Consider the following 71,018-nt stretch of genomic DNA (forward strand, 5'->3'; position numbering starts at 1 on the left):
CTCTGCTCTCTAGACATGCCTGGACCATGTGGAGAGACGTCCAAAGCAGGACTGAACTTCATGGAGCTTCACAGTTTTCAGTCTTGATACTTTGTAATACACATTTGAGATGTGATTCTGTGATCACTGAGCCCTCACAATGACTGTGGTTGATGTGGTTTGCACTTTTGTGCTACTGGGCTTGTAGACATGCTGAACCAATCTGGAAATCAGCTGGCTTTTCTATTTGTAGGTAGGACATGATATGTGTTTATCTCATATCAATATGAGATAAGTATTTTCATTTATATCAGTGGCAAGTAGATAAATATTTGGGGGTATATGTACATCCTTTCTAGAAAAACAGAGATACAGAGTTGTAAGGATTGTTGTTTTAGGGAAGAGTGTGATTGGATCAGATAAGGGATGACAGGAGTTTGGTGCAGGTCCTTAGACAGATATATTCGGGTGGGTTTTTTCCTTTTCCTTTGAAGTTTAAGATTGAAAACCTGCCATCATTCCAAAGCAGAAACAACTTGGGTGGCCTTTTTATCACTAATAGTCAGAGGAACTAGGCAGGACTGACTCCACTGAAAAGAAGCTCTGTCATACAAGAGGTTTCCCAGGTCAAGATTAAAAGCAAAACAGCTCTCATCACATGAGCCTTTGTACTGCACCCATATTTTCTAAATGCTGTTGGCTTATCTTTAATGTTTATGCTGCTATCAAAAATAAACCCAGCTTCTGTCTCCCCGGGTGTTGTATTCAACATCAACAGTGAATAGGCTTTTTCATTCCTAAATGCTAATTTCCTTTCTGTTTTCAATCTGTTTCTGGTACAAAAATTTTTTTGTTTTCACTGGGTTTGGTTTCTTCCCTCTTTGGTTTTTTAGCTTCATGTTGTCTCCTTCCTGTATCTGTTTCTCTCTTGGTACTCAGTATTTTTTTGGTGGAAGCAGTAGCTGAATGTCTATCAATGACCCTGAAGCCTAGAACTTGAATCAGAGTTTGTTTGAGTGCAGCTGGCAGCACAGTCATAATAATTTAAAGAAAAAAAAAAAAGCTTTACCAAGATTAATTTTTCATCAGCAGACTGTGAGGTACTCTTAGGAATAATTGTAATTGTCTCACTTTGAACTCTGGTCAGAAATACGGCCTAAAAATCTTGCTATAATGAGCATTTTGGTTTTAATGAAGTTGTATTATAACTTCATCAAAAATGTTGTGATACTAGAGCCAGAATTCAATGGCATTTGGAAACTGCTCCCAGGCTGTACCCTTGGGGTAAAGCACTGACTTTGCTGAAACTGGTGGGTGTTTTCTGAAGGCACCAGTACCTGAACCCAGCACAGGACATGGCTAGAGCAGATTGTCAGCCTCATGTTGGTTCATCTCCAGGTGGCTGAGGCTCCAGAGCAAACAGAGAAGGTCCAGCATGCTGAAGCCTGCAGGTGACAAATGGGTGTTGACCAGCACCAAGGGCTCTTTGCAGTCTGCTTTGTCTCCTCTCTGATGATGTGCAGTCCCCTCATGCTGCACAAACTAGAAGTAACCTTTGCATATTTGAGACTCTTCACTCCGTGTACCCATGAAGCTGCTGCTGTGCTGTCTGGTTTTGTCACATGATGTGATAAATGGAAAACAGATCTGCAACAGATACAAATCATATTCCAGACTTTAGGCATATACCTCAAAATTTCATCAACTTTGATGTGCCAAATGTTATCTAAATGTGGATATGCAGTAGCTGGAGATGTCAGGGAGCTGTGACTAGCAAATGAGCTGTGTGTCTGCTGAAACACTGAGAAAGATTTGGATGCCTGTGTCGTAGGAGGTATGGAGACTGCAATGCTGACTATCAGTTTTGAAGTGTATCACATTTCTCTCAAAGGGAAAATTGAGCCCAGGCTGTAAAGAGGGTGGACAGCCCAAATGTTTGGACAAATAGTTATCCTTGTGATGAGCACTTACAGTAAAGGATGTACCAGGGTTTTCTCGCCCCAGTGCAAGTCCAAAATGGTCAGATTAGGCATTTGAACAGAAATGTACCTGTATTTTGGGGAGAGTATATTTTACATGTACTTTCCCATGATGATCTAAGCTTGCTTGCATTAAGAGTGGGAAGTTGAGCACTGTTGGTGTATCTTGTTCCTGGTTGTTCTTTTTATTTTAATTAAACTGCCAAATAATTTTAATATGTGCATGTAGTGCTATCCTATTTGGCCTTCCTGTTCCAGATGCTGTGCAGCAGTTCTGCCTCATGCTCTGGTGTTCAGCCTTTCTATCAGTTAACTCAAATAAATGTAAAAAATCTATTACATCCGAGTGTCCACAGCACTATAACTTTTTATTTATCCTGTTTGTTCTTTGATGACCTAAATTATTTCAGCTGTTCCTAATTACTTATTTAAGAACTATTGATCTCTCAGGGTTTTTTGTGGGAGGACTTAAGGAATAGTGTGTCTCACAAGCAGCATTATAGTTGCCTGCAAATTAAGGTAAGCAGACAAACTATAGTAATGCTGTAGTAACCAGCTTATTTTATATGGCTTATTTTAGGCTAAGTTTTATGTGAAATATTTATGTACTCCTTTAAATGCTAAAGAGCTGGGGTTCCTGCAGTCCTGAGAACACAGCTGTATGTCAGGCAGCAGTTTTGTCCTTAGTGGAAAGTCCCCCAGTTGTGTTCTGAAGGCATTCAGCAGCTGGGGCCCTTTGCTAGAAACCTGGAAGCTCAGGTGCTGGGTCTTTTAGCCTTCTCCGTCACAGTGGTTTGTAGAGTGTAGCACTAAAATCTTTAAATTCTGCTGTGCTTTAGGTCATCTTGGCTATGAAATGGGACATAGTGGGGATTTCCTGAGGGTTTAGAGAGCTTGCTTCATAATTTGTGTTTGAAGCCAGCATGGTGTGTTTGTTGTAGATATTGCTTAGTGTAACAAGGTTTTGTTATGCGCAAAATTAAAGTATTTTTAAATTATAGGGAAATGTAAAATGCGAAAGCCAAAGGAAAAAAGAGGTTCTGCTGTTTCCTTTTGGTTTTGCTGCATTGTGCATCTTGCAGTTAGTCCCAACCTATGTTAGCACTCCTGCTGGATAACGATCTGCCCTCCTCCCAAGGGACGGCACAACGCAGGCAAAGCTGCTCCTCTCCTCTGTGCTCACTAATTGATCTCTGGCTTGGCCACTTCCAGCAAGGTCACAGAACTGGCAGCTACAAAAACAGTGTTCTGTGGAAAATTTAAAGGGGAAGAGTAGAAGTACTTAGGATGGGGTTATAATTTTTTTTAAAATTTATAAACAATTTATTGGATCTTCTGTTTTGTGTCTGCAAAAGTCTGAAACTTGGAAAGGACTGAGTGCAGAAGATTGTCCATTATGACCCATTCCTGCAATTTGTGAGTGAGCCCTATCCTGCAAATTGCTCTTTTCTCACTTTGTAATTCCACTTCCATTTTTATTAGAACGTAGCACGAATATTCCTATTCAGATCCTGTAAAGGCAAAATGATTCCTAAGCAAGTATAGTGTGATCTTCTCCAGTTTTTTTCTTTGCAGAAGGTTTGTCATGCTGGCCTTGAAAGGCATTCCCGTGTTTTTGTTTTGTTTTCTTTTTGCAAAAATGCTTGCAATCATTTATGCTGCTTTCTCAGAGCTGACTCTTGATTAGTTCAGGTGCTTTACCATTAGAAAGGTGATGGAAATTTGGAGTTAAAAAACCTGGACAAGCACCAGCCCCAGGCTGTCAGTGCGGCAGTGCCATGTCACTCACTGAGCACCGTGCCAGTCCCTGTCATTGTCACAGCAGGGCCTTTCTGGGGCTCTCAGTGCTGGGGCTGTGCTGGCAGGGACAGCTCCATGCTCAGGGAGAGCTCCCACAGCCCTGCCCAGGCCACTGCATGCCTGGCTGAAAGCTTGGTGCCATGCTGCAGGGAGCAAACCCAGGGAGAACTGCAAATAAAAACATGCCTTAGCATGGCTTCTTTACTTGAAAAGCAGAAGACTGTGCAGGGTTTGAATAAAGGAAATGGGCCAAACTCTGTGAAGGCAAGGCTGGAACACTAAGGGCAGAACGAAGCTGTGCTGCATTATCAGGGGATTCATGAATGGTGTGGCAGAGAGGGGCAAAGGGGCTTGGTTGACCTGGTGTGATCTAAAAATACATAGAATGTGCTGTCATAGCTGTTGTAGCATCTTCAAAGGATAAAATATGCAGCTTCCTCTGAAGTGGGAGGATGGCAGGGTCTCACAAAGCAGGCGTTCAGAAGCACCTTGTGTGGAATACTGTTCATTCACGTGATCCAAATCACAGTGAGTAGCATACACTGTCTTTGTAGCTGCTCTCAATAAGCTGGTAATTGAATTAACAGCTAAATATTGAAAGATTAGACACCATGTCTTTGGGAGAGGGGCGTAGAAGCAAGCCTAATTTGATTATTGCATCAAATCAATTTTCTCTTCATTGTAAGTTGAAGCAAATAGTTGATGGTTCAGAACTCCTTATGCTCCTTCTGTTACAAAGAACTCTGCCAGTGTTTGGTGTTTTAACTCTTGTGTGAGACCTGATACCACAGAGAGGGAGCAGAAAAAAATTAAATTGTGTTAAATTGTCGTAAGCCCCTGAGCTGATGAACTGGTTTGATACTGTTTGTTCCACTAGAACTCGAAGCGATTAATTGAATAAACGTTTGTTTGAGTCTTTAATTTGTCTATAAATATGTATAGTAAGTAATGAGGAGGCAAGAAATCATCTTGAGAGTCACCTTGAGCAGAGGATAAGCATTCCTGGTGCATTCCCGGGAAGCAGCGCTGTGGTGACGGTACCCAACCTCTGCCACCGCGTGGCAGCTGCAGCTCAGTGCCGGGCCGGGCTGGCTGCAGAGCAGCGCCGCTCCTGCTCAAGGGAAGGTCATTGTGCCTCAGGGAAAGACAAAAGCACAAATATTCCTTCTGCAAAATCACACCTGGAGTTTCAGAAGTTCTCCCTGCACAAAGCAAATGTCAGCCTGTGTGTGCGGCTGCATCTGAAGTTGACAGTGTCGGTTTTCTGCACAAAACTTGCTTCAGGGAGCAGGGTTTAGTGTTTTGCCCCGTGCGAGGCACAATCTAAGGAGGAGGTGGAGAGATGTCTGGCTATGGAAATGCATAAGGACAGACCAAGCTGTAAAACTGTCTCGGAGGAGAGAGGTTTTGTACTCATGCCTGATTTGTGTATGTGTACATTTATTATAGATCCACTATAAGTAGCAATGGCAGAACTTGGGATAATGGTTAGTGTTGACTAATGATATAATGATTAAAGTTGACTTTTGTTTCCAAGGGACCTTATAGCCAGATTATATGGCATTATGAGAGGTGATTACTGTCTGTGCCTCACAAAAATGGTGAAGGTGTAAATATTGACTTAGAGTAGCAAAACCAGTTATTACAGTCAACAGAATAGCAAAACTGCAGATTAGACAAATGCCGTACATTATTACAAAGCACTGACTGATATGAAAGGCATGATCTGTATTTAAACACTTGACATTAAGTAAGTTAGGTTTTATAGGTTTAAAGTACCTATGGATTACAGTATTCTTGAAGAGTACTTGGGCTAAATAAGAGCACAGCAGGATCTAGGGGAAGTAATTGCTCTCCAGCAATGGAAATGTGCTCCTCTGAGGGGGCAGCAGGGATTGCTGAGCAGGATGAGACAGCTCCTTGCCGTGAGAATGGGTGTGCAAAATGTCTGGGAATGGCAGGCTTCCATTAGACTGGAGAGAGCCTGGTGCAGAGCAGTCTTGTCTTATCCTGGGAGGAAGTGCCAGTGCACAGTGCTGCTTCCTTCCACCAGAATTCCTGCGTGCCCTCTCCTCCATACATAATTCAGATGCAATGCATAATTAAAGGACTATAAAGCCACACTTACTTTCATGTATTTAAATTCCTTGATGAGCCATAGATGGGTTTTGCCTGGTCTGTGCTTTTGCTTTGCCTGTTTCTGTAGTTTGTTGAAACAGTGAGGACCACAGCCCAGTGAGTCAGCAGCTCCTGAGAACCACTTCCAAAATACTAATCAGTGCTAACTGTCAGGATTAGTATTCTGTTAGAAATAGAAGTATAACTATATAACAAAGAATAATTAATTTGCAGTATTATAGACTTGCTTCCTCTGTTGGCAACATCTTTCTTTTCAAAGTAAAAAAACCCTGACTTTTGAAGGGTACAGATCTAACAGTAGCAGCAAAAAAGCTCTGCCTTGGATGGCCTAGGCTGTGATCCTTCCTAGCAATAGTATCTGTGTGTCAGCTGAGTGTGTACAACATCTGTTTCCTCATACAAGTCTGCAATAAAGACTGGCTTGCACAAAAGGGAAAACATTAATTGTACATCTTGAACTTCCTCCCTGTTCCTTTCTGTTCTAGATTCCTTCTCTTTAGATCAGTAGTTTGTGACTGGAACACATGATGGTATTTCCAGTACTTCCAGTGCTGTAGTTGCTCTGTGTGGAAAACATTGCTGAGATGCCCTAGGCCTTTGCATTTCAAACATTGGATGTGTAACATTTTATATATTTAATCATCATCAAGTAGAGTGTTTGGATCCAAGCTATTTAGAGCAACTGTCTGTACTATTGCAACCCACTCAGGGCCCTGAGGGAGACCTATGAACAGAGAGAAGGCTCAGATTTATTTGAGTAACTCAGTATTGCCAAATACTTTGGTTTGCTACAGCTGCTGGAGAAGTATTGGGAAGATCTAACCAGAGAACATGGTGTTAGAAAAGATCTGTTTAAAGATTCAGGAGATTTAGGAAAATGCTCCTGCTTTCTCCTCTGAGCACCAGAACTGTGAAGGTATGGAGGTAGAAATCAGTATCTGAAACATCCTTCAAAAACAGAATTGAAGGCTTAGATCCTTTTAGGCTCAGGGCAGGAAGAGCCTCTTCTTTCCTTGAACAAGTTACTGTTTACAGCAATTTTTCCTTTGCTTGAATGAGTTACTGTTTACAGCAATTTTTCCTTTGCTTGAATGAGTTACTGTTTACAGCAATTTTAATAAAGTATCTCCTGGCAAAAAGACTAAGTTGTAACATCTCCAGACCTTTTATAGATGAAACAGCGTCCTTCAAAATCCACACTGCTCAGTTAAACCTTGGTAGCTTGTGTTGTGATAGGGATACCCAGTCTTTGATAGACTGTATTAAGCCTTTTCCATTTTATCTTGATAACATTTAGTTCCTTCCACTTTTGGGATGTTTCTCTTCTGTACTTTCCTTTTTTTTTTTTTTTTTTTCTCCTCCTGGAAACAAACAACACAAAGCATTATTCTGTCACTTGGCACCTCTCAGGAGCTTTACTGCTCAGAATTTGCATGAATACTCCTGCAAGCAGTTTAATTCCAGGGCTGCTTCCAACACCAAGCCATGGGTCTGCTGTAGCCCTCACCATGCCCAGTGCCAGGACCTGCCCTGCTCCATGGTGTGGATCCCCAGCCCATCCTTGGGGCATGTCAGACCCTCTGTCTCTGAGGTTAAGTGCCTGTGCTTATCCCAGCCTGTAGTAATTGAGGCATTTTTCTGACAGGTCACTACAAGCAGGATTTCACAGCACGAGGATCTCAAACAGAGGGGCTCTCACTTTATTATTTTTTCTGTTTCACGCTTTGCTATGACACCTCCATCTGTAACCTCCTGATCCTGTGGAAATGCAATCCCAGCAGCAGCCCTGGTCATGAGAGTGAGGCTGTGTGCCATGAGTGCAGGTTTGTGGTGAGGGCCAGGCATGTCTGTCATGTTTAGCACAGTGTAGTCTGCTTCCTTCTCTTCAACACTTTGTCTGCAAAAAAGGGTGAGTTTTTCTTGTTGTAATTGGTTTTGTGCCTTATTAACTCTTAGTCTCTGTGCCAACATACATAATGACTGGGTTCTGTTGTGCTCACCGTTGTGGCTGTTGTGGTTTGGTTTTCAGAATATGAGTTAATTTTCTTTCCCACCCGATGGTGGCGTAGTGGGCCACAGTGGGGAGGGGTCATTAAGGCTGAGTCAATAGATCTTGGTGCATCAGTTGATGCTCAGCTGCAATGCTGCACTGCCAGTCCATCCCACAGGCTGCTCCTGAAGCAGGACCTTCTGCAGAGGCACTGCCTCAGGAAAGGACGTGCCGTGGTTCCAATCTGTACTGCCTTGAAAAGAGCACATTGCTCTTGCATTGCTATCGAGCAGTGTAATTCAGAGCATTCTCTGAAAAGTGAAGTGGCCAGAGCAAACACAATAACAGCTCCATCAAATATTGATAAAGTAGGATTATTAATTAGAATAGGGGTGTAGGATTAAAATGTCCCTTGAGTTGCATTCCCCATTTGATGTGAGAGTGTGGTTTTGTGGTCAGAGAGTGGGAAGCTCAGGATAACTGGAATCTTTTCTCATCTCTTCAATGTGTTTGCTTAATGTCCTTAGTGGTTCGGGGGATATATAATACTATTGACCAGAGCTGCTCAAATTCTGATATGCTCCTATAGTGGCACTGCTTGGAGTGAACTTTACAAGCATATCTCTGTTAGTGTATTTTGGTCTTGTTTGTAGCTCATATAGCTCATAAAAAAGAAAATCCCCTCTGACCAAGCTGGTAATTTGCAGTCCTGTTGTCCTGAAGCTTTGTCCTCCCTCAAAGAGCTGCATGTCTTTGTGAGAGGGTGAAAAGACTGGATCAGTTCCATGGAGCCTATGACACTGGACCACTTGGCCCTCAGGTGCGGTGAAGGATAACATTTTGCTTCTGACAGTGTGTGTAGTGCTGAACTAAATAGATATAAAAGCAAGGAGAATGGATTGAATTTCCCAGTTACACAGCCCTGGTGCAAAAAGGAGCTTTCAATGTCTCCCACTTGAAAAAGACACTACAGGTTAGCTACACGATTTCCTTTTAGAACAAAGCCCTGATCTGCATCACTAATAACAGCTGTGGTCATTAAAATTGAAAGAATTTCCCTTTTAATTTATTTTGAACAGTATCTGCATTCTCTGTGTCACTGGTATTAGCTTTTTTTTTCCCACGCTTCTGGTCCATCAGGGCAGTGCAGTAAGGATTTATTTTCCTCTTAAGGTTCTTCCTTAGGTTCTAATATTCTACCTAGAAGAAGTGGTTTAGACCTGTTATAATTATACCAGTTCTGCAAATTCATTCTTCCATTCCTGTGCACAAATTGTGTGTTCTTGGGTCCCTCAGAATGTGTCTGTGCAGCAGCAGTTTAACATCGCCGTGTGCCCCAAGGCTCTTTTAGCTGATAGAACTCTCCAATCTGAAGCATCTTCTCTTTTTTTTCCCCCCCTCTTCCCCTTCTGAGTGTTTCCCTGCTCTCTCTAGAGCCATTAGGTGCTCTGACTATGCACTTCAGGAGATCAATATGCTTTTGGCATTCACAGGCATTATTATTCTGAGACTGTACCACTGCTATGTATTCATCCTATTAACATCTGCTCAAAATTCCCAACATCCCAGCACAACTAACAGAGAGTGACCGTGTTGTCCTTGGCCAGGCTCTGTGCAATGGATGTTGACACCTGGTTTATTGTTGGACAGATTCCACTTCCCCTTTTACTTTGTTTTGACCTCATTTCATCCCTGGAAGCTCCATTTCAGCTGGAGATGGATGAATAAACTGGGAAGCAATGTGTCTATTGCTGCTGTGGCAATTCCTCTGTGTTACTGCCCAAATAAGTTATTTAGTTCCTGCAGTGTAGGGGCCAGTTCTGACCTAGCAGCAAGATTCCAGCAGCCCTCGAGGATGTGCCTGCAATGGAAGCACCATCTCTGCAAAGCAGTAGAAAAAGACGAGAGTCTGCTGGGCAGATTCAACAAATCACTGTCTTTGTGGCTGATGTAACAGAGGATTATGAGCTTTAAAGTCATGGAAAGAGGCTTTGACTTCAGTGATAACTCTGTGGCTATTGAGTGGTGGGAATACAATGTCAGCTTTCTGATTGTAACAAATTGTGGCAATAGGGTTAAGTTAGGAGAGGAAAGAAACAAGGAAAGTGGAGCTAAGTGTGTCTCAGTGTGGAAGTTAATAGCCATGAATGGGATTCACTGTTTTAAAATCCTGTCTGAAGTATGTAGCCTCTTATGAATGAGAAGAAACTGTGTCAAGGGAAGCACAATGTGTTGACATTGCTGTGTTTCGCTCCTGCATTTTGGTTTGCTTTAGTTTTCTCATTGCTGTTCTCCCAAGAGTTGGTTGCTATAATAAGAGGTTAGTTCAGATTGTAATGTGCACAAGATTACTTAGGGTTAACTCTGACAGGCAGAATCAAATTAAAAGTAATCATTTGCTCATCCAAGATTTCAGGGAAATGCCTTATGATTCCCCAAGTTAAAAGAGGAAATGTTATAACAGCCCATACAGGTTTACTTCTTACCTTCCTAAGTGAAAGGAAGCTGTAAAATCTCAGAAATACTGGGTATTGGGCACTGATTAATCTCCAGTGTCTGGCCCAAATCAAAGGAAATGCAAAAGCCAAGGGAACCTGTGTTTTAGCAAGCTTCACAGGAGGCAGAAATGGAATTAAATCTTCACTTAGTCCCATATATTACAAGTGGCAGTGGTTTGTCATTTTCTCAGAACACACACAGACACACGTACACATGCCCCAAATAGATTTTCTTGCTTCTTGAATTCTATTTTTTTCCAGCTTGCTTGCCATAGTGACCTCCTGCGAAGGGAGACTGGCAGAAATATGCAAAGTGCCCTGGTTCAGAGTCATGCACTAAAAAAGGGTTTGGATCAAATGGAGTTTAAACCTTCAGCCGAAGGTTTCCTTTGAAAATCACTGATGGGCCCTCGTGACCTTCCAGTGACTCGCTGGAGGTGTGGCTTAGCAGAGCCAAGGAGCTCTGATCGATTCGGCAGCACGGAGCAAAGCTGAGCTTCTGCTGCTCTCTGCCATTCTGGGAAGCTCAGCCGTCTCTACTTTGGCTTCCCTTGTGCTCCCAGAGACAGCAGAGGAAATTTTGCTAAAGTCCTGTAAAAGATGGGGACCTAAAGCTGAACTGGAAGCAAAAACGTTCATAATTTGCCCAAAGAGTGTGGCTGGGCTGGCATATGGAGTCACTCCCAAAGCTAATGAGGGTTAAATTGTCAGGTTTGTGACTTCTGTCTCATAAAGCATTCAAGCATAACAAATGGTGCTGACACACTGGCCTTGGCATGGAAAACTTCTTTAAATATACAAGATGCTGCTTCTTACTGGGGTATGTATAAAGTTGGCTTAGATGCAGTGAAGTTTCTTGGGGATAAAATGGATACTGTTCCAACAAGCTGTCAATTATGTTTCTTTCCAGAAATGATACATATAATTGGTGAATTGCAAGGCCGGATTGGCATTAAATAGTTGCTTTAAAGTATTATAATTCTTTTTATGTTTTCCCCCATAGTTCTCGGGAGGATTCTAGATCCATCCACTTCAATATTTTGTAAACAGCCTCATAGGAAGCCTTATGTGTGCCTCATCAGAGAGATGCTTAGGTGCTTATTCTTGCTCTTACTGAAATGGTTGTAAACCAGATGAAGTGGTACTTCATAGTGCTTTTACCAGTTCTTAGAAAGTTTCTAGATCCATCCACTTGAATATTTGTATACAGCCTCATGAGAAACCTCAGGTTTTGGTTTTTTTTTTTCCAAAAACCATCGAGCAGATTTTTTTTTCAGACATATTGATGAGCTCCTGTGCACATTCAGCACACCAGTTCACAGAGCAAGAGTTTCAAGCATTTGTGCTGCAGATCAATATCTCCTCTGACAGAAGCCCAGCAGGAGCTTGGTTTGCCTGCTGTTGTGAGACATGAAGTAGAAAATGTGCATAAACCATGCTGCTAAGAGGAGTGGAACAGAGCTTCCCTCAGGGCAGAGGGAAGTGCTGAAGCCCTTGTCCCTGGTCCAGTTCTGCAAGTAGAAGCAAACAAAAAAACTCATTTGGACTATGAAAGTAAGCTTGAATGCTGTTAAGACTTCTGTGAAGATATGTGTTGGTCATTCTTAGAGGTTTGTTAAGCAGTCTGACAAATGCCTGGTGATGGAGACACCAGGGTTTAGCATCCCAGCAAAATGTGTGCTGTGTAATCCCTGCCAGAGCCTCAGCCAAGTGAGAGCAGATCCAGCAACTTGTGCACACCTGCTTTAGGTAGGGCCATTGTTCTGGGGCATTTGTGAAGTAGAAACAATTGATTCACATGGGAGATTCAGTCTGTGAAGTAATAATGCTAATACTGCTGTGAAACAGTACTTTCAGTATTTTTCTAATATTCCTAGTATTTCCTAGAAAGGCAGGAGTGTGCCAGCCCAGAATACTGAAAGTACTGGACAATATCCCCACCTTTGAGTCAGGAAACTGAATGTGGGACTGTGTCTTTCTAGTTGTCCCGTGCCTTCGTACTAAAAATCTGTCTTTAGTTGACTGGATTAGATTTGGAGATAATAGAGGTGTTTAGTACTCATTCAGGTGCAGATACACAAAAGTGAGCCCCACATCTTTGGCATCTTGGAGAACATTACTCATTCCTCAACATTTGGCACATTTATGATCTGCATCCATTTTAGTTCCTGCCACCTACTCTGGTGACCATGTCCAGTTTTCCCAGAGGCCTTATTACTGAGCAGACTGTGTGTGAAGTCTGTGAGGAAAAGCAGAGATTGCAGCTGGAAGGAAAATGAGGCAGAGCTTGCTGATTTTATACAGAATCCAAAGGTGCACTTTCTGTGGCAAAGATAGATGTCAGACAGGATTTTGAGGCTACACTCGTCTTCAGAGCTCACACGGTGCAGCTGGATGTGTTTGTTTTTCAAGTCCAAAATTTTCTGTTCTCCCACTCCCCTGTTTGGCCTTCCTGGAATACAAACTTCAGCAGGAGGAGGTTCCTTCATCCGGGCTGTGCTGCACGGCAGCCTCCCTCCCTCTGGCTCCGAGTGTCGGTCCCTTTGGTTTTCCCCTGAAGCCCAGCCTGGCTCCAGGGCTCTGGCAATGCGGAGCTCTGCAGCAAACGCTGCTAATCCAGCCTCTGCAGGCAGCTTTGGGGCTGGGAGCACAGACCTGCCCTCCAGCGGCACCAGCGCCTCCCTGAGCCCCGCTGGGAAGCGGCTATTTACAAACGCGTTGGATCGTTTGTGACACAAACAGCAGCAAAAAGGCCTCTCAAAACAGCCTCGGATCCTGGCAATGTATTGGGCACATCCTTCCTGCTATAACATTTTACTGCAGAACAGCTTGCCTGAGACCCTTTTTACACTGTTTTGGCTGCCTCCCGTTAGGTGATCAACATTCCCATCCTCCTGTCTGCCAGAGAGGCCCCTTGGAAGGGATTCACCTCCATCAGGCAGCTGTAAGCAGGGAAGAGGATCAAAGGGCATGAAGCTGACCTGCAGCAGTCCAGCGGGGTCTCATGTAGATCAAAGGGTGCATCCATGGTCAGAGCCTGACTTCTGTGGCTTCCTTGAGAGAGCTTGGCAGGAGTTTGGCCCTGTCTTTACCACAGCCTCATCTGTGTGTGTTTGAATGGTTTATCTGCACATGCTGGATATCTTTGTTATGGTCCTTACAATTAGCTCTTTTTTGGAATGGGGAGTGTCATGAAGATCTCTGAACAAGCAGCCAATAATGCTGCAAGGCAGAGGAGGTGATTTCAGACCTCAGGCAAACATGTTCATTCTGCCCTTGTCCTCTGGACTGTCCCCCTCCTCTTCCTCATCACTGCAGTTTTATCTGAAGTTGATGATTATGCTCCAGGAAAGTGAGACTGTGCCAGACCTCAGCACACCCGTGCCAGACAATGACCCTCTTGCTGTGCCTTGTGAGCCCACTTTTTCTACTGCCATTGCCCAGGACTGACCAGTCTCTCAGGACTCTGGCATTTATCAGGCAGTGTGATTTGCTTGCCAGCAGTTCTGATTGGCAGTGATAGGAAACTAAATTTATTGTGTCTAAAAAATGCAATTAGGATGTCTCAAGACTGGACATTTTGTGTGATTTTTGCCAGGTTTTAATAGCAACTTTAAAGTTTTGGCTCACAGCCCAAACTCTGCCTTGGCTGCACTGCTGTGGGGATGTTGCAATAGGTCTTGCAGTGTCCAGGGTGCTGCTGGCACAGTTCTGCAGCACTTCAGGATGTCCCCAGTTGCTCTGGTTCCCCAATGCTGCTGGAACGTTCATTTCCTTCCAGCTCTCCTGTTTTCCCACAGGGGCCTTTGGCGACTTTGGCAGTGCAGAAGGGACATCTAGTGGGCTGATGGGAGAGTGGGGACAGTGCCTGTTCAGGGCAGCAGGAAAGAGCCAATTTCCAGTTAGAGACTGGACTCTGGGGAACCCTTGAGCATTACAGCACTGAATTGTATTTAACATTTCAGTGTACAGAATTGGCCTGTGAGTCTGGAAGCTTGAAATTCCAAAACTTACGGTGTTTTAAAAAATATTCCTAACGCTTTTCAGCAGTGTCAGAAAACAGAAGAGTGTATGGAAGCAGTCAGATTTGGCACAGTTTCTGAGTGGAACTTGAGGGCTTTTTCTTTATTTACTTAACTTCCCAAGCCTGTAGACACTGTTAGTATTGCCTGCTTTGTGTAGTGTTGTGCCTAATGACCCTTAGAGGACAAAGCTGGGGAAAAAATCATGACTGATGCTGTTGGCTTCCTTTGTTCAATCCAGTAAAATAGATTTGTGCCCAGTGATTCCAGGACAGTGAGGAGGGAAGGTGAGGCTCTGTCCTCTGTGGCAGTCACAGCGTGCATGAGGCAGGAGAGAGGAATGGCTTTATTTGTACCACTGATATTTGCTGGCCTGTCACACGTCCCCAGTATCCAATCTGCAGTATTAGGATTATTTTAAGCCCTGTGTGAGGAAATATTGTGAAACTCCTGCAAGTGTACATTGTTCTTTGAGTGAGAAGCAGACTTTTGCTGAGGTACTTTGGTATATGATTCTCTCTGAACTTTTGTACAAAGATGTATAGGATTGGTTTATGACAAGTGTACAGAAAGGTATAGAATAAGTGGACAGGAAGGTTCTGCTGAGTACCCCAACCTACTTTCTCCTTTTTCCTCTAATCCAGCTTGCCCACTGCTGCCCCATTTCCATGGCATGCATTTCCGGCTTGCCAAGGTTCCTGCTTCAGGCTGAGAATAGAAGCCTTGCTGTTATGCTGTCCTTAAATCTCCCATAATGAGTGTTACACCAAGGAAAGCAGCTGTGTCCTTTGGCTCTAATTTTAATGCTATGTTAAAGAGCAGATTATGGTGACGTTGGATGGCAGCGATGCGGGGGTAGCACAAACCATGACCACTTTGGGGAAGGCTTTAGCAAGGATGACTAAGGACTTGGAGCTTATGCTTTAGATAACAAATCCACCCAATTGTGCTCTTTTGGAAATGTAGTCAAGCCTAACAAATCAGAGCCTTAACAAAGTTGCATTAGGGTCCTTTAATTGGACTAAGCTGGTTAATACCCACATTGGCTTTTGTATGCCTAGGAGTGCAGCACAGGAATGGTTTGCTGTTTATGCTGACAAAATCTCATAAAGTTGCAACCATGAACATTGATAAAATTGAATTCTAATGTCCTCACAGGTAGACAATGGATTAAGGTATTTTGATTATTATGAGGAAGTTGGATGTAATTGTTTTCCTCTTCCCTCAGTCTGGCTAGTGTGACAAGACTCTGTCATGGCTCTCTCCAGGGTTTAGGGTGTGACAGGCCACACAGCACAGCAGGAACAGCAGGGCTGCACAAGACCTCAGCCTCTGTGGGACAACCTCCACTTTCTGTGTGTGGGGGTTTGTCATACTCATTCTGTTTCCTGAAAGCTGAGCAGGTCCTTCAGGTAGTCCTAGAAGCCACAAATTACCAGGGATTAGATGTTTTCCAGGTGTTTTGAAGTGTTGCACTACTGGATTTACAGCAGTGCCTGGTTAAGAATGGTGCTTTGTTGCCATGTTAATTGTGCAATGATTCATAGGTATTTGCTGGGATTTGGAAAAGGTGGATTGTTGAGAGCATAAGTCACACAGGTGAAGCAAAAATTCTCTGAGCAGAAAGATTCTGCACACGTGAGTGTTTGGTTACATCCCCTGACAGCCAAACCAGAGTCTAAGGAGACAGAAATGAGTTCCAGATGGTTGTGGTAACTGGCAAGAAACTAATACTGAGGCTGATCTTGAGAAAACAGACTGAGGACACCAGAGATGAAAGAGGGGGCAGGGTGGTCCAGATAAGGTTGATAACACATGATATATCATCTTTGGAGCATTCCAAGGCAGGACAGTGAGATGAACCATTTGTTCCTGAACTGCAGAGTCTGGGTGGTGGAAAGGCTTTTGCTGTGGCTGTTCTGCTTCTGCACTGAAGGTAAAACCCCTGCAGTAACTATCCCATTGCCATGCACAAATCCCACCTCTGCTGCCCTGCAAGGATGCTGGGATAATGCAGATTACTCACTGTGATTTTGCTCCTGTTTTCTTCATGTGCAGCCTAGGTGTGTCTGCACCAATGCATTGCTATCTTGCATATTTCTTGTTTAAACTAGGAATTTGTCTGGCATCTTACCTGTGTTCTATTTTTAGTTGTCAGTGAAGGGTGAGGCAATGTACTTAATTCTCATTACAGTTATTTTAATCCAATTGTGATGTGGATTTAGAGAGATTTAGTAGGTCTCGGCTGAGTGTGGGCTGTCTTTTTCCAGTTACTGTCATTAAACAATGCACACTGATAACTTTTTCCACTTCTAAAACTGAACCCATGTATCTAAAGGTGGTGTGATTTGGTGCCTGTGTTTTGCACCATGTTGATCTCTGTAACTGTTCCTCAATTGAGAAGAGGGTTCCTGTACATTTGTGAGTTCAGTTGACCTGTGGTATCTCCCCACCTTGGTGAGACAGTGGTAAAGATTAACGTGGACCAATTCTGCTTTTTGGGGTTAACAGAGTGCTTTCGTCTTATTTCTCTTTGAACAAAGTAGTTTCTCTCAGGTAACTGTGTTCGATCCTACGGTGGAGTTGGTCAGTAAGAGCCGATACAGAACTCGGCATCCTCCAAAGAGCCTCGGTCCCGAAGCAGTTCTGAGCCCCGTCCCGGCGGTGGGGGACAGCCCAGGCGTGTTCTGGGCATTGCGGAGGGGCAGAGGGAGCCCCGGCGCCGCTGCGGGCAGCCCGAGGCGCGGGCAGGGGCGCAGTCCGCTCCGCGCGATCCAGGCAGGCTTTGCCGGCGCTCCGCGGGCTGCGGGCTCTGTCCGCGGGCTCAGTGCTGCTGCTGGGCCCGGGGCGAGCGGCCGGCCCGGGGAGAGCCCGCCCCGCACCGTGATGCGGCCACAGGAGGGGCTTGCTGGGCTCCGGCTCCTGTGTCTGCCCGGAGGGGTGTAGAACGGCCACTCTGACACTTGTCATGGAATTAAAGAAAACTACCTCCAGGCCGTACAATGCTGCTCTCCTGCTGCCACTTTTCCTCTTGTTTTGGGGTAAGTTTTTGTCTTCTGTGCCTGATTCTTACCCAGCTACTATGCCGTAACTTTGATCAAGTTTGTGATCTGCCCTTATATTAAACAAATTGTCATCTTACAGTTAGACTTGTAGCCTGAAAACTTTTGTCAGGAAGATAAATAGGCATTTCATTCTAGACGTGTTGTTCCTTCTATTTATTTCTTGTCTCTTTTTGTCTTTCTCCCTGTGCACATGTATGTTTGCATTTATTCACAAGAACCAAAAGTATTTAAGTATTCATGTAATTAAGTATTCAACTATTATAGTAACCGTTTTCTCCATTGGAAAGGTCTGAATATTTTGGTTGTGCCCACACAGAAGAAACACAGACCTTTATTTCCATCCTGTATGCTCAAGAAATACATCTGAGCACAAGAGGATGGTACCCAGAGGAGTGTAGTGCCAGATACATCTGGTACAAAATGTGAAAGGAGATCACAGGACAGGAGTGTCTCCACTAGAAATTTTGTAAAAAGCAGATCTGTCCTCAAAGTGCAAGAAGCAATGAGGTAACAAAAGAGTCTATGGGGAGTTGTGTTGTTTTGTGTTTTTTCCCACACTGAAAACTTATTTTATAGCCAAAGAATCTGCTTGAGTACACTGAGATTCTCCAAATTCCCTAGGCTATCTTTGGGTTCCATTGACACCCTTGTTTACAATATCTTATGTTCCCTGAAACATAGGTATCTGTTTCTTCTGGAATAGGTGCCTAGAGATCTGCTGGGCCTAGACATCTGTTTTAGTCATCTAGGGATTATAAGGTCGTGTCAGGAACACGTCCAGCCTTTTACTGGAAAGTATGATTGGGATTGAACTGGTCTCCTTATCCTGCCCTCAGCACTGCCAGGCCAGTTACCTGTAGGTGCAAGTCAGGTTTGGTTTCCTCTGAGCAAGTACAGGTATGATCCACAACATGCAGAAATGGATGTAAAACAGGAGAACATTAAGAAAATACAGTCAGAGCCTTTTCTCTGCTTGTGCCTGCTGAACATGGCACTTGGCATTTTCTTGCATTCATAGGTGATGTTTATGTAATTTTTGAGATTTGGAGAAAGTTTTCAGCTTTTCCTCTGATTCCCCAACAATCTCTTTTTTTCCTTCTGAAACCTGCCAAGATTTCTGTTGCTCTGACCACCTCAGACCATGAATCCATGAATGTGAAAGTCAAAATATGTTGTGATTTTTGTCCCTTTTTTTTTTCCTTCCTCTTCCTTTTACCAGTTTCTTTGTCTGGTGTGTTTGCTCCAAGTGCCTGGAATTCCTCTGGCCACAGGGAAGCAGCGGGACTGTCTTTTGTATCTAGTAACCATAGCTACTGGTTTGGAGTGTGAAGCAATTACGGTGGCTTTGTGTTGGGCAGAGGCAAGGCCGGGGGCATGGAGGATCTCCCGCGTGTGGCTGCCAGGCCAGGCCAGGCCGTGGCTCGGAGGGTTTGTGCTCTTTGCCCACTGCACTTGTGGCTTTTCACTCCTGGAGAGAGCTCTTCTCTGGAGCACTGGTTTAGGGAGAACTTGGCGCTCTTCTGAGTGCAGGTGGACGACTCTTCTTGCTGGAGCCAGCAGAGCTCGAGGGAAGTGCTGATTTTCATAGTCTTTTTCACCTACTCCTATTTTGCAAGGGGAATTCTGCCAGATTTTAACTGGAGTGAATAGTGCTATTTAGGTAGCACTTGCAAGTTTTTAAGGCCATAAAGAAATGTCTTTTCTTGCCCTTAGAAACCATATCAGGACTTCTTTTATTTCTAATTGACTGAGTCTAAATGTCATTGAAGCAGAGATTGCCTAAGCTACTTGTTCAAAATTTTTGTGGAAATTCTGAGAATGCAGTTGGCCTGGTGCAATCTGTACCCATCAGAGCATCCTCCAGGCAGATCCTCACAATCTCCCTTGTTTAAAAGAAACCCCGGGGAGGGCAACGGTGCAGGCTCTGCCTGTGACTCCCCTTTTACTGCTGCTGCCTGTGTAATGGGAACACAATAGAATAGCTCCCAGCTAATACCTTGTCTTTAAAAGAGAGGGCAGAAGGAGTGTCTTCTCACTTCTGTTCCCACAGCTCCAGCCATCAGCAGGCACGTACCTTTTGCCTGGAAGATGCTTTGGACGCCTGCTGAGGGAGAGCATGTGCAAGACAAGCCTTTTTTGCTATCAGCTCTAATGCCAGCTCTTGAGATTAGCTCGGACATAGGGACAGTTTAAGGCTTACTTCAAAACTGGGGAACAAACAGAACCTATCTTCCCAGCTGTTTTGTTTATTGTCAGTATATTTAAATAAGAATTGGAAATTAAAGCCTGTGACTCACTCTGGTGAACTGAATACACAGGAAAGTCCCTGTCCCAGTGTTTGATCTGTGGAAATGGCTGAGAGATCAGAGAATGTGTGAAACATGAAGGTCAGCTTGGAGGAGTGTTCATTAAGGGAAAATACTGGGGTGTCCTGAGCACAGGAGATCAGAGAATTATGGTGGCAATATATTCAATGCTGTCACAAACCAGGGATTCACAGCTCCTCTCTTCTTCCCAGTTCTAAAAGCTTGATAATAGGAGTTACACCTCCAAATTTGCACAAAACCAGTGAGCAGATAATGAACACAAGGGAGCTGGCTTCTTGTTCTGTGGTAAGAATGAGTTCAATTCCCTGAGGTGGTATTTCTGACTAATGCTGTTAATGCCTTGGGCCATGATGTTGGCACTGCTGGGCCCTGTGGATTGGTGCCCACTGTTTGGCACCTTTTAGCAATTCACTGGGCAAGCTGGGGGGGGCAGAGAGCCAGGAATCACCATTCTCCTTCTTTGAGGAGGTAAATATTCTGCATATTTCACAAGAAGAACCTGAGCCACACTTCTGGTGCCCGAATGAATGAAAGTCTAGGTCTAGGCCTTCGTAAATTCTATATAAATATTTTACGCCAGTAGACTGTGTACATATATCTGGCATGAAAACTCTGTCACACCAAAAACCTCATGTGCAAATGTGATGTGGAATTTGTTGATCTCAAGTAACAAAGAGAAACAATGTCAGAAGCAGTCTGAGAAGTGATGGGCACATCATATCTGGGTAAAACTGTAATCTGGTCTGTGTGCAGGGATGTGAGGAGATGCCTTGAAGTTGGTATCCAAGGTGGTATTTGGCTGAGACACTGGGCTTGTGTGTTAAATCTACCAAAACTCTCCAAGAGACATCAAAGTCATAAATAGTGAGGCTCTTTTAAAACTGACTTTTCCAAAAGGCACTCTTGGCATTGCTGGGGTCCCTGGCATTTTGTCAGGCCATTTATTCAGTATTGTCTTAGAAGTACTGCCTGCTGATTGCCAACACTGCTTTTGGATTAGCTAATCTTTATTTTCAGGGTTTGTGGTCTTTGGTCATAGTGCCATGTCCTGCTTCACATAAATTATCAGATCTGATAAGATGATAACCTGAGACAATAACAATAATGTTTTGTTTCAACCAGCAGATATATCTCAGAATCCTTTCTGCCATTTAAAAAATGGGAAGGAGGATCTTGACTCTGGGCCCCTGAAGCCACCTGAAGAGGCCTTGTACCCTGAGGAGGTTCTTCTTTCTGAAGAAGAATTTGGTTTTATCCTTCCGTTCTCTTCCATAGCTGTCCTTCCAAAGTGAGCAGGGGTGGGGAAGAGAGGGTGGATATAAAAGCCCCTTTTCAAGCCTGTCCATTTCCCTTTCTGGTTGTGTGGATCCTGGGAACAGGCCAAAGTGTGTCCCCTTTCACTAATCCTTTACACTGACCAGGATAGGGAAAGATCAGCAGAGGTCAGCAGGGATTTACTAATATAAGCACATGCCTTCCTGTTGTCATGGAGACCTAACTCTCCATTCCTTTCTTCAGAGTTTATTTTGTAGTTGTGTTGCTCTGGGTTCCTTCTGGTGGAAGGGTTCCCTTTCTACCCTTGGCCTCAGGATCATTCTCCAGTGGGAGGTTTGCTGGGATGAGCAGCAGGAGCACAGCCTGACTGATGAGAATTGCCCCAGGCTGGGCTTTGACCAGACATGGTTTTGGAAACTGGATATCCCTCAAGCTCTGTGATTGTTGTGGTGCTGCTGGGACCTGTGGTGCTCTGGGAATCCTGCTCTTCTCACCCCTTGGTTGTAAACTGGGTTTTATTCAGTTGCTGTAGTGAGTAGGACAGGTGAAAAACATCTGAAGGAAGCTTCTTTCCACTTGAGGTGGATCCGGCTTGTCCGAGCTCATATTCAGTTTTTTGCTAGGCCAGGAAATAACATTCTGGCAGCCTGACTCTTGAGGGAGCTGTGTCAATGGTTGTGAGCATTTTGTGCACAGGTGATGGTACATTTTCATTTTTCACCCAGTGCAGGGCATGTGCATGGACAGGTATTCGGGGATGGGGATTTCCAGCAGGTACCACTGCCTCTGCTCAGATTTTTTTTCTGTCCTTCAGTACAAAGGAAACTGTGTGCTGAGAACCCCAGTGCTGCCTCTTCCCTGCTGGAATTTTAGGTGATCAGCAAGACACCTTTAAGGTAGTTATCAGTGCAGCACTGAGCAGCTTCCACAAGGTCAGGAGCATCTGTAGATTGACAACATCCATCCTCTATCAGTTACCCAAGACAAACTTGTGCAAAGCAAATCCCCAAAATAGAAGCCAGTGAGTAATGCTAAAGCAGCATCTCCAATCACAGAGGTAATTGCCTAACTTCTCATTAATTTCTGATTTTTTGTAGTCAAAAAACTTATAGTTCAGGTGTGAAGTATATGATTATTAAAGTTAATTATTAAAACAGAGCCTGGTAATGCAGCTTGTTTGCCTTAAAAGTGTTACAAAAGGTCACAAACTTCATCCTTTGGGGAAAATCTTTGTCAGCTACCTTTAAAGTGTAAAACCAGCCCTGTCCTGACAGAGCTCAATGAATGCTTTATATGGGACTCTGGTAGCCTTTGAAGTTCCTCCTAATCCACCCCTAAATGCCTGGAACTATTCTTCAAAGGAGCTGTGGTCTCCTCCAGTTTCTATTCAGCACAGGCAGGATGGTATGACTGCAATACACTTCTGGGGTTTTTTCCCTTACAAATATCACTAACTTATATTTTTCTTGTGAAACATAAAGGAAAACTTGTGAATGTCATTGTTAATCCAGCAACAACTACTTCGATGAAAAACTATAAACTCTTGTCATTCAGTGATTTCCTTGACCTGATTTTAACAGTGCTCATGAAACAGCATAGTCTGAACTACATGTTTTCATGGTTGTTATATTGTGCAGCAGGAAAAGCAAATTTATTCATTTTTCTTATTAGTGTTTGGTGCATATTCATGTGCTACTCACATTCATATATTAATCTATTCCAAAACTGAGAGCAGTAAGTGTATGCTCTAGGACTGATGGTTGAAAAGAATAAAAACATCAGATGTGCTCTTTGTCAAGCCAGATGTTCAGCACTGCCATGGAAGGAGTGTTAGGGTTAGAATACATTCACACAGGGCCATGCTTTGTCCTTGGGAAATATTCCATATTAGTACAGGCATGCTGGATACTGTGTGATACAGGCAGGGGACTGTGTGATGCACTTTGGGGTTTGTGCTGTTAGGACTCCACTGAGTCTGTCAAACACGGGGGGGATTTTCTGCCAGCTGCAGTTCACAGAATAATTTGCAGTTATTTAGATAAGTTGCATTTCTTGTGATTTACACTGCATTGTCCTCAGCCTGCTCCATGCATGCCCTGTGAGCAGCACTGTGTTACTTCAGGATATCTGTTCCAGAAAAGGAATATTTTCCTCCAAAATGCTGTCCTGCTGAAGTACATGTATTAACCATATATTAATAGAAAGCTATTGTTCATGGTCACAGTGAGTTTTGAGCAAACCAGAGTTCTCCCTGTTCCTTCACTGCTGTCTTTGGTAGCCAGGAAGGCCTTTGCACTTATTAGGGAAGCTTTGTGTTGTCTGTGGTTGTGCTATATGATAGACCAAACCAGAAAAGGTACAAAAAGGTGTGTCTGTTGTGAAAGAAGTTTGGGAAAGGCAAGAAATTGCAAAGGGCTTTGATGTTTAGCTTTATTTGCAAAAAAGCATTTTGCCCGTGTTCTTCTCATGGAAGCAGAAAGCCACACATGAGCTTTGGCAGTGACTCAGCCTGGCTATGCCAGCAGTGCCTGGGGATTCTGTGGAAATGGGAATTTCTTTGCAGATGGAGTGTGCTGCAGCTCCTTCCCAACATGCACCAGACTCCTTTTTTGTCCCAACTGTGCTCCTGGCCTCTGGAAGGTGCAGGCAGGGGCGGTTACTCATTAAGCCTACAAAGGCTCATATCTCCTGCCTAGTAAAGCTCTTTTGCAAATAGTTTCCTGGGCTTCCACTCTAATTGCCACAGAGATTCCAGGCAGATTCCGTCATCCTTGTTTTCTGCCTGACTGGGAATCTGAGAATAAAAGGGTTGATGGCAGAATAATGGGATTGCTGGACAGTGCAGGGCTCAGCAGCTCTCCCCAGCATCACATGAGAGAGGAAGGGAGGGGTGGGCCATGGAGATGATGCTGGGAAGAGAAAGGGCTGCTTAAATCCCTGAGTACCCTCCCTCCCCCTGCAGCACTGCCTCTTAAAAGAAGACTTAGAAACACTACAGTCTTTGGTGGGAGGAATTTGGGGGAGGTCAGGGCAGGGGCAGGCTTTTGTAAACCAAAGTCTCCTATAAATCCCTTTCAGGTCCTGAAGTCGGTGTCTCCACCTTCAGGTACAAAGAGCCTGAGGAGCTGATGGGGCAGAGTTGATAGAGCACCACTGACACAGATTAACTACCAGGGGTGGATAAGGTGCGCCAGAGCAAGGCAAACGTGCCCAAAACTGGGCCAGGATAATGCTGGCACCAGTGAGAGGTCAGCTGGGGAGCGGTGCTGAGGTGTGTGATCCTGGCCAGTCCTTAGCATGGAGCATGGCAGGGTAAAGCAACATTCCTCAGGGAGCAGGGGAGGCTGAGGGAGCTGCAGGGATTTGGGATCCTGCTCTCTCTCCACCTGCAGCTTTGTGGGGTTTACAGAGACTGAGGCCTGTCACTGCCTGGGCCACAGCTACATAGAGAGGGCAGCAGGAAGGGTGAAGAGCTGCTTGCCCAAAGGCTTCGAGTGATGGCTTGACTTCCAGCACCAGGGATTATCTCACCAGTAGCAATTTCTCAGGAGCATTTGCTCCTTCATGAGCTTCATTTCTGCTTTGAGACCATTTTTCATAGACATTTTCCAAACATCTGCTATATAGTTGTTTGCAGAGTTACTTCCAAGTCTGGATGTTTCATAACAGTTATACAGGAATCAGGCTGGGATATCTCTGCCACACAGCTTCTCTTATTTTTCTTGGAAAAGCTCTGCCCTCAGAAGGCCACAGTGGGATGAGGTGCTAATGACTGCTGCCTTTGTGGAAGGCAAAGTTCTCTGTTTCCACTGCCTTTGTCCCTTTATTTAATTTTTGGTTGGTTTTGGTTTATGTCTTTTGGAAAGTGCTTAATTGTGGCATTGAATCCAGGACATATATCCTAATTCTAACATAAAGGCCGTTATCTCCTGTCCCCTGGGCTGTCCTGCCCTTTGGCCAATCTGCCCCTTGTTTTACAAAGTAAATTTCAAATTTCTTTTGGAAAAGAAATGAGGATTCCTCCTTTTGTTCCATTCTGCTCCATTTGAAATATCTATGTTGAACTTTTTTTTTAAATATCGTGTATCCTACTTAATCTCATTTATATGAACTAAATTTGCAGTTCAGTGGGCACGTCCCATCACATTTCCGGGTGGCGGAGTTGCTTAATGGGGCAAGAGCCTTTTAAACCCTGCCTTTGAGGGGACAGCAAGGCATTGTGGCTCGGTGTGAATTAGCTGATCACATCCAAATGCTCCCAGATTTAGGGAAATCTGGTCTCAACATTAGTTCCTGGTTATCTGGTTGTTAGACTTGGTGTTTTGGCTCAGCAGGTACTGATCCAAAATGCATCAGCACAGTGATCTCAGCAGTCTCTGCTCTTCCTTGCTAAAAACGTCCTACTGTGTAAATTTACATGTCTAACATGAGGAGAGGGTGAGGGTCAGTGGTTATCAACCTGAGCTGCCTGATGTAATCAGAGACTCTGTGAAATGTGCCCCTTTGGATTTTGCCTTGGGTTATTTATGGGAGCATCTTCAAATCACTTCTGAATTTGCTGAGAAAAAATTGTATCCCCAGAAGGAGCAGCTGGGACATCCAGAGCTGCAGCCAATACCTGAACTCATCCTGCCTCTCTGGATTTCCAGGCACAAATGCTGTGCCCTGCCAGTGAAAGGGGTCATGGAATTTTACAAGTTAATCTTGTGAATGGATTTAAGGTGATATGTGTCACTGCTCTCAAAGTGACTCATGGATGAATAAGCACAAGTAAAATAGTTGGTTTGTGAGTGTCTCCTAAAAAATCAGGTAATTGGTTACCCAAATTGGCAAGAGATTCTTGATGCTCCCAAATGAAGGGCTGTTGTCTGCTTTATAGTAAATGTTTGATTCTCCAGTAGCATCCTCATCTCCTGGCTAGTGCAGCCCTGTGGAGTGTGGAATTTAGCTGGGCAGTCTCCAAGCTGTACGTGGGGATTGGCAGAACTTTTTTCTTTAGAGCTGCAACTAATGACTTACAAAAAGTCTCTTTTCTCATCAGGAACTTCATACTCTGAAAATGACAGTGGCTGTTCCTCCTCCCCATGTGAGAATGGGGGGAGCTGTAAGGATTTGGAAGTGGGTTACCAGTGCACGTGCCCTGTGGAGCCTGTAGCTTACACGGGCATAAACTGTGAACTCCTCTATGATGCTTGCATTGAACACGGCTGTCCTGCCCACATGACGTGCACCCGGACTCCAGGACTCCTGCAGTATGACTGTGTGTGCACAGCTGGCCCTGCAGGTGCTGCCTGTGACAGCGTTGATGAGTGCGAGAGCAGCCCCTGCACAGACCCTCGATTCGAATGCGTGGATAGCCCAACTGGATACACCTGTAGATGCCAGCCGGGCCCCGCTGGAGAAGGCTGCCAGGCAGAAAGCTCCGTGTGCTCCAGCCACCCCTGCCTGAACAACGGCACGTGCGTGGCGGCTCCGGGCGGGTACCGCTGCCTCTGCCGGCCCGGCTTCAGCGGGGCCACCTGCGGGGACGACATCGACGAGTGCGCGTCGGGGCCCTGCAGGAACGGGGCCATCTGCAGGGACAGCGCGGGCGAGTACAGCTGCTTCTGTGTGCCCGGCTTCCAGGGCTCCAACTGCGAGATCGACATCGACGAGTGCGCGTCCCGGCCCTGCCGCAACCACGGCACCTGCCTCAACCACATGGACCACTACGAGTGCCAGTGCGCGCCCGGCTATGCAGGTACGGCCGGCCCGCCCTGCCGCCGCGGGCCTCCGGGGCTCGGGAGCTGCCTCGCTGCCTCGCTGGGGCTCTGTATTCCCGCAGCGGCTGGGGGTGGCAGTGAGTAATGCTCTAGGGCTGCTGGCAGCAGCTTCCAGGCAGTGCTTGAGGCCTTGAATTCCATGTGTGGTGTAGGTGTTGAGAGACAGGGATCCAAGAGTGGACTGTCTGAGACTGGACACAGGTATAGGCACAAAGTAGCTGTGATTAGTTCTCAGCATAAAATTAAGGGAGATTACATAAAAAGATATTTATCACCAGGAAATGGATGCTTAGAGGTATAGCTTAGCTCTGATGATCTGGCGTGTAGTTCCTTATCCTGTCCAGCAGGATTTTTTCCAAGGGAAGTGGTCGTCTTTTGGAAAAAAGTGTTTTTAGCTGGAGCTTTCCAATTCTTTCATGCCTGGCAAATGTTTATTTAGCATATGATTTAAGTGTTTCTCTTTTGTGCATCTGTGTTAATGGTGACTCAGAGAGGAATCCACACCTGTGAGTTATCTGTGAGGGAGGCAGTGGGGGCCTCTCTTTCCCCCAAGCCCTGCTTATCAGAGTGGAAAGGGGTGGAATGTGTCCATCTCTGCCTGGTACCACCTCGCACATGAACTTTCTCACCCTTCCTCCTGTTCACAGAGGAAAGTGTTTAAGGAGTTGAGTTGCTGTGAAGGAATGCTGCTGATTACCATTGGAATGAGGAGAAGTTACAACATTAGGAATGTAGTCCCTGATGCTGACTCACTCTCTGATAAAAACGAAGAGAGATGAAGGAGAAGCAAGACAGATTTTTTTATGTGGGCCCTAAGGTTGCTGGTGATTTTGAGTATCAAGCATAATTCTGTCTTTGCGAATCAGTTTCTTTTTTTATCTTTATGCTGAATCCTCAATTCAGGATTGTGGGATTCCCTGCCAAAGGAGCGATAAAGTGACCCAGGCAGCTGGAGGAGTTTGTTGTGCTTCAAGTTATTCTGATGTCAGTCATGAGGCTTAGCCTTGGGATTTAATTCTTCATCCAGAGGTTTGAGCACCATTGGCTGGCAAGGCCAGGTCGTTTCCTGGTGCTTGCAGCTGGAATTTGGGTGAAGGAAGTTTTGTGTGGGTATTGAGGGGTTTGAACCAGATTAGGGGGCCCACATTCCGCCAGGATTAGGATGGCCATGCCCACTCTGTGGAGGAGTGCCCCAAGGAGGGCAGATTAGATGGATTGATAGGTGCCACTGAAATGAGTGAGGTTTGGAGGTGATGCCAGGCCACAGGCCGCTCAAAGAGGTGGAATATGGATTAGATAATTGCATAGAAATCTTCCATGAGGACTTGTTCTGTCAGGGAGGTTGGGACTTTGTACCAAACAAGGTGTTACTTGCTGTGACCAGTAGTGGAGCTAACATTGTATTTCTAATAGCATTTCCCAATAAAATCACTTCCTAACATCAGGGTTTTTGCACTACTTAAGTGCTTTTTTTCCTGGGTATCACAAAGCAAGATATAAACAATTGAAATAAATGGAATTTATTTTCAGAGAAGCAGATAGAGATTACTCTGGTAGCCAGCTGGGGTTGATAACTGATGACATAACAAGACAACTCATGCGATTTAATCTCACAATTCCAGGCGGGACTTATACACTTCTGTGGATTTGTAACACAGATATTTTTCTGTTTTTTTAACAAAGGTGTGAACTGTGATACTGAAATAGATGAATGTGCTTCAGACCCTTGCCAGAACGGGGCCCTGTGCAATGATCATGTTGGGTTCTACACCTGTACCTGTGCACCAGGTTATCGAGGAACCCGGTGCGAGGTGGACATCAATGAGTGTGAGAGCCAGCCATGCCAGAGCAATGGGACGTGTCATGACCTCATTAACAGGTGAGAAACCAGTGGTGGGGGGCAATTAGACACCAGGACTGATCTAAAGGTCTACTCAGTGTGGCCTGTGAAAATCAGAGTAGAAAGCTGTGGGGGGGAATTGGATTTAGTGTTTTGTACATTGAGTGGCAGTAACAATGATATGTGGCAATAAGGGGAAAGCCCCCTCCCAGCAGCAGAACTCCAGGGGTGCTTAAAGGAAGGGAGGAACAAACACAGAGCAGTGGTTTGCAGAGCATGAACAGCACAGGGAACTGCTGAGAACATACCTGTGTGTCTGAATTTACCTTTCCATGGGTAAGGTGCGAGTACAAGTGGTGTGAGCATTGACAGCTGAGCTCTTTGGCTCATTCCTCACCTGGGGCTCTGCTGTCCAAGGCTGAGCTGATGCCTTGCTCTGTTTGGTGCCCCACAGCTATCGTTGTGACTGCAGTGACACCGGCTTCGAGGGGACCCACTGCGAGCTGGACATCCTGGAGTGTGCCTCTGACCCCTGCCACAACAGTGCCACGTGCCTGGAGGGAATCAAGGGCTACAGCTGTGCCTGCTGGCCAGGTGGGCTGGGGCCTCTCTGCTCGTGTGGTGTGCGGGCACACGGCCGTGGCCATGGACAGCACACGCTTGATTGCTGTGTTGGAGAAGTAGAGAATTAATGACCATACTGCATGCCCCCTTGTGAGTTTTCATTGTCTGGAACAGTGATGCTGCACTGCTGCCCTTTACAGTCATCCCAAAATCCAGCTGACCTGCAAAAATCACCCCAATTCCCCACCATAAAGTTTTCTTTCTGTTTTCTGACATTTTCCATCATGAGTTCCTCTAGCATGAGGTGATGCTTTCTTGTAAATTGATGATTATGGTTCCTGTATTTGACATAGGGGAGAAATTGAAGGGCCCAGGAACTGTCTGCTAGATGAGATTTGGGGGTCTTATTCCCTCCTTTGAGTCAACCACAGCATTTGGGAGCTGAGCTCCAGTGAAGTTGTGCAGATGCTGACAGCAGTGTCTCATGGCAGGTTACACTGGGCAGCACTGTGAGGAGGATGTGGATGAGTGTGTGACAGAGCCCTGTCACAACGGTGGCCTGTGCCTGGAGCGCTCCAACCCAGCCCATTACGGGACACAGCCCCACTTCCCCAGCAACTTCAGCTACAGCCAAGCAGCTGGGTTCCTGTGCCAGTGCCAGCCAGGCTTTACAGGTGAGCTGCACAGCAGATGTTCATCCTGTCTGCACTGGGTGGTGCTGCTGTTTGAGGAGATGGGCGATGTTATATCTGCAACAGAAATCTCCTAAGGACTGGTACTTCTGGAGGGCTGGCAGCCTGATGCATCAGGAATGTGCTTCTGTTCCCATTACAGACAGCTGAATGTCATTCCCTGTCCAAGACTGTCTCCAGGCTGAGGCAACAGCCTGTGCACTTCCCCATGCTGCCATGAATGCCTTCTGGCTATGCAGGTGCCATGGTGTTTTCCTTTGTCAGTCTCTCATGCATATGGCAGGATTCTTCCCTAGGGACATCTCTGAAATTCCTCATCAGAGGAAGCTAATTCCCTGGAGTCACAGATTACTATTCTAGGTGTTCTCTTGGTGAGACTACTCTCATGGCAGCAACTGTATAATCCAGGTGGGACAAGAGGAGTTTCTTGGTATGGAGCTCTTGGAACTAGAAGCTCTGTGGATGTTCCACTGAAATATCACCCTTTCCATGGATTGGCGAGACGTGTAAAATGCTGGATTTAATAGCTAAGGAAATTCCCTAGTGGGAAGGCATAAACAATAATACTTTATTATTTTATGAGAGAAATATGAGTGTTTGGTCCACTGTTGCACAGATGGGAATGGTTCAGAAGTTCTAATCTTGCCAGTGTTTGGAAAATCATTTCATACTTCATTGGCCCCCATTGTTCCGTGCTGGTGTTTGTGTGCCAGTGCCTGCAGAGACATGCTAGACTTCAAGGAATTATTTTCCATTTTTAGGTTAAAGAAAAGAAGTGCAAAACTTAAGACTGCAGTTGTCATTTTTGTTTCAGTGCTGCACAAGTGCACTTCTGAGGTGTGTTTGTGTTTTCACTTTCCAGGGGACACCTGCTTTACCAACATTGATGAGTGTGAGTCCCAGCCCTGCCAGAATGGAGGGCTCTGCCAGGACCTGGTGAATGGCTTCCTCTGTCAGTGCCCACCTGGTTATTCAGGTAACCTGGGGAAGGGGTGGCTGGAATCAGAGCCTTCTGCTTGGCTAATGCTGAACTGCTGCATTACTGCCTGGCTGCAGGATTCCAGGATGAGAGGGCAGGACCGAGCTGGACTGGGTGTGTGCTGCAGGATGTCTGCAGTTCAGGGTCCAAAGCTGTGTGAATGTAGGCAAGTAAGTTGATAGACCATGAACGAGATTTGGAGACATAGGATCAACTGCACAGAGTCTAAGATTAGAGTATCCAGGACATCTGTATCCTGGTGAAAGTTACCTGGGAGAACTGTGGGGGTTTCTATAGATGCATGAAATATATAGAAAACCAGCCTTTAAATAAAAGAAGGGATGTTTAGCGTTCTAAGTGTCACAGATTGGCTCACCAGCACATTAGCATCTGTAAAACATCTCCATTCACTAACACCCTGGGATGATAAGAGCCAGCTATCTTTGGCTGAAAGCAGCGATCTGCTATGTTAGGAGGTCAAAAGGTCTTTGTGATGTGAGCAAAGGAAGCCTTCTCTGTTTACAAGGGAATGAGGAGTCTGGATTCTTCCCCACATGCCCTGCCTGACCCTAAGGGTTCAGTTTGCTGGTTGAGAATCTGCGAGATGGTGAATGTTAGCCCTGTTGGGAAGGTCCTGTGCTAACTGGTACTAAACCTCATCTTCCTTTAAAATATTCGTTCTCAATCTGCTTCATCTTTAAATTCCACATGTGTTGGGCAGTTTAACACCAGAATAGTTTATAAGAAACATGATCCCAGCACAATCCTGGATTTCTGGATTTTAGATGAGAGTAAGTTCTCCACAGTGTTACCAGGCTGCCATCTCGTGGGAAAAAGAAACACTTGAAGCCCGAAGAAAACCCTGTCCCTTAAGTTGCAACAGCAGGTAACAACATTCCAGAGACTCTCTCAGGCCTTTATGGCATGGGAAAATTTTCTGGTTTCCTTCTGTGGTTACAGTGGTTGAGCTGTGTTGGTTTAATTCTGTCCAGCTCTTTCCTGGGAAGAGAACATTCCCAGAACATAAAATCAGCTTCTAGTTAACACCTTCTGTAACTGGGCTGAATTATTTGTGGGGTTTTCTGGCCTATCTCATTTGCTAATTTAGGCCAGATCAAGAAAAATTTGCTTTTGTAGATAAGGCCTTTGAAAATGAGCTTTCATCTAAGCTCGTTATCTCTGCTTTCTGGGGCAGTTACAATGCTCTACTCTGAACTGAGATCTTGTCCAAAGAGGTGGTTTAAAGTCTATCCTTCTTGTCAGAATTCCCACTCACATCTTTGCCCTGTTCTCTTTTCCTCCTGCAGTGCCCCAGCACCCACAGAGAGCTCAGAATTTCATTGTACTTTGCCAAACTGTGGATCTGTTTAATCCTTTCCAATTCTTAGCGTGCTCATGGGCAGAAAAGCTGACAGACCCATGGGCTGATGGGCAGAGGAGTGCTAGAGTTCATTCTGTTGCATCAAATTTGGGTTCATTAGTACTTGAAGGGGATTAGAAGCAGGTTGCTCTTCTGGATATGATTTTGGTAAAGGACTTTGTCTCAGCTGGGGTAGTTCTGACACATCAACCCAGCAAAAGGCTGGGAGCAGTCTGTGAGATCAGTGAGTGCGTGTGGAGGCGTGAAGCTGACAGGGAAATAATAGCAATTAATCTCCCCTCCTTTGTCAATTAATCCCAGTACAGTCATGCTGGGTAAACAGCTTATTACTTCATATTAGGATCACAGAACAACTTTGTGAAGCTTCCCATAATGTTTCTCTTCAAAACACATTTCTGTGGCAGCTTAGATCTGCCATGAACTTGGGTTTAAGCTGCCTCCGCTGATTAAAGTGAACTTGCTACTCTGATGAAGAATGCTTTCTTGGGGCGGCAGGGGTTCCTTCTGTGTGTTTGCTTCTTCAGTCTGAGGAATTTGGGGAGTGTTGGGATAACAATGCAAGTCAGGAGAAATTCCTTCTTTGCAAATTAACTGCTTCAGTGCTTTCAGTGTATTGCAGGCAGATGAACCTTCTCTCTGAAATGCAGTTGTTGCAAAAGTGGTGCCTGATTCCTGAGAGAACAACCTAACAGATCCTGAAGAGTCTCTTCAGCACATGGTTTGTGCTTTAGCAGAGGATATAGGTACCCTGAGAGGATACGAGAAGTACAAATCAAAAGATTGCATGGGTACTAAATGAGGTGCGAAGGAGAGGGAATCTTGCATGCTCTTGGAAATTATGTCAACTGTGGTCAAGAGACAAAGCATATTAGGAAAAGTCTGTCTTTTAGGGGAAAAGAAATCAGACAAAATGAATTCTGAATTAATTTTTTTTTCAGAAATGGTTTCAGTCCATCAGGTATTTATTAGGCAATAGGTTAGGCCAGGACGAGAAAAAGACAGGCACCTCCATTTGACATGGACACTGACTTTTAACCTGCAAAAATGTTATCACTGAAGTTTGGATCATTCATTCTTTAGAAGCTTTTAAATGGCCTAAGTGCTCCCACTGGAGCTAAAGCTGTGCTCAGGCAGAAGAGGCTGTGTCCTGCAGCAGGCACTGTGGCACTGGCAGCCCCTGCCATCGCAGCCATCCAGCCCGAGGCACTGGCACCTTGTGATCATGGGAACATTCTGAGTTCTTCTGCAGGTGGCTGAGGAACAGTTCTCCTTTCATGAGAAATCAGAAGGTGATGGGTGTGAATGTGTCCCAGTGTAATTGGAGAGCTTATTGACCATCTCACTTTGTTCAGCCATAATGTCTTGTCTCCTTAAAGAAGTAGAAACCTTCTGTGCAACAGCTATAAATGGTGACTCTGTAAAGGTGCCAGCCCAGATCAAATGGGCTTGAATTCCTGGGTCATGGGTCAGGAAATAAATGGGAGATGCTTCTTCCTTCTAACCACCTTTGGATAGATGTAATTTTTTTGTGCAGGTATTTCTTAAGTCAGATTTGTTTTAGAGACAGAGCCTCTAGAGCAAGGGCAGCTAAAAGGTTAAGATAGTAAAGAGATTAGAGGCCTGTTCCACCTTCAACCAAATCCCTTTTGGTAAATATAGCTGAAGGGAGCTAGGCAGCACTTGGTGAGGCTCCCCCCCTTCCCTTCCGCTCCACGTTTCTTCTCCCTGCTGGATCACAGCTCCATGTTAATCAGACCTTTTGACTTCCCTGTCATCTGACCAGAAGGCTGCGAGTGCTGCAGTCCAGAGCCTGCTTGTGCCTGGTGCCAGGTGAGAGCAGAATCTGTGCTGGGTGCATTGGGGTGCGATGGATTTCTAGGCAGTAGTGTCCAGATAGACTCTGTGTGTGTTTATGGAGATAAATGTGTGGGTGCATAAACAAAAACAGGCACCTTTTTGAAGACATTGAATGTTCTGCAGTCTTCACAGTTGTTACACTTTATTGTTGCAGTAGTGGCTGAATGTGCACAACTGCCTGTTTGTTTTCTCCTGAGCAATAGCAGAAGGGTCAGAGTAGCTAACAGAGACAATGTTCCAAATCTGTGCTGGGATAGGTCTGTGTGTGCACAGGTCTGTAGCTATCTGAGAAGTTTTGACTCCAAACAAACACTCACCATATCCCTCCCACTTCAAGTATCTGTAAAAGTGACTGGCATGTTTGGATTGAGTAAAATTACAAAAGTGAAATGGCTAGGGGAGTTGTTGGAATGCTTTTTAAAATATCTTAGTGATACTGCTAATGGAGATTCCAGACAATGACTTGTGGGAGGTTTTGTTTGCTTGGACCTGACATTGATACAAACAGAGACTCCAAGTTTGGGGAAAGGCTCTCAGATAACATTTCTTCACAGAAATAAGAAATTTCTCTGGGTCCTTACAACACAAAAATACAACTCTGCCTCCAGAAATTTTGTAATAGGAAAATAGCTATATTAAAAAGCAAAATAAAAACAAACCCCAGATTCATAGAGGAAGAAGGAGACTGCAACAGCTAATTTAGTAAGGTGGCTAATGAGGAAAGAGAGAGTTTTGATTGTGTACTGCCGTGTCTGAACCTGTACATTCAGCATAATGCAGGGAATTTCTTTCCATCCAGTTTGGCTTCAGGGAAACAGACCATGGTCATTAAAACCTGAGACTTCTCTTAGTGAATACAGCAGAGTGGAAAGGTCTGTGCTCACAGATCACTGCAACAGGGAGAAGGAAAACTGCCTGATGGACCCTGAGTCCCTCAGTAGTGAATGTGCAGCAGGGCCCGGGTTCACTCTGCATTTGGAGCTCCCCTTGTTCCTATGGTTTAGATATTGCACAATGGTGGAAATGCAGCTTTTTGGCTTAGCCTGTGAAAAGAACATTTTGGCCTTATTCACGGACTTTGGCAGGTCCACCTGGAGCGCGGCAAGGGCAGGAGATTGTCTCCTGGCTTTGCCCTGCTGAGCTGAGGCTGTGGCACTGCTGGGCACTGCAGGAGGCAGGGAGCAGGAATATGCTGGAGCACACATTCCTGGTGTCAGCACGGACAGGGGCCAGCTGGGAGGGTCAGAGCCAGAGCTGCGCTGGATTAGACCTGGCGCAGGGCAGGGCTCTGCTCCCCCGGCTCTCCCGCTCCAATCCCTTCTCGTGGGACTGGCACCAGCGAGCGCCTGCACACACTGCCCTGGCAGCCCAGCCTTTTTTGTCATCCCTCCCCCCCTTCACCCCCATTTTTTTCCCTTTACTGTCACCAATGTGCACAAGGAGTCGGCCATGAAATCTGTGCTGATTGGCGTGATCCTGAGGGGAATTTTTCTGCTGGCAGGTAATGAGATGTGTACAGTGCTTGCAGTGTGTCCTGCCTGTGTGCGTGCCCAGGGCAGGGGGCTGGGTGTGTGATGAGTGGTGGCTGGAGGCATGAGGAGGAACCAGAATTGATTAGAAAGGAAGAACGTTTTTATTTTGAAGAGACCTAAAGTTTTGGTTTGGAAACTTTAAGGAGAGGAATTTCCTTGTTGCACGGGTCTGGCTGGCAGCTCCACAGTCCCCGTGCTGCAGTTTTGCCTTGTGGTGCAGCGTCAGAGCCTCTGAGGCACCGGGTCTGTGCCCAGGTGAGCTCTGGAGACACACAGGTGCCCCCTGGCTACTTCTGGGAAACGTTAGTTTTGCTTTTTACTGGTGTTTTTGCAGTTTTCATTTTTCCTTTATTGATTGAAAGCTGCCTTATTGAGAAGTGGGTTTTGTGGCTGTAAGTCAGGACAAACCCTTTGGTGGTCACTGCCTTCCCCAGCTCCTCCCGCCCACTCGCCCCGAGCGGCAGAGCAGGGGTTGCCATGGAAATGGCAGTAATTGTGCAAATATAATTGTGTCAGGGTCCGTTTGTTGCGGCTAATTCTCTGCCTACCCCCTCTCCCTCCCCTCCTTTTTCCTTTTGATAATCATAATACAATCCCTAATTAGGATGCAGCAGGGAAAGGTCGTTAGGAATTCAGTTGCCTTAAGGAGAGGGCAAGGCCATGCTGGCTGGGCAGCCCTGCTGAACTCCCGTGTTTCAAGGAATACCTTGTCCTTCAAGGTTTTTTGATATCTGACAGCTAAATTAGAATATTTCACTTCATTTGTGCTTATTCTTTTAACATTTTATGTATCTGTTGAAGTATATGATTCTTACACTGTATACAATGACTCTTTGCTTATTTATAGCAGCCAGTAAATCATTCCCTCCATTTAGGCAGTGGTGAGCTGTGTGGATTTAATCACACTTGCATCTACGAAACAGGACTGTTCCCACCACAGCAGTAACACTGAACGTGGGGAAGGATTTGTATTTGAATATTTGAATATACTGGAGGCTGTGAAACTCAGCCACTTCTGAGTGTTTCTGACCCAGTCCCTGTGGGTTGGTGGCTTGGGGCTGTTACCTCAGACACTGCTGAATTCACGGAATGTTTGAAATCCTTGACTCCAGATAGCAACCTTTTAGATACCACTTGTCTGATTTTCAGATAACAAGTTCCACTGCTTTGCTATTGTTAGTCTTTAACTAGATAAGGAACTCATTAAACGTTTGAAAGTCTCCTAATGATGTAATGAATCAGATTGGTTGCTTTTACTATTGAGGACTCAAATAAAAGTAAACATTTCAACTATGAAATTTAGAGCGAACAGAGGAGAGTACTACTTGTTTACAAGGAGAATAACTTGGTTTTGTTACTTGTTTTTTTTTGAACAGAGTCACATCTCCCAATTTATTTTTTTTAATAAACCCAAAAAGAGATGCCTGTGCTGCTCTTAGAAAAAACAATTAGTGTTGAACAACTTCTTTATATCTACTTCCCAGTGGGTCTACAAAGACACAACTGCCCATGTCTTGGAGAAGATTGGAATAACAGATATCTAGGAAATGATCTGTACTTTTGGAAACTGCAGTGATATAGCTCCAGATAACTGCTTAGTAAGTCTTCCAGGAAAAAAAAATTGTCATTAGCCAGATTTTTAGAACTCTTGTGCAAACTACTTCTCACCTAATTCAAACAATCAATCTAAGAAATCAAACCAGCTGCATCCCTTGGGAAAGCCTGGTGTTTAATCAGCCCCAGCCTGGGGCTGTGCACCCACCCTGGGGACTCACGTCCCACCTGGTGTGAGGCACTGGGGGCTGGGGGACAGGAACAGCCCAGGCAAGTGCTCCTGCTGCCGTGAGAGAGCTGAGACCTGCTCAGGCTGGGAATGTGGAATGGGAAAATGGGCCTCTCCTGCCTCCCAGCCTTCTCAGAAATGCAAAAATTCACGGCATCTCTCCTTTTGTTATCCAAACCAATGTTATCTTCCCCTCATTGTCTTGGTAAATATCAGCAACTCTGATCTGAAACAGCAGCATCTCTAGGATTTGGGACTGTACCAAACCTCTTTCCTTATGCAACAGCCTCTCCCCTTAAATCTGACTGCACACTTGCCTCCTGCAGCTTGGACAGCCCTCCAAGAAAACCCACCCCGTCTTCTCCCAAACTGGGATTCTCCAGGCCCAGTGATGTCCCTTATACTCTATTTATTCCAACATTCCTTCATAGCTTTGTGCTGCAATCTTAATTCTGTCCCTGCTGTTCCTTTGCTGAGCAAGCCCAACAGTAAGAGGAAGAAGGCTGTGCTGAAGATACTGTTGCTTACAGAACAGCTCTGGCACATCTGGAAAGCGCAGAACTAGAGCCTTGCATTTCTTTTTCAGTGCTTCCCAGAGCTCTGTCCCTACACTGGCACAATCTGATAGTTTGGAGCTGGAAGCTGGTGCTCATCTCTCTGCAGAGCTCAGGGGACAAACCATCACTACAAATAGTCAAGAACCTGTGTCTTTGCTAAGTTTTTATTTTTAATCACACATCAAGTCCAGCTCCAGTGCTCCTAGTGCCCCATCTCCCCTCATCTCTCTGCTCCAGGCAGCTCTCTAATCTCTTTGACATGCACATTCTGTCTAGTGGCTTTTCTTTACAAATGTCCTTTGTGTTTTGATTCCCCTCCTTTGTGTGTGAATTCCTTCTTTTTCTTCCTGCTGCCCTCGTTGTGCTTGCTGGCTGGATCGGGTGTAATGCTATTAGATTGGGATAATCCATGCTTGGTTTATCTGTGGGACTGTCTCTGAAGATTAGTGAAAACCGATGTTATAGGCTAGATAAAGTGAACTGGTTCAGGGCTCTTCTGTCAGTCTGGGATGCTCAGGAAAATGACAGCAGATTTTCATTAGCCAGATTCGGTAATTTACTTGAGCCCCGTTGGGATCCATGTGCTGCCAGGAGACAGAATGGCAGTGCAGGACCTCACCCAGTTCATTTCTGCAGGACTGGGCAGAACTGAAATCAGCTTAGTGCCAGCATGGCAGACTGCCTATGGAGCATGTTGTGTTTGTTGTTTGGTAATGAATTGGGTTTTGTGAGTTTTACAACTGGTGGGTCGTCTTGGAATTGGATTTTTTTAACTGAGGCTTTCCAGTAACTAAATCTACTAAGAAAAAAGCATAAATTCCTTGTCTGTGCTATATTGGTCCTTCCATACCTTCTGCATGTTGAGCTTGGGACAGGACAGCAGTTGGTGGGGGGATTTGGGCTGACAGGCCAACGCTCTATAAATAGCACCTGGGGGGGAACAGAAGTTTGATTCTTGCTCTTGCATCATGAGCAGGACCCTCTGAGTGAGTGTGGGGCTCCTCACTGGCAGCTGCTCCCTGGAGAGAACTAGGGAGAGCTCTGCCTGGCAGGCTCTGGGAGGGCGTCCCAGTCCCACGGCGAGATCCCATCTCTAAATCTCTTTCACAGGTGTGGAATGTGCTGTTAACATCAATGAGTGTGAGGAGGGTCCCTGCAAGAATGGAGCTGTCTGTGAGGATGGCATTGCTGACTACTCCTGCCACTGTGCCCCTGGCCAGGATGGCATTACGTGGGGAGGGAAGAACTGCTCTGTCCAGCTCACTGGGTGCCAGACGCACGACTGCCAAAACGAGGCCTTGTGCATCCCAACCTACCAAGCTGAGAGCCACGGCCACCTGTGCCAGTGCCGGCCTGGTTTCTATGATGCCACGTGCTCGACACCAACAACGTTTTCCTTTGCCTCCAGAGGGTATCTCCTCATTGAGCTGCCCGAGAACAGTGAGAGCGGGAGGGGCACAGGAGGAGCCAGCGTGTCCCTCCGCTTCCGAACCACTTTGCCCAGCGCTGTCCTTTTTTACCGAGGCCACGAAGCTGAGTACTTGTTCCTGGAGCTCTTGGATGGCATCCTGCATGCAGAGCTGAAGAGGGAGGACATTGGGTACCCGCTGCTCCTGAAGGGGCTCAGAGTGGACGACGGCCAGTGGCATAAAGTGGAAGTTGTTGTGCACAGCACGGTGCAGCTGAAGCTCTGGCACAGCTCTTGTGAGGCTGGGGTCTGCCTGCAGAGCTCTTCTGTCTCACCGGGCACTGCTGTGATCCCACAAGCCTTCCTGAATCTGTATATTGGAGGCGCTGAGGATCCGATGGCCAACAACACACGGAGCCAGCAAGGCTTTGTGGGCTGCCTGGAGGACTTGCAGGTGGACGCTGAGGCCGTGCTGCCGGCGGATCTGGCGCTGGGGGAGTCGTCCCCGGTGAGGCCGGGCTGTGACCGCACCGAGTGGTGCCTCTCCCAGCCCTGCTTCCACGGAGGGCTCTGTGTGGACCTTTGGGCCACCTTCAGGTGTGACTGTGCCAGGCCCTATGAAGGCCCAGATTGTTCATATGGTAAGTGCTGTGGGATTGACACCTGCCAGCTCCACAGGTACTGGAGAAGCTTGGATGTTAGCACTGGAAACAGGACTTACCATTTGACTAGGGGGAAAAATAAAGCAAAAGCCTCTGTGAATAAAATTCTCATTGATCCCTTTCCTGTGTTAGCTCCTGCAGGAATGACTGTCAGTTTTGTGGTGCAGATTATTCCTGGTAGAGCCAGAGACTCCGACATCACCTTTTAACAGATCTGTGTGAATGCAGAGGAGCAGGGAAGTTGTTTTATTGTGACAAGTTGATCTTGAGCTTCTGAGTTGAGGATGAATAGGAATATATTGCTTTGTTGAAGGAAGCTCTTTGACAATTTTGAGTTAAAATCATGTGTATTTGCAATTTTTGCTTCTGTAAGGCTTGCATTAGTATCGGGGTTTTTTTCAACTCTTCTGAGCTCTAAATATGACATGTACTGTTGTTACCAAATTTACAAATTTTAAAAGCAACTCTGTATCTCAGAAGTCCTTGAGTAAATCTGCTGGATTGGCAAGGGCTCTGCTAGACCTGTATTTCACTATCATGGTACTTGGATACTTGAATTTGTGTCCTCCAGAGGAAGCAAGGACACATTCACCTACTTCTTAGTGTCACAGACCTGTGGGGAGGAGCATCATTACCCTGGCACACATGGAAAACATTGAGAAGAGACCTTTGCCCCATTCCTAAGGAGCTGCATCCCCGTGCCAGCTGCATTCCCTTCATCTCTGAGCTGAAGTTTGTTTCTTTTCTCTTTCAGAGCGCCCAGCAGCAACATTTGGCCTAGAGAATTCCACCAGCTTTGCCTCTTTGACCCTTTCTGACAGCCTTGGTGCAGACTTCAACCTCTCCTTTTTCCTGCGGAGCCGGAAGCCCGATGGTTTGTTACTGCAGGTCTGCAATGGGACAGGCCCCTGCCTCACCCTGTACCTGAGGGATGGCCAGCTGAGCATAGAGGTGTCACCTATGGACACTGTGACCATTCCAGGGAATGTGGTTGATGGGAGAAGACATTTGATAGCCCTGTCTTTCCAGGGAGGCTCTGTTGGTGCTCTGCTGTCAGACACGTTCCTGGATTTGGGGCAGCTGCCAGCACAAGCCCTGGGAGCTGGCTCTGAAGTGTTCATTGGGGGACACCCAAACCCCAACAGTGCTGAGCTGTGGGGGGGCTATTTCAAGGGCTGTTTGCAGGACATCCAACTCAACAACCACCAGATACAGTTTTTCCAGGTGAAGAATGACAGTGTGCCACAGGAACTCAATAGGACTCAAACTGGAAACCTTGTGAATGGCTGCATCTCTGATGACACCTGCCAGGTATATGCTGTTGTGTTTGTGTGTGCAGGGCTTCACGGTAGTTCTGTTATTACACAGAAGTCTGACTGTTGCTGATACCAGAAAGAGGAGGTTTCTGATGTATTGAAGAACACATGGTTCTCTGTGCTCTCCCCTCACTCAGTATGCTACATATGATTTAAACACTGTCTTTTCTCAAGCTCCCCTGTAGTTTTTGTGGTTTTAGAACTTGGGCAGTGGCTTTTGTACTGCCCATCTCCACTTTGCTGAGCTTGTGTTCATCTTCACAATTCTACCAAAGTCTCTTAGACCTCAAGGTGAATTACACTTTGCCCCTAAATTCCCCTGTTTTGTTTTTCAGTCTGAGCCATGTCAGAATGGTGGCAGATGCATTGTCACTTGGAATGATTTCCATTGCAGCTGTCCAGCAAATTTCACTGGGAAATTTTGTGAAGAGAAAGTCTGGTGTGAAAGTGACCCATGTCCTGAAGCCACCACCTGCACAGACGTTGTGGCAGGATATGTGTGTAAGTTCTGTTCTCCTGCTTGTGTAGAATCCCCCCGCCCATTCCCTGTCCATAATCAATGTTCCCAGTTTGTGCTGTTGAAAACATACAAACACATGCTGCAAGGAGGACACGGAGTGGTGCCCAGGTACATATTGCTGCAGACAGCATGGGCTTTGTGGGCTTGCCCTGCTTGTGACAGAGCATAGCTGAGGAGTAAAAATTGCTGCCTAAGAGCTGGATGTTATTACAGGAGGTGCGGTTGTAAACAGGAAGAGCTTTAAGGCTGCCAGCAGCTCGCCTGTAATCCTGCTCACACTAAGCTTAGGGATTCTTAGGGAGAGAACCTGCCGGGGTGTGTCATTGGTCTGGCTCAAACAGGACACCAACTGTCTTTGAAATCCCTCGTGCTCTCCCCCTTTATTTATAGGTCTGGCTAATGCAACATTTAATAGTTATGGTGCCATAGAATTTACCACCAACACATCAGTGACCAGAACTCTGAGCAGCTTCCACATGGACTTCAGAACCAGAGATGAAGATGCTGTTTTGCTTCGGGCTGTGGAAGAGGTGGACTCCCTCCAGGTAGCCATTAAGAATTCCTCCCTGCTTGTTGACATCAGAAGTGGGAACAGCATCGAGGGTGTCAGCTTCGTGAGCCAGCAGCCCGTCACGGATGGGGCCTGGCACAGCATCTCCGTGTCCATGGAGGAGCCGGCCGCGCTCTCTTCCCGGTGGCTGCTCCGCTGGGACGGCTCGGTGAACGTGACTCTGCAGGGAAGTGCCGGCAGCCTGGACTTCCTCAAGAACAACGCCTCGGTCGTTTTGGCCGAGAATTTCACCGGCTGCCTGGGCCGGGTGCAGATCGGGGGGATCTTCCTGCCCTTCCCGCCCCAGCAGCCGTACCCGCAGGCCGAGCAGTTCCAGCGGGCCGGCCCGGGCGGCGTGCAGCTGGGCTGCTCCGGGGCCGACGTGTGCGCCTCCGGCCCCTGCCTCAACGGCGGCACCTGCGAGGACCTGTTCGACTCCTTCCGCTGCGGCTGCAGCGCGGGCTGGGCGGGGCAGCGCTGCGAGGCCAACATCGACGACTGCCAGCCCAGCCCCTGCGTCCACGGGGACTGCGTGGATGCCGTGGCAGACTTCCAGTGCGAGTGCTTCCGGGGCTTCATCGGGAAGAGGTGCGACATCAACGTGGACGACTGCGTGCGGCACCAGTGCCTGAACGGAGCCACCTGCGTGGATGGCGTTTACGGGTACTCCTGCAAGTGCCCCCCGCAGTACTCCGGACCTCGCTGCGAGTAAGTGCTGGGGCTGCTTTGATACAGGGGGCAGAGGAGCCTCCAGATAAACTGGACTTTAACTTTGTGACATTTTGGGAAAATTTTTCATTGCAAGCATCTCATAGGTAAAGAACCTAAATTCTGCTGTGACTTGGAAGGTGCTGTCCAGGTCCAGGCCCTCACTGACAGGGGTTCAGCCTCATACAGGATAAGGATCCTTCCTTTCAATGTGGGTTATCCCCGTGCTACCTTTCAGAGCTGGTTGAACGGCACATACTCTGGCCTGTTGTCACTTCCCTCTAGCACTCCCCAAGATGCCCATCTCTCTGTGACTTGATTCCCCTCTGCCATATTCCTATGCTGATTTAAAACAAAACTTCTTGTGCCAGTTCAATGGAACACAGGGTTAAATACTGACATGGCTGCATTTCAGATGTCTGATCTATCCAGGATGATTTTCCTGTTGTTCCTGCTGCATGCTGGGACAGACAGTTACCTGGTACTGGCATTATCCTTCCTGGGGCCTGGCTGTTCTGTTGTAGCAGTGTCCTGTCCCTGCCTATATTTTCATTAGCAAGAACAGGCCTGTCTGAGTACTGATAGAGCTCCTGTCTCTTCCCAGGGCATGATCCAAGGAATACTCTGATGTTATGGATGATTTCTGAGACTATTCCCTTTTTCACTTATGTCAAACTCCTTCCTAGAAATACCAAGTACTGTGTTTTTGACCCTTGCCAGCCCCATTCCCCCTGAGCCCCAGAACACTCTGCCCTTCCCCAGAACCTGAGTGCTCTAAAGGCTGTCCCTTGCTCTCCCAGGTGGCCATTCCCCCCTCAGCAGTGTGGCAAGAACTTCACCTGCTTGAACGGTGGCAGGTGCATCACCGAGAGCTGGGGAGCCAACTGCTCCTGCAGGCCTGGCTTCACTGGAAGGAAGTAAGTGCTGCTTTACCCTCCTCCATGTCCTTGTGCCAGTCAAACAGCTGCTCCTAATGGGAACACGAGCTGTTGCTTGGAGCAGAGGGAGGCTTCAGATCATCCAGCTGCCAACACCAGTTTTCGCAGTGAGAACTGCTTCCAAGTTTTTTCAAGCACACTAGGCTGTGCTGGAGACCGGTGTTGGCCTCAGTCCTACAGAAACCACAACAGGAGGGTTGGTGTGAACAGGAAAGAATTTCAAGTTGTTTGACTCCAGAGAAGGCACCTGGAGAAGCTGCAATGGGCGCTTTTCAAACAAAAGAGGCTTTTGTTTGTGTTCTATGGCACAAGAATATATATGACAATTCTAATACACTCTTCTTTTCCAGCTGTCAAATCAACATAAACGAGTGTGACCCGAACCCGTGCCAGAACGGGGGCACGTGCCAGGACTCGGAGAACAGATACGAGTGCGTGTGCAGCGCCAGCTTCACCGGCGAGCGCTGCGACATCAACGTAAGCACCTGCCCGGCCCCGCGCTCTGCTGGGGCCTTCCTGCACTGTCCTGCCTAAAGCACAGCCGGGCAATCCTGAATGGGTTTTTTTCTCTGCAGTGCTGCTGCTTATTGGTCTCCAGCACATAAAGAACTGCAGTAAATGCTCCTCAGTATCTGCATGTACTGCCGTATGGCTTTTGGGGCTGTCTCTGCACATCTCCATAGATTTCACAACTCTTTGGAGAGAAATCCAACTCCTGCAGTTGACCCAGGTTTCTGGAGAGTGGAATTTAATTTGGTGTTTTATCTTGAAGAGTTACTAAACACCTTCCCTCTCCAAAGATCATCTGAGTAGATATGGATGTTTGGAGAAGGGAATTTGGATAAAGTCAGGCCAAGAGTGGTTCAGGTCTGTGTGAAAATCTGAGTCATGTCCCTGAGCTGCTGCTGCCCTGGCCCGTGTGCATAATCCAAGTGTTCAGGGTGGGGCTGGGATCCTTCCTGGGGGGAGATGGGATCCATGCCCCTGCTTTCCCTGAGAAGCTGTTGCATGGACAGGCAGCTTTTTGGGTAACCTGGGAATGTACTAACCCATCCTGCATGGAAAGGGCTCTGTGCCAGGCGGGGTTTGCTGCTGTTGCTGTTACCTAGGGCTCTAATGCACGTGCCAAGGTCACCCTGACATTTCTAGTTTGCATGCACAGACTCCTTCAGGCATCTCTATCTCCTCTGTCCCAGGACAGTTCTGTGGATTCCTTGTATTCATTTTCATCACCCTCCCCTTGTTTTTCTTCACTCTTTCCTTTCCCTCCTGCACAGCCAGGCCCCTGGTGGGGCAGGGAAAGGCTGGGGATGTGCCACCAGGGACAGCTGGAGCTCAGCTGAGCTCCCTTTGCTCTCTGTTCCTACAGCAGCAGCTCCGGGGGGCCCCTGCTGGGCCCTCGTGGTGCAGGACTGGAACTAACCTGCATGGTCTGGAACTAACCCTGCACGCGCTCAGGTGTGGACAGGCTCGGGGAATCCACCTGGACTGCAGGCATTTGAAAAGGGCAGAAGGGCTTGCAGATCCCTGGGAATGTTCCTCCTTTGCTCTGGGACACGAGCACAGACTGAATGGCATCAAAAAACTGTAAATAATCCAGCTTGAATTATTTTGGTTTTGGCTGTAAGGTGGCCAATACCATTGTTAGCAATAATAAGATAATAAGATATTTTTAAGCTTACTGTAATTTTAAAACTCTGTTTCATGACAAAAATTCCACAGTTGTTTTAGTTATGTTGTCTTCCATGTCATCCTTGATTCCACTAGAATCTAGGGAATTCTCATTTCTCTCCTCAGTACTTGGGCTTTTTATCATCTCCATCTCCCATCCATGTCCTGACCTCTTCAACATCTTCCCCTCCCTGCTGCAAATTCTGCAATTCTGTTTCACAGTTTAACAGCTTAATTCTCTGCTTTGCCATTACAGGCATTAAAGCATTACTGAACTTTTTTTTAGTATCATTCCCTGCTTGGGGTAATTCTTTTGGGTTACTGAAAATTTACATTACCCTGCATTAACTCTAAAGTTTACGGTTTTTTGGGGTTTGGGGTTTTTTTGTTTTTTTGTTTTTTTTTTTTTTTGCATGTGTGTTGGTTTTTTGTTTTGCTTTTTTGTTTTTGTTTTGCAACACTGGTCACAACTTTGCCAGTGCCACCTGTGTGTTTTAGTCTGATATTGATAAGAAGGCACCTTTAAAGACACCCACTGTAGAGGCTAAGTAAACTGGTCTTTGCATCTTAAGGTGCCTCTTTTTTGCTTTTCTAAAAACCTTTTTCCCTCTAATCTGACCATTTTGGTCAGTTACTGCAGTTATTGTAACCGCTGGGGTTTCATTGTTTCTCCATTAATTTCTTTTACAGAAAGGGACTCCAGGTGCTCTCTTCCCCTCCCCATTAATTGAAGTAGCTGTCCCTGTAGCCTGTGGCTCTGTGCTGCTCCTCAGTATTGGTCTCATATTCATGGTTCTCACGGCAAGGAAGAGGCGCCAGTCCGAGGGAACCTACAGCCCGAGCCAGCAGGAGGTGGCAGGAGCTCGGCTGGAGATGGACAGTGTCCTAAAGGTGCCACCCGAAGAGCGCCTAATCTAGGCCCTGCCGTGCCCAGGACCTGCACCTGCAAGGTCTGCCTGGACCTGGAGCTCTTCCAGCCCTGGCAGCAGCAGATGCACCCCACCCCCGTTCCCCCAAGCCCCGCTCACCAGGAACGGACGTCACGCGCGGGCGGCGGGGCCGGCCGGGCTGGCGCTGCTGCGCTCCGGTGGCTCCAGGGGAGCCTCTGCCCTCCCTCTGCCCTGCCCCGGCCTGCCCATCGCTCATCTCAGCAGGAGCTGAAGTGGCTCTGGCTCCTGTCCCCTCCCAGGCAGGAGAGGCACATTAAATCTGCTTTCCGAGGCAGGGTGACCCAAGGCACCTGTGCAGGTACAGCTCCCTGAGTCCCATTCAGGAGCTGGGAAGGTCCTGGCTGGTTTGTGTATTCTGCTCTGGTTTTGTCAACAGCTGAAAAACATTCAAACTCTCTCAGCTCAGGTGTGTGAGGTTTTCAGAGTCTTCAACAGCAACAGCAGCTGCGACCTCCCTGTGACAGCCCTGTGTTACAGGGAATTGTCAGGAATGATCAAAATCCTTGTACAAATCAGTGTTGAATGCCCTGGTGCTGTTAGACATTCCCATGGGTACCATGCAGGGAAGGGACAGGCAGGACTCTGGGGCTTTTGCCAGTGCTGGAGCTGCCAGATGCTGGACTTTAGGTGTGCATGGAGGGGAGAGGGGAGCAGGAAAAGACTCACCAGCCTCCTGTGCATTCCCTGGGCTCCGTGGGACAGGGGAAGGGGGAGCTCCTGCCCTGCACCACGGTCAGCACAGTGCAGCTGGGGGAGGCACTGGGGGCTGGGGGGGTGTGAAATGCAGCTGCGTCCTGGAGGAAGCTCTGAGTAACTCCCTGTTCTACCACAGCAGCGAGTGTGGGCGCACCTCAGCCACTCCTCCGTGGTGGGAGCAGTCGGGGCTGCGGGGGCTGCCTTGCTCCTCGCACTGGTTGTAGCCACGGCCATTGCCATGAAGAGGAGGAGAGCGACTCAGGGAACCTACAGCCCGAGCCGGCAGGAGAAGGACGGGGCCCGAGTGGAAATGTGGAACGTGATCAAGATGCCCCCGACCGAGCGGCTGATCTGAGCCCGGGGTCACGCTGGGGGGGACAGCTCTGCACGGCCTCGGGCACTGCCCACTGGCACTGCCCCACAAAGCATTCCTAGCAAACTGCTCTGGCTGTGAAAGCTGCAGTGCTGGGGAGCAAAAACCCCACTGCTGAGGGCCAGGGGAGGGAGCAGTGGCTGAAGCACAGCGGGGACACGGAACCAGACAGAAGATGGGGCTGTGGCACAGCCGGAGCCGGCTGGGCCCCTGCTCCTGCAGGCAGCAGAAAAACCTCCCTGAGTCAGGTCCAGTGAACGGGAATTAAACCACTGTATTCAGAAATAATGTGAATAATAAGGTTTTTTCAAAAAGAGACATACCTGTGGCTCCTCTGCAAGGCTAAGCCAGGTGAGTGAGTGCTGGGAAATCCTTCCTAGAGCTTCTGCCCTTCCAGCTGGGCCGGAGCTGGCATGGCAGTAAGTCCCACTGGGCTGTGCTGGACATGGCTGCTGGAGCTTTCCCCGAGACCAGACCAAACCACAGGAACATGTGAAGTGCCTTTCTGATCCTGAGGTGCCAGTTACAGTTTAACCTTTGTGAAGGAGGACATTTTCATGTTGTTTGATCCAGGTCCACCACTCCCAAGTAGCCTGGACCATGGAACTGACCCTTGTGATGGCCAGGGGCTGAGCACCAGGTGGTACTTGCTGGGGTGAGGAAGGGAGAAGGAAGAGTTCTAGAAGTGACCTCTCTGGACTGATAGGTTTGGGCTTGCTGGTACAGGAGAGTGGAATTTAGTTAGCCAATCTTTTAACCCAAATGAGGGTTGGTGTAAGTGACACAGCATCTGCTTTCCACTGCACTAGAAGAGGTCTGATTTTGTGGCTTCACTTCTCCTTTGTTGCTGTTTTAGCTGTTGAATGTGCTGTTTCTTCTTTAGCATAATGTGGCAGAGGCTGTGGAAGGAAATGCAGCACAGCAGGCCAGGTAAGGCCTAAAGTCATTAGTGTTTCAGGATAATCACAACAACTATCAATAAGGAATATTTTAGAACAGTGTCTGCTTTTTAATGTCCAAAATACTATTAAAAATCAGGGTGGGAACCTGCCTGCTGTAGCTCATTGCCACAAGAAAATGCTGTTTATTCTGGTCTGCTTTTGGATTTTTTTTCTACTGTAGCTGTAAATGGTTCTGTAATTCCAAGCAAAGGGAGGGGCATGGAACTACTGCTCACATGTGTTCGTTTAAGAACAGGTGTGTCTGTGGAAGAACAGGTCTCTGCAACAGGCAGCTGCTGACAGAAAAATGAAAAATTTAAAAAACAGAAAAAACCAGGAGTGGGAGACAGACAATATTTTGTCAGTGAGATCACTTCCCCTCTAGTAGCGGAGAAGAGTCGAAGGTGAGAGCCCAGCTGTGTCTGGCAGTGACAGAGATGCCCTGGCTCTAGGTGGGACTCTGTGGCTGCTTTCCTCTGTTCATCAGCAGTGCCTCTGCTGGCACTGTTCCTGTCACTGGTTTGCTCTGTGCATTCTCCAGCTGCTCCTTCAGGAGGTCCAGCACACTCTGGGAACAGAGGCAGTGGCACTGCCCAGTCCCGTGGTGGCAGTGGGGCTTTGGGAGCAGGTGAGGGGGCTGGCTTTGTGCACAGGAGGCTCCAGGGCAGCAGAGCTGTGCCAGGACAGTGGGGCTGCTCAGCACAGACAGGAACTCCTCCCTGGGCTGAGGGCAGGGGAGTGGGGGCTCATGGCAGGAGCAGGGGTGGGCACAGCCCTGGGGTGCCTGTGCTGCCAGGCAAAGGCCACTGTGGTTTCCTGCAGCCCAGGGGTGCAATAACCTCAGGGGGGCTCAGGGGTCTCTGCCACCTCTACCCCAGCACCCCAGGGCAGGTCCTGCTTCTGCTGTTTTGCTCCACATCTGGTGTTTACTCTGTGCAGAAATGAGGCAGCAGCAGGATGGAGAAGAGCCCCAGTTCCTCCAGGCCACGTGCCGTGTCCCAGAGCTCCCCCAGTTCCTGCCCCTCCCTGCAAGGTACAAACCCCTGGAGCCCCCGGCAGGTCCGGCCGTGCCCCACAGCAGCTCCTCAGGGCTGCATCCCAAGCACCCAAAGCCAGTATTAGCAAAGGTGTTAAAATACTCTGTCAGTGTCTTGAGCATTTCTGCAAAATAATTTATGGAAGGTGGTTTTGTTTTTTTCAATAATGAACTTAACTTTCTTTTGATATTTAATTTTTGAATATATTTTTTCACAAAACTGGACTTGCTGTAGTTAATGATTATGATCCTGATTTCTTTTTTAATTGTAAATTTTATAATTTGCAAATAATTAGAATGTCCTTCAAAAGAAATTTACAATAAAATTTGGTTAAAACCAGACCTGGTTGTTGACTTGTGACTGTTTTTCCCCAAAGAACACCTTGCTGTCTGGATGGCTCATCATGGTCTGTGCCACACCCCCTGCAAAGCTACAAACTTTGATGGCTCTCCACGGTTAAAGGATTTGTTTTGTGATGGTTTGTCACAGCCCAGAGCCCTGAGCACAGGGTGCAGAGGTTTGCCCAGCAGCAGGACAGCGGTGCTGAACACCAAGGGAAGGAGCTGGGGAAACCTCTGCTCTCTGCTCACCTCACTGAGCTGCATTTCACCATTAATCCCTGACTTTATGGGCAATGAAGAGACTGGAATGTAGGGAAAAGGCACTCTGAAGCCTCCACCCAGAGTGAACAAGATACAGAACTGGTTTCACCTCTTGTGCAGCAGCAGATGCACCACAAACTTTGAAGAGGTTTGTCTTGTCTGTTTGTTTTTAAAATAAACTTATTTCTTATGGCAGGAAGCAGCTGTAAATAAGCAAAGTTACACTGAACACAGGGCAAGTACCAGGACAGTGGTACATGGAAACATGTACAGGAACATGGAAAAGTCAAGTATAAAGTCACTGATGAGTAAGACCAGGAACACTTTTTATACTGGATTAATAAAAATGTCCAAATTCCTTCTAGGGCTGAACCAGAACTGGTTCAGATAAGCAAACTATTTATACCTTGCACTATCAGGAATGAATCATGTTAGGCATTCCTGAGTTTAAGACAAGAAATCCCTAAATGCTGTCCAAGGGATAGTTCAATTCCTATGCTAAAAGAAACCCCTAAAAAAGTCTCCTGCTTGCAAACACTGCTCCAGAAATGAGGAAAGTCACAAACTTCTTGTCCTCCTGGATCTCAGAGGTGCTAAATAAAGTGGAGGGTGAATAAATGGGTGTTAATACTCTTCAATGCCCCAAAACTGACTGACCAAATGATCCATAATATGAGCAAAGTAACCAGAGATGGAAATGAACTGCAGTGGGAAAGAATTTCCTGAGAGGTTTTAAAGCATCTGTGATGGGCTCCTCAGTGTGTGATCACTGTGTGACATTACTGAGTTTAAACAGGGCCTTTGGAGCCCTGCTTGGCACAGGTAGAATTGTCCAGTGCCCCTTCACATCTCCCATAATCCAGAAAGTTTTATCATCCAGCTCATTGCAAAGGAGCTCTGAAATGCCTGACTGAATTATATATAACATTCTTATTCTGAACTCTATCCTTTATCCAAATAAAACGGAACTGGTATCTTAGACTTTAAATATTTTACTATTCAATACTAAACCCATCTGTCTTTCAACACAAAAAGAAAATACAAATCCAAGTGAATGGCTTGTCAGAGGAACAGCACTGTACAGAAACAGAATATTCCTGGAATACTGTGGTCTTCCCAAAACCGGCAGCATTTCAGATATTATTTTTCTTTTGTACTGCCCAGACTCGAACACAGAGACAGCCATTCCCATTCCCCAGAGTAAGAAAACTTCCAAGATAACATGAATAAAATAGATACATTGGAAATCAGATACAGCTTTACAAGAATTTCCCCATGTGTCCAAGATGATTTCCTTTATCAAAGGCTCAATGGTGATGCGATTCCCTCTGCAAGAGTGACAGGTTTTACACCAGAGTGTGCCCAGATACAAAACAAACCAAAAAAGCACCACTGAAGTGAAACAGAAATGATTAGAGACAGCAGCTGTCCTGGGGATGCTGAGGCTCCTGTGAAATGTCTGGAGAACACAGAGAGGGGGCTCAGAACACCCAGCTGAGCATCCCCTGCGCTCGGTGCCTCGCGGGGCCAGCCCGAGGCTCCAGCGGGGCCACAGAGCCCAGATCCCCCTCCTGGACACGCCCTGCCCTCAGCCTCTCAGCACACTGGCCTTCCCCTGCACTCAGGAGCTGGGAACCTTGATACCCCACATTTTTTCTCTTCTTTGTAATAATCAAGTAAGATATTGTTACATTCCATTCATATACTGCAATTTATAATATTGATAGATAATATTAAGATACACATATATAAGAACTCGGATACTCTTTATGGCCTCTATTTTCTGATGTATTTAACAAAAACAAAGTCAAAAAAATGAAAACAATTGCTGGTGTTTCCAGTTTCCCAACAGAGATGCAGGACCAATCCCTGAGCAGCTGCTCTGTGCTGTGGTTTCCAGGCCTGTAACAACTCTGCCCTGGCTGTTGGTGTTCGGGGTGGGGGGGAGTCAAAAGTGCCTACCAAGTCCATCTGACAGCACAGCTCCAGGACTGGCTGGGGTTCAACAAGCACAAACAGAAACCAACGGAGCAGTTCAGTGACTTATGGGCTGGTTTGCTGCACTTTGCATGTGGGAACAAAACGTTATTTCTCTGTGTAATGCCTGAAAAACTGACGCCCATTCCCAGAGGCAGGAATGAACCCCAGCAGAGTGGGCTGTGTCATGCTCCAGGTGTGCCAAGGACTGAAAATACAGGGAGGGAATAACTTGTGCATCAGTAGTGCTGCCTGAAAAGCTGTGTGTGGAAATCCCAACCCAACCCAACCCACCTCCCCTCACGCTTTGGTCAGTGCAGGGATCCCAGGGTTCAGTGGCGGGGAGTGAGAGAGCAGTGTCGGGGCTGGGACTGGGGGACTCTGACCTGTGGGCAAAAAGCTCTCGCGTTGAGTTGCAGCTCAGCGATGGTCCTGCGGCAGTCCTGGCTCAGCCTTCCTTAAAAGAAATGCTTGGTTTTATGCTGGCTCAAAAAAACCGAAAAAATCCCTCTGTCACTTCCAAAAGGACACTAAGGCCATGGGGCGCGTCACTCAAAGGTTTCCCATCGCTTTCTGAGCTGCTCCACCTTACCTGGTGTGGGTGACACGTCCTGCTTGGTCTTTTTTAACAGATCTTCAAATGGATCTTTTGTCTCCTCAGATTTTGAGGACAGTAACACTGACTCCAAGCCCTTGGCTGGCCTGGCAGGGACCAGAGGGGGTTCACTGGCCAGAAGAGCCAGGGCTTGTTTGGGATCTACTTTTGTGCTGGGCTGGCCCACCTGTAACGTCTGGGGTTTGGAGGGACCACCCAGACACGCTGGCTGGAGGGAGCTGGTGGGAGAAGGGCTGTGGCTCTGCAGGAGCAAGGAGCCAGCTGCTGGCACAGCTGGAGCCTGGCTGAACAGGTTTGGCATGGAGAGTGTGGCCATGGGGGGCTGAGGTCTCTGCGGTGGGTAGAAGCCAGCAGTGGGGGTTATGAAGCTGGAGCTGTACGCGTGACCTAAGGAGGGGGTAAAGGAGCCCCTCGGGGGTCTGACCAGGGACACCGGAAGGGCTCCTGGCAGTGTCTGGGTGAACGGATTGGGGGAGGGCTGTAGAAAAGGTGGCGGAGCCGGGGCGGGATAGCCAAGGGGCTGGGCAAACGCTGCAGCCGCAGGAGGCACAAAGTCACTGGGCAGGGCCCCGAAGGCGGGCGCGGGGGCCGAGCCCTGCGGTGCCCTGGCCGGCCAGGCCGTGGTTCTCAGCGGGTCCAGCAGGCTCAGCAGGAGCTCGCTCTCGTTACCGGCACCTTCCGCCTTCACCCGCACGGGCTGCAGCATCTCAGCGCTGCCGGCAGCACCGCACAGCAGCTGCGACGGGCGGGAGGAGCAATTCACAGACTGCTGCACTTCGGGCTTTAAGGACACATTCCCAGCCCCAAAGGGCTCTGGGATAAGATCTGAAACCAAGTGGCTGCGCCCATGAGGGGCGAGGATTTCCGCTGACCCGGCTGGAGCCTGGTGCTTGGAAGCCCTGGGTGCCGGTGGTGGTGGCACGATCCCCAGTTCTGGAGTTTTTCTTCCCTGGGGCCTAGGAATGGTGATGTTCCCTTGAATGGCAGGATTGGATTCATCCTTTTCTGCAGAAGCCAGACCACTGTCTCTGCTCTGGGGTGTCCTGGTGATGGGGGGCATGTTACCCAGGGCAGCCAAGGGTCTTTCTGTTGAGCTTTGGGAATATTTGGTGGGAATAGCCATATCATCATGGCCCATACTCCATAGCTTGTTGTAAGGGTGAGACAGTTTCATGCTTGGCACAATCCTGTTCCTCTCAGACACACCAAGATCCATTCTCTGCAAGAGAGCAGAACAAACATTAACTCTAAATGAGGTCCTCACAAGACAGAGCAGGAAGTGAGTTCAGGTTGCTGTGAGGGAAGAGGATCAATCCCCAGGCTGTCAGCAGTGCAGAGGGACGACAGTGTGTGGCCAGGAAGGACAGCCAGCACTCTGCAGCTCCAATTCCAGCTCTGCCGCCACGGGGTTGTTCAGCTGGGACATGTTGTACATCTGTCACAGCCCAGTAAGGAGCACACACCTGTGTCCAAGGCACAGAAGCTGAGAAGCCTTAATTGCTGCATGGAGTAAGTTGACAAATGAAATATCTGAATGTAAGACTAAAATCAATATTATTATAAAGTAGAAATGACATTTGCTTCTTTAATGTCAGATGAATATCTTGGAGTCCGCTTTAGTTTAACACTTTCTGAGCAAAGTTCCTTCACACACAATCCCGTTTCTTCAGAGGGTGATTGTTCAAATGATGCTTAGACCAAAACAGACAGATTTATAGAAAAAAAAGTTTGGAGGAGGTCTGAAAATTAACAACTATTCATTCTCACTGCCAACTATCAACTTCAAAGATAACTCTGTGTGATGGCCACTGGACAAACACATTCTGAGGAACAGGGCAAATATCCCCTCCTTTAGAAACAAAGGCTGCAGAGGAAACAGTTACTTATCACTGAGTCCTGTTTAAGCCATTTCTTAATTCAGAAATTAATTTTGAAACACGTAAGAAAATCCCTGGAAAACAGATTATGATGATGACAATGATGATGATTATTATTAGGATCTACCCAATAACATGAAAAAGATCCTCAGAATGAGCTCTGTGCCACCCCCAGGGCACAGGAAGCCCCCAACCTGGTATTCAAAGGAGCAGCGCTGCTCTGCCTCCTCCTTGGGTGTGCGCAGGTCCTCCAGGCTCTTGGCCTGGCTGAGGGGCTGGGGCTGGGCTTCTACTTCCAAGCTGGGGAAGATGTCTTCCAGGAGGTTGACTTCTGAGGCCTTGCTGGAGAGCAGAGGACTTGGGGGCAGAGGCTCTCTGGCTTTCTCTGGGCTGCCCATGTCCTCCCCATCGGCACTGTCCGACTCCTTCAGCGCCCGGTACGGCTGAGGCCTGGCACAGAACCAAAAATCACATTGCAAATTACCATATTTCTAATTCTTTGTTTTGGACACAATTTCCTAAGGAGCTGGATGAGTTACAAAATCTCCCCAGTGGCAAATATAGTTCAGAGAGTCCCCCATGCAAAGCAGGCTGTGAGCAGTGCCTGAGGGCAGGGGGACATGCAGAAGGGGACCTGGCACCCGAGGGTGCTCGGAAGGGCAAAAGCTGAGTGGGAGGCACTCAGAGGAAAGCTGTGGTCATGCAGGCACAGCCAGGCTGAGGAGGGAGCTCTCAGACCAGGGAGAGTGGGATACCAGCTCCCCACGCTGACTGTCTGGGCTCCCCTCAGGCTGGACACGGCCTCTGCACCCTGTGTTTGCAGGCTCTGACATCCTCCGGCTTCGAGCTAACTCAGCACACAACATAACTCAGTGTTTTCCTGCAATAATTGGGAACACTGTGCAGGTTCCAATGATTTCATTGGTGTCATCTTATCAAGAAACACCACAATCCATTATGGAGACACCTTCTTTACATTACCAGCCAAGGCTGAGTTAGCAGGATGCTTCTCTTGCACATACCTCAGCAAAAAATGGAACCAGCACATTTGCATTTTGGTGTGCGTACAGAGAACAGCAGCACAATGTGCATCCAATTAATAACAACAAGTGCCACACATGGCTGTGGGGATTGGCACTTGACTGGCAGCCAGTTGTACTGTGGCATTTAAACAAGCTTTCAATTAAAAGAAAATATTTGTGAGACCTGCAAAAACACATCCTATGGAAGAACCCTTCTCCCCTTTCCATATTTTATCATAATACATCTATATAGTGCAAATTCAGAGAGCCCAGCCTGCTTCCCTCCCCAGCACACACAAAGCAGGCACAGCCTGCAGCAGGACAGGGACAATGCAGGTACAGGGCAGACAGTGACAGCACACGGCCTCAGGGAAGTCTCACAGCACTCTGGGTCACACTGCAACCCGCCAAGGGATATCTGAAAACAAAACTGGTCTCTTCCACCCCAAACGGGAGTATGGAAACATTTTCTGGCCCTTTCCTACTGATCCTCCCCATCCCACCTGCCTGCAGTCAGATGTCTTCCCTGTCAGCCTCTGAACCTGCATCTGCAGCACACAATGGGATTTTAGCAGCTTCAGACCTCTCTGTCCCACTGGCAGCCTCCTTCTCCAGCCTGGCCCGCCCCAGCTGGGGCTGCTCAGCTGTGACTGGCATTGCCCATCTCCCTGCCCTGAACTGCCTGCCTGTGGCATCATGTGCATTTCTGAAGCAGCAGCTCACAGTACCCTGGCCCCTCTTCCAATAGGTTCTGGTCAAATCAGTGGTTGCATTGTTAAAGGAACGAGTGCAACTCATGCAATTTATCTACCTTTCATCCTCTAGAAATCCTCAAGCAGGCGAGGTTAGGAAACAACAAATCCTCTGCTGACATTCAGTGAGGGCTCAGCTCAGAGCTGCCTGCTGGGATTGGGATATTCAAATAGGCAGCAAGAGGGATTTAGTGCAGCTGAACCCACAGCTGGCAGGGCACCCCTCACCTCACATGGGCACCCTGGGCAGGCCATGCTCCTTCCCCTGCCACAGGCACTGGGCAGGGGCAGAACCCTCCAGCCACAGCATCAATGAACAGTTATGGCCCAGCTACCCAACACAGTCTTTCAAGACAGAGTTACAGAGCCTTGGGAAGGTACAAATTACAAATCCAAAAGCTGGATACAAATAGACCAAACAAACTTCCTGCTTCTTGTGAAATTGTCAGATTGGAGTCAATGGCCTCAGAGGACACCCGGAGGGATGTGATACCTGACAGACCAGACAGGCTGGGATCAAACAGGTTACGCTGGAAAAGGCTGGTAACTGCACTGGAACAAGGCTCACAGGACAACCCAAAAGCACAGTAACACCACACAAGAATGAATGGTGAAAGGTTTGGACAGGACGAGCAGCATGTTGGAACAAAGGACAAATGGAAGGGTGACATCCCACAGAGCTCGAGTCAATGGAAGCCCATAAGCTGTGTGGTGCTGCAGTGTTTCATGCAGGAGGATGCTTTTTCATGCTGCTCAACATCAAGACAAACAAGCAGGAGAAATGTTGGTCATTCATCAAGCACTGTACAGAGACCCCAGGAGCATTTCCAAAATCCCAGTACAGAAGCAGGTGCCCTGAGCAATGCAAACCCCCTGTTGGAAACTGGCATGAACACAGCAAGAGAGTAAAGGATAGACCATTCGAAAGGAGCAGAGAAGAAAAAGTTTTCAGAGAAGCCAGAGACAGGATCCTCTTCCTGCTGAAATTCATCATCAGAGGAGTCCTCAGAGAGGAAGACTGTATAGTGTCGCATGGGCTTTACGAGGCTGGGGAACAGGAAGAGAAAAGGAAGTTATCGAGTCACAGTGACAGCTCCTGAGGAGAGAAACCAGGGGCTCCAGAGACCCAGATCATCCTGACCCCGACTGACTGCACAGCAGAGCTCAGCAGGGAACACTGAGCTCTGCTACCCAGGCACAGAACACAGCCCCTGTGCCAAGGGCAGGGTGCCATGGGGTGCCCAAGGGAAGGGACTGCAGGCACCCCACAGCGCAGGGGACAATACAGAAACTCCCCTTTCCCCACCACGTTCCCTACAGAGCTGGGCACCTCTCTGTTCCTCAGACAGCTCTGCTCCTCAGGCTCTCTGAGCTCTGACAAACATTAGATCTCCCTCTCTGCTTTACAGACATTTAGTCTGATGCACAAGAGGAGCTGACTCTAGGGCACCAGGTCCTACTTGTATCTATTTTTCACATTTGAAACTGCTTCACTCTAGAATAAAACCTGTGCTGTCCAAGAATTGGTATGAAATGCAGTTTGTCAAGTAAGGTGTATATGCTCCTTTCCTCAGCATTAACTGAGAATCAGTTCTTAAAGATTAGGGCAGGAAAAGAGAAGTTGGATGCTGCAACCAACAGCCCAAGAGGGCCCAAGCTGCCACTGCCAATGAATGTTTACTCACAGTCAGGTCAGAGCTGATTAATAAAAAGTCTCTAAAAGGTGGCAGTGGCTGCAGCCAGTGGTGGTAAATCACAGTCTGCATTATTCCAGTTAAAGCCAGTGCATTGCTTTCTTTCCCCTCTCCTTCTGTAACAGGTGTCCAGGGGAAGGAGGTGGGGCCACTGTGGCCCCCAGGGCTGCCAGCGCTGCAGCCGCTCGGCAAATCCCGTGTCAGCCCCGGTGCTGCCCCGTGCCCGTGCCCCGGGGCTGCCAGCGCTGCAGCCGCTCGGCAAATCCCGAGTCAGCCCCGGCGCCGCGTGGACGGGACGCGCTCCACGGCGCCGGCAGCACGCGGAGCGCGGGCTCCGTTTTAATGAGGAAGATCTGCATCTGGGGAGCTTTTTTCATGTGTCAGGATGCATGGACAAATCAGCGGCACATCACGCTGGCCAAAAATGAAATGCTGACAAATGTAGATATTTCAAATTTAATTGACACCTAAATGTACTTGAGATAGAAAAAAAAAAACCCATATAGAAAATGGGAGTGCAGGATATGGGAATTAGTAAGGAGAATTCTGTAATAATTTTAAAGGATGCTCTGGTTATAAGAAAATTAGTTATTTTATTATGGTATTGCTTTTTCCTGAATATTGAGATTATGGTACAAAGGGGTGTATGGACTTGTCATTATTCTCCTAAAAAGGGCTCCGTAGACTTGAGGAAGAATTATTTTTTATTGACATAGTTTTTTAAAGAACAGCTAGACAAGAGCTCTAGGGAATTAAAGAGTTTGTCCCTCTTAGCCAGTAAAATGCAGAGAATGAGGGGTTTTGGATGCACGGGCTTTTTCTTGCCACTGTGAGATAGAAGGTTTGGGACTGAGGGCATTACCTGGCACCTGTGACCACAGCACAGACCCACGCTGGAATTCTTTCCTGCAGGAATTCCTTCCTGCAGATCCTGCACACTCAGCGTCAGAGCTCCTGCCGAGGCCATGGAAACCCTTCAGCAGCCCCGAGTGCTGTGCAGTGGGGCCCTGGGAGCCCGGCTGGCATTGCCCTTGGGCCTGTCCCCTCCCACACTGCCCCACCCAGCTCATCCCAAATCCCGGGCTCTGCCCGCTGGGGCACTCCGTGCCGGGTATGCAGAGCTCCTCTGGCGAGCCCCCGGGGCTGCTGCAGGGCCGCAGTGAGCTGTCCCAGCACCGGCTGCTCCCCCTGCTCTTGTAAACACACTGGTTTAACAAGAGACCTGAGCCATGATCTCGGGTGCTCTTTGCAGTCACTGCTCCTGAGCCCCTGTGCTTTAACTGAAGACTGATTAGAAAATGAGCACAGACATCCCCAAAGCAATGTGTTCCTTTTACACACATAAAAAGAATTAACTCATGTAACTAAAGGCATAAATTTCCTAACCTTCAATGCTACCGGGTAAAACAAGGGAAAATATATTTTTTGGTGTTTTCACTGATTCTAGTGTTACCCAAGAGAGAGAAAAGAGTGTGAGTTTTTTAAAGAGACAACACCTCTCTTGTTTCCATTTCAGAACACTTATACAAAGATTACTTATTACTGGGACAGAAAAAAGAAAGTTTGTGGGAAATATCATGAAAATTATGTATTTTGTGAAAGCAGCTGAGCTGTAAAGACTTACTAAAACTAGCAGCAATAAACTAGACCCAAATAAAATCATTAAAATACAATGTATTTCCAGCATTGGTACAATGTTTACCATTCGTGTTTATGTTTATCTGCTGTCTGATAGTGGCAGGAATTGAAGATACATTAGCAGAGAGCAACATTGGGGTGTCAACAGCTTTTGAACCCAAACATGCACAATCCCCCATAGGAACACACATAAATGTTAAATTGATTCAATTATCCTCCACCGAAATGCAGTGAGTCATCAGATTAAATATTAAAAAAATGCTTTTAGTTTAAAAATCCCCACAACCTCTGCGCAGGGCCAGCATGGCTCGTTGCAGGAGCTGCATCTGCTCCACAAGAGGGCAACCAAATTCCACTCTAAAGTGGACAAATATTCCTGTACAAGGGAGAAATCACCATTCAGTTTAGACCAAAGACAGAGTATGCCCCTACCCTGGCATAGCTGCAAAGAGCTACCCATGCACTGATGCCCCTCTAGTATGTTTGGGCTGTGCTAGCAAGTTCAGAACATCCACAGCTCAGAACATCCATTCCCTGGTCAGGGTCACCCCAGAGGGCTCATTGCTAATTCAACTCAAGCACTGTCAAGAATCTGCACCACACACCCTTTGTCATCTTTGCAAGGGGTAAGTGACATTAGTGACATTAGCGACATTAGCGAAAGTGCCTGAAAAAGCCTCCCCGAGGCAACAGAACATGCCTGTACTGGTATGCATAAGTGAGACACTGGAAACCAACACCTTTTGTCCAGGAGCAGTGGGCTGCAGCAGCACAGATGATTTGGAACATTCCTCCTTCACTGGCACAGCTAAAGGGGGGATAAATTTCCTGGTACTGCGCAAAGTGAAGCCCTACAAACCCTCACCACAGGACATCACAGTCCTGTTAGTGCACTCTAGAGGCAGACACAGCCCCTTCTGCCATCACTGTCAAATAAACAGTTCTGCATCCTCCAGCCACAGCCTGGCAAGAATATAGCATCTGCAAGGCTGTAACTTACAATTTCCTTGAAAGAAAAGTGCAAACCAAAACAACAAAGAAATTAACAAACCTCCAAAACCTGAAAACTACCACTGAAGAGGCTGATCAGAGTGTGCATAACTTGGCAAACCGCAATTTTTCCGTAAGCAAACTTCGGTTACTTGATTTTTCACACTTCCTCTACAATGTTCCAAAAATTTTTTTTAAAAAATCAGGTTTTTTCTTAGTTAAAATCTAACTTTGATCTGTAGTATTTTTAATGTCTCTTTTGGTGAGTCCCAGGTCTGAACACACTGTTTGATGCAAGTAGAGAGAAGCAGAGCAGCACAGTACTTACTGTTCTGGGCTGGGAACTGAGGTCCTCCGGCCCTCCACACCAATGTTGCTCTTGGGCCTCTTAACCACATGAGGTCTTGGGGGGCGAACCTGCGACATGCACAGAGACATCTCATCAAACACTGCCTCTGATCCAACAGACACGGACAACACATGGAGAACCACCAGTATCCTACAGGGATCTTCCATTGGGCCTTGCTTTGTCTTTTGGGCCACAACAATGTTAAACATGAGTGTGGATACATCAAAGAATCTAAAGGATGAATATAAACCACATGGCCCCATGACTGGCAAACCAAACATATATGCTTGTCGCTGTTTGCTATTTGCCCTGTCCTGTTTGGTACGGGCTGAATTTCAGAGAAAAGATTCCCTAAGAGTGAGCTTCGCCCTGAGCAGTTAGTGGTGAGAGAAAAGCTGGGAACGTCCATGTGCTCTGGACATTGCACTGGCAGCGGGGCTCAGCTCTGACACCACGACCCTTCTGGCCACTTGCTCCCAGGAACCCAACCTCTCAGGTGAGGACTTCTGTGCAAGAGTGGCAGGGAAGATGTGTACTTAGGATAAATGTTTTAACGTGAAAAACTCAGCTCATTCTTCACTAAAAATTTGCTTCCTTCCAGCAGCTCAACACACACCCTCACCAGCCATATTGTCATTATCACTCTTGGTATTAAGTCAGACTTCTGTTGTAAGTAAAATCCAAAGCTTTTCTGTGGAAGATGATGCTGCTGCCAATCATCTCACATACATATCCACCACCTTCTAATGTATGGAAGTTCAGCTCAATTTCTGACCAGGATCTCCACAAGCAAACGAGCTTTATTTCAAGGAAAGGAATAAGCTCAAAGTTTGTGTATGTGCCAGCTTACATTGCTGAGGAATCCTGTGCTGAACTTATCCCTGCAAGTCAAATGAGGGAATTTGTAGCATCAGGGCAGACTGTACACAGCAGCTTCATGTGTTTTGTTAAGAAAGTACAACTCTACCTGAAAAAGAGTCGGATCTGTTGCCTCAGCTCAACACTAATCTCACCAGAAATGGCCAAACACCCAAATAAAGTTGGGAATACAATTCAGCTCCTGACCTCCCAGAGCTTGTGCTCCCTTAAGAGGCACAAGAGAAAGGAGATGTTCATGGCCTACAGCCTGAGTGCCCTGGAGTGACTACGTAAGTTTTAAAAAACCTATTTGTTGGGGGAGGGGGACTTTCCAGGTTTGTTTTGGTTTTGTTTTTTAAATTTTTCTTCCCAGGTACAAAAACCTCAAATTCTCCTGCCACCAAAGCCACCAAACTGCATGTAGTGCTTCTGCCCTACACGCAGTATGCAGAAAATAGCAGCAGCATTATTGCATTGAATTTTCATTTCAAAGGAAATGGTGCACAGCAGATATGATGAAGAAATACAGAGTTGTATCGCCACTATTTCTTAGGAAAAAGGGCTTATGAAAAGGTCAGATGTTAAGGTCTTGGAGATCAGTCCCCACACAAGGCTGCTCCTCTATACAATAAAGACAGCTTAAGAATGTGAATTTATGGCAGGAATGGAAGGATTAAGTTTGTGGCAACTTCAACTGAACTTGCAACGTGGTGAAACATGGGGAAAAGAACAACAGAGCTAATTAGAGGAGCTGAGCTGTCAGAGCGCAGCAGAATGGCTCGGTGCCAACAAACAAAAGGAATGGGCTGGCAATCAGCAGGATCGATGAAGAATACTGCTTCATTAGGGCTGATAAAACACGGAGAGAGCGCAGAGAGGAGCGCGGGAGAGGGGGGCGACAGGCAGGAGGAACGGGAGAGGAGAGCGCCAAGGAGAGAGGGAAAGAGAGGAAGAAAGCAAAGCTGCTTAATTAAATGGGAGCTGGGAGCTGATGTGTAAAGCTGGCCTGTCAGCGTGCTGGGAACACTTTCACCTTTCGGGTGGGTGTGCTGCTGAGGAGGGAGAGAGGTGAGAGTTTGGGGTGGCTCCAGGGGCCCCCAGCCCAGTGCGGTGCAAGGTGACAAAGCTGAGCGGGATTTAGAGCATTGCTCCTGGGGAACTGCAGGGAAAAGGCAGGAATCAAGTCAATTCCTTGCTGGATTTTGAGTCTCACATAGCCACAGAGGCAAGGTTAAATGCTTATCAAATGCAAAATATCAAAGAAATCCAATTACGTGAGCACACAGCCAAAAGAAAAAAGGTAAACTTCCAGGACAGAAGGGTTGAATGCGCTTATTACTGTCTCCATCAACTTAATGCATAATTATTATATTTTAACTTTTTCTAATTGAATAAAGTTTCCAAACAACCACTATTAATACAAACAGACCTCCATTAATTAGAAGCAACAACCCTCTCTCTTTCATAATACCACTACCACTTATTTCCAAAGCAGCAGAATGCAAAGAACATCTCTGTTCTGCTTCCTTAACCTTTCTTTGGTCTGTGTTTTTGGCTTTATTATCAGCAATTACTCATATTGCAAGCACTAGTGCCCATGTATTCCTCCTTGCAGCACAAAGTATTTCTCAGGAATTCTGGTATTATGTGGCCATGGCTGGAAGAGCAGAGGGACCTGGTCACCCCCTTTAGTGCTTGCGTACAAGGCCAGGATAAATCACTTGCTGATACCCACCTCTGTAGGAGCTGCCAAGCCCAAGAGGGAAAAAGCAGCCCACAAATAGTATTATTTACACATACAGAAATGTGTTGCAACTACCAAAAGCCAAATAACAGTTCTAAACAACAACAAATTTATGTATATTTGATACAAGCATATTTTTGGGATTGATTATAATAATTTACATTTATCTTGAATTTCCCCTGTTCTTTCTGTTCCACTTACTGACACAGCCAGAGGAATGCAACAGGAGCTTTCATTATTACATTTCCAACCTTTTATCAATCACATTGGGAGCAAAGACAGTTAAACCAACCATGTTACAGCGAGGACTATTAATACCCTACAGCTGGGAGATTAAACCATCTTAACAAGATCTCCACATAATAAATGACTCTATTTGAACAATACAGTTCAGCAACTTTGGTATACAGGAATCACAACATGCCCCCTCACACCTGTCAAATATGGAACTCAAGGGCATGGGAACACTACAGGAAGCCCACAGGACATAGAAAGTCTGATCCTAGTGAAACACATCTGGGACGGTGTCCCATGCCCATTGTATTTAAAAGAACACACATAATCATAGTCAATGCTATTTCTTAAACACAGAAAACAGAAATTTTCAAGGGAAAAAATCCATAAAAATGACTCTATTAAGCTAAACACCCAGAGTTAAAAAGACGGAGCAGAAACACATGCCACTGAAATGTCACACAGGAACATGCACCAGAGATCAAAAGTTAAAACACACACCCAGTTGCACTTGTTAACCAGTTACCTGCTCATCCAAAACACATTTTAACAAGTTTTAGCAAGATCAGATTTGAAAACTTGCATCTCTCTCTTTCGTATGCATGTATGTGTATGGATAAGGAAGCAAGAAGTAAGATGATCTGGGGGGGGGAACTATATTCATAAAACTGAATATAATCCTGAATATACATAAATATCTTCCAATGCCGTGCCAAAAACCAACACCCCCCCTAAACTGATACTTCTTGCCTTTGCTTTTAAAAACAAATAAACATCTGGTGCAGACCCAGCAGGGTGTCCAGTTTTACTGCCATCCTGCATAGCCCATAGGTAAAAACTGTCCTACAGCGAGTGTTTTTGGGGAAAAACTGTTGAGATAAGGTATCCCTACCTAACATGTACAGGCACTGCACTGCCAGTAATTTCTTTGCAGTTCTTCCATGGAGGAGTCCCTTTCTCTGGCCAACCTGCTGGGCCTTCTTTTACACCATGGAATTACCCAGTGTAGGTCATCCATAACATGGCACCAATGTTCTACCACCAAAGATCAACCTCGCTTGCTTCAAGACTATTCATACATGGAGAAAAATTAGGCATCTCAAATTAATTAAAAGCATAACTTGCAGAGAATAAATATTATGTCTTCAGACTTCTGCTTCCTTTCAGATTTGAGTTCAGTGCAAGTCTTCAAAAGCTCACTGGCTAAAAACTTCCACCAGCCAGTCTAGCAGGGCTTTTTGTGTAAGAAACCACCGCAAAAGTCAAACCAGAGGTGGCCAGAGCAGCCCCAGTTACCTGCAGAGCTGCCCGAGAGCTGCAGGGCTCGCCAGAGAAAAGCAGAACAACCGCGGGTCCCAGGGCTGTGCCGCAGCAGAGAGAAGGCAGTTTAGGAGCATAATTCACACATGGCTTCTGTGCAGAGCTTGACAATCCAAACTACCAGGGTTTAGTAGTGCTACAAAGAGCGTAACTCAGGCAGTGTTAAGCTGTGGCAGTGAAACAATCCCCAGCTACTCACGGGCCTGGAGGAGCGCTGGATCTTTGGGGGCGGCGGCCGAGGCGGGCGGAGTCTGTGCTGCTGCAGCAAAGTGGAGACTAAATTAAAGTCACCTGCATGGAAACACTTCTGATGTCCTGGCAAAAGCAGCATGAGCATGTGACAGCACGTGATTTACCTTCATACTCACCTCACAAAACACCATTTTTCTAACTTTGTTTTTCCAAAGCAGTGACAAACCCCATGGCCTACGATGTGCCCTGACAGCACAGGTACCCACGCCGGGCTGGACTCAGCTCCTGCCACACCAAAGGCAGCAGGGACAGCACCAGACAGCCAAAATGGACCGGCACAACAAAGATGTCCAGGGCGGATTCTTGGACCTCGAGGTCCAAGCGTTCTAGGCTACATTTATGCAAATGGAAACCAGGATACTCAAAACCACTTTCACTAAAATCTTGAGTGATTTTAGTGCTTGTGAAAACTTACGGAGAAGACCTCAAACCAGACATGTAAGAGCATGAAAAAAAAACCAATTCAGTTAAACTTTTTATGCACTTAAAGGTGAGCTTACACTCAGATCCTGTCCTGGGTTTTACTCCTAAGTGACCAACAATTACAAATCAGGCCTTAAAGCATCATGATGGCCTAGAACCCAAAACTACTTGTGTAAATATTATTTTAGTTCTGTGTAAGTGAAAACGAACACACCACAAATATTCTACATATTTATATTACAATAAACTACTCCTTTGCAGGAGCCAATTCTTTCATATCCTTATCCTGTCACTAGATTATTTTTTCCAGCTGAGATTTAAATATCACATATGATTAAGCTTTCATCTTTGATCAAAAAATAGTTCTATATATTTCCACAATAAAGACACATACAAATGCTGCTTTGGGAAAAGATTAAAGGTGCAGAAACTTTTTTTGTCTCTTGGACTTCTAACCAGGCATCGTGTTAACTCTCAGAACTGTGACCTCAGTGCTTGTAGCAACACAGGCAAACCCAACACTCCAATTCCAATTTCTGTTGTCACTGCAGTGCTCCCGGCAATGGAGTTTGGTGGGAGGTTTTTATGTGCTGCACCACACAGTGCACAGCTGAGCCTCAGGAGATCTCAGAGCAGGGTAAGACAGAACTGCCCATGGCCAGCAGTGCTCTCTGCCCTGAGCAGGGACAGGGCTGTGAACACAGGCAGGAGCAGGCTGAGGGTGGAGGGGAGGCACTCCAGGGAACAGGGGCTTTCCCAGAGCTGCACTGCCAGGGCTGGCGCTCCCGCCTCCCACTGCAGCGGGATAAGCAATGTTCAAACTCTGCCTGTTTGCTGGGAGAGCCACTGATTTGAAGTTAATTTGTTAATGCAGCAAAACACATTGTTTCTAAAAGGTCAGCAAGTGAAGCTGTGTTGGAATATCAACTTAATTACTGGGCTGTAGGGAAGAACGGGCACCAACCAGCACATGGCTGCAGTGCTAAAAGCTGCTAAATTGCTTTCCAGGTATGGTCCTAAATATATGTACTATAGCTTTTTCTGTGAAGGGGAGAAATGTCTAAATTAGCACTTTCTCACCAATAGCTGTTTACCAGCACACCTTTTTCCTCTGGATATTTGCTTAATCGTCTTGTTCTAAATACTTCTGAAGCAACAGGACAGAAAATTTGCAGAAAGCCATTTTTATGACTGCAGATCTGGCACTGCTTTGCTAATTATCAGACAAGTGACTTAAGCTATGAGATGCTGGAACAAGAAAAATCTTACATTCAATTTTACACTATCAAAATATTATTTAAAAATTACAGATCCCACATCTCATCAAATAGCTATTATATACCCCAGGAACTTTCACAATACAGCTATTTAGTGTTTCATACCAGAGAAAACATTATAAAAGGATAATTTTTGGTCTGTGACATAACAGCTTGTGAGCAGAATATTATCTCAAACTAATTGTGGATGTCTTTTGGGTTTTTTTTTAAAGTGGTATTCAAAACAGAGCCTTGTGAGTAAATCAGAGGTGCTAGTTCATGTGCAGCAACAAGTGCAACTGGAAGGAAATGCTTAAAGGAAACACCACCAGATGAGAACTGGTTTGTTAGTATGTGGAAAAAGAAGTGTTTCTCAATTAGCAGTGAGGGTGTTTCCAATAATTTCCAAAGCAAAGCTCTTCTAGATGAATATCTTATTTCCTTCCGAAATTGGCTTGAAAATACTTTAAAGTCAATCAGCCATGGGAGAGAGACGCCTTGTGCTGGATGAAGCCAGGCTCACACACAGGCTGCAGGAGACCTGAAGCGCTGACTTTGGGAGAACATGCCGGACTCAACTGAACACTCAATTTAAAAAAAAAAAAAGGAAGAAAAATAACAACACTGAAAAATGTCTGGTACCTAAAAAGATTCAGTAGAGAAAGCAGACAGAATCTATGAGGCAGCTGTTTTATTATCCAGCCAGATCCCTGCACAGCACACTCTACTTTTTACATGCTCCCATATGTATAGCTCACAAACTGGGATGACAGGAACAGTGTATGCTTTACAGCATTTATTTTTAATTTACACTCTGAAGTACTTCAATGAAAATCTGCTGGGTCCTGTGATAAAAATTATCTCCATGTTTTAAGGGATGCCTCATTCTTCAAGCCACATTTGTAGATTGGGAAGGTAGAACAAGTCTGGCAAAAATGCAGCAATGCCTAAAGCCAAAATCCCAAAACCATGAGAACACCAATGTGGACCTCTTCCCAAAGAGGCGCCTGCAGAACACAAAATATTTAATTCAATTTAGAGTCATTCTGGTTCAAAGAAGCCTCACACAGGTTGTTTCCATTTTGCTCCCATGTAGTGAGGCCCTGGGTAACAAAGGATCATGCTGCAGACCTTTCCCAACCCTGATCCTCACTGGGCCTTCCTTGGCAATTTGCTCCAGCACTCACCACTGTTTGGGCAGGGGATTCATTCATCACGATTCACTACTCTAAACACACACCAGCTTTTTGATCTGAGAAGGTATCAGAAAAAAACAAGAAATTTTTTACACAACGAATGGACTTTGAGTCCATTTCTTTGAAATACTGTGACACAGAACTGTTCTCCTTGTCCTCTCAGGCAACCACTGGTAACTTTGTATAATTTCTTGTTATTTCTTTGATATTTTGGTGCCACTTTGCACTTCACGTTTTGCACCAGATTTTTTTCTGGACCCAGCAGTAACAGCAGAATCCTACACGGACAATATCCACTCCTCAGTCCTAGATGGGTAACTCTGAGAACACACAGGGAAGTTCCTGGTACTACACAAAGCCAGGAAGAAACACATCCCACCGCACGGTGGGCCTTTACCCTGAAGCAGCGCAACTTCATTTGTCCAGAAGGAGAAGAAAACCCCAGCTCTCCATAACATTGCTGCATAATGACAGGGCCATGAAGGAAAACTCCCTTAACTCATCAAAGCAGGCCCTTTCTGGTTTACAGCAAACCAGCAAGGAGGGCTTTTGTACAGCTATTCACAGAGGTAAAATTGGCAAGAGGTTGAGAGAGAATCTCACTAGAGATGATAGCTTTTTCAGAGGACTTCTTCCAAAATGAGGTTCATTTTGCTGTGGTTTGTTTTCACTCTGTCTATTCCTCAACATACATGGATGGAGAGACATGTTGCAAAAAATCCCAGACCCCAGGAATATATTTATCCCCATGTGTTAAAGCCTATCCATCTACTACCTCAGCAGAGTTTAAAATCACAGCTAATAGGTTAACAACTGCTTTTCTTCTGCTTCAGATGAAGAATATCAGAAAGCTGGGGGAATATTCAGCTTCCCAATTTGTACTGACTGCTCAGTGCTACTTGCAATGTCTGTTTGACAGGACTGACATTTTGTACCACTGTGAGATGGGAGAACGTGTGACATTTTTATTCATGGTGGCGTACGCCCTTGTAATGATCAGCCCTGGTCGATGTGCTTACTGCAGCAGCCCCGAGCCCTCGGAGAACAAACACCAGCCCGAGGTGCCAGCAGTTTGGCTGCCTTATTAAACACCACCAGGATTCTAACGAAGAGCAACTGCTGGAAAATCTCACTGTCAAATCCTCAAGGACATTGTCAACATGGAACTAACTACATATATTTTTCACTTAAAATACTAGAAAATCCAGCAATACAATATCAAATTTAAAGAAAAAAGCCACAGTGGTTTGCGTGTGCTTTTTAACTGGTCATTTTACCAGCTTTATATTGGCTTTCTGTGGTCCTGATGCTGGGATTCAAATCAAAGAGATCATGTAACCTGCATGATTTAAAATGCTGGAAAATGGACATAGCCCTTATTATCTCTTAACAGCTATTTCTCCCTAGCAAGTGGAATACTTGAACAGAAAAGAAAAGAAAAAGAAAAAATGCATGGTGTCTCATTTAAGGAATTCTATAAACAGCAATGACTCTCTGCTTCACTCACCTTCATCATTCACCAAGCCAGGCTGCATAACTGGGGGGACACTCCCCACACACCCACAGAAGGACACAGACCCTCTATCTGGAGTCTGGCACTCACAACTGTTTTACGTGCTATTCATCAGCCCAGCTCTGAAGGGCAAATCTAAAAAATGCCTGGCCAAACAAACAGTCACAGTGGGGTCAGCATTTAGAAGAATTATATGTTTCACATACTCTTTCCCTTTAATCTCCTGGTTAATCCAGTGGCCCAGAGGTCAATTCAGACAGTTCTGGCCTAACTGCACATATCAACTTCATAAGTAACACGTAAGAAGCCTCTGGATGCTGTTCTGCATTGATAGAGAAGCAAGTCACCCATAAGACACTGTGAGCTCTCCCCAAGTTGTCAATCTAGTTGATTTGGGTAGCCTTGCATGTACTGATATATTTATTTTCTATGTATGTATTATTTATAAAGCACAACTCTCCTTCCACATGCCAGCAGTGATGGACCAAGATCCTCCCTACGAGATATTTCTGGGTTCCTCAGCAGAACAGGACTAACAAGGAGACTCTGCAGACAGGTTACAGCTGCTGTCGCTTGTCACAAGGCCTGGGAGGTCGGCTCTGCCAGCCTTCCCTTCACACATGCAGGCAGTGCAGCACCTGACATGCTGTACTCAGAGCAGCATAGTGATTGCCAGCATCCCTGTGTAAGGAGTGCTTCAAATAACCCAGACAGCTGGAAAACACTGAAAGCCACAGTCTGCAATGTGCTTCTTCATGGCTGAACACATACATGTGCTGGATGCAGTCTGGGGCCACAATCTCACTGCAAAGCATGAATTCCTGCATGGCACAGCTTCAGGCCTCCTGCTGCAGTGGTTGGAGAGAACCCAGCTGTGTCTGCTCCTTGGGAAGCCCTGGGGAGCAGGTGCAGGA

General features: G+C 46.6%; 2 protein-coding genes across 8 annotated transcripts in view; one reads left to right on the forward strand and one right to left on the reverse strand.

The window, feature by feature from the left end:
* Positions 1-17,375: 17,375 nt before the first annotated feature.
* Positions 17,376-47,171, forward strand: CRB2 (crumbs cell polarity complex component 2; the record flags this gene model as incomplete). Its single annotated transcript, XM_084219697.1, has 13 exons — positions 17,376-17,448; positions 26,116-26,814; positions 28,520-28,715; positions 29,131-29,270; positions 29,732-29,914; positions 30,795-30,908; positions 39,132-40,070; positions 40,846-41,402; positions 41,743-41,908; positions 42,318-43,185; positions 43,986-44,102; positions 44,474-44,600; positions 46,485-47,171. The coding sequence occupies 13 exons, from the start codon at positions 17,376-17,378 to the stop codon at positions 46,710-46,712; spliced, it is 4,407 nt and encodes a 1,468-aa protein (XP_084075823.1). The 3' UTR covers positions 46,713-47,171.
* Positions 47,172-51,369: 4,198 nt separating this feature from the next.
* DENND1A (DENN domain containing 1A) overlaps positions 51,370-71,018 on the reverse strand; it is a gene marked incomplete at its 3' end in the record, with an annotated part of 147,731 nt that continues 128,082 nt past the window's right edge. Inside the window, exons 20-25 of one of the 7 annotated variants that reach the window (XM_084219794.1) lie at positions 65,664-65,720; positions 61,288-61,376; positions 57,556-57,684; positions 55,058-55,313; positions 52,963-54,205; positions 51,370-52,827 (exon numbers count right to left, since the gene is read on the reverse strand). In XM_084219794.1, coding sequence (XP_084075920.1) covers positions 52,703-52,827; positions 52,963-54,205; positions 55,058-55,313; positions 57,556-57,684; positions 61,288-61,376; positions 65,664-65,720 — 1,899 coding nt within the window. Of the gene's footprint in view, positions 54,206-55,057; positions 55,314-57,555; positions 57,685-61,283; positions 61,377-65,663; positions 65,724-71,018 lie in introns of those variants that run through there. The other 6 variants (XM_084219793.1, XM_084219795.1, XM_084219796.1 and 3 more) reach the window with 6 other exon arrangements.

Source organism: Fringilla coelebs, assembly GCF_963513975.1.
Source record: "Fringilla coelebs genome assembly, chromosome: 21".
Taxonomy (NCBI): domain Eukaryota; kingdom Metazoa; phylum Chordata; class Aves; order Passeriformes; family Fringillidae; genus Fringilla; species Fringilla coelebs.